General features: G+C 40.6%; 1 protein-coding gene across 1 annotated transcript; it reads right to left on the bottom strand.

The window, feature by feature from the left end:
• Positions 1–9953: 9953 nt before the first annotated feature.
• Positions 9954–60964, bottom strand: LOC120518870 (cytochrome P450 11B, mitochondrial). The gene is made up of 9 exons (XM_039741876.1): positions 60691–60964; positions 41526–41681; positions 28352–28554; positions 27789–27989; positions 27551–27717; positions 22102–22268; positions 20086–20164; positions 11364–11573; positions 9954–10834 (listed from the first exon to the last, which is right to left on the bottom strand). Exons 1-9 carry the CDS (start codon positions 60957–60959, stop codon positions 10715–10717), a joined length of 1572 nt encoding a protein of 523 aa, XP_039597810.1. The 5' UTR covers positions 60960–60964; the 3' UTR covers positions 9954–10714.
• Between the last annotated feature and the right edge of the window lie 8040 nt (positions 60965–69004).

Genomic DNA, 69004 nt, shown 5'->3' with positions numbered 1-69004 from the left:
ACATGTGGCTATTATAGTTTGCATTAAGCAACAATAAATTACATGGGTAAGGAAAACCTATGCTTGTAAACATTTAAAGAAGCTAAACATTATTTACTCAACATTTATGTTTGTTGTCATTGTTCATTGAGAACAAAATTATGTAACAATTGTCAATAGAAACCAAAATCACCAACCCACTGAATGCTGGATTCAACATCACAGCAAAAATCAAAATCAAAAAATTGAAATTCCAGGCTGTTCCAACTTGTGAAAATTTAATGTGACACAGTAGTGTGTATGTCCTCCATGTGCCTGTATGAACTCACGACAACGTCTGGGCATACTTCTGATGAGACGGCGGATGGTGTTCTTGGGGATCTCCTCCCAGACCTGGATCAGGGTATCAGTGAGCTCCTGGACAGTCTGTGATGCTACTTGGCAGCATTGAATGCACCAATGCATAAAGTCCCCGACATTCTTAATTGGATTTAGGTCTGGGGAATGTGTAGGCTAGTCAAGGGCATCAATGCCTTCTTCATCCAGAAACCACCTACACACTCTCGCCATATGAGGCCCGGTATTGTCCTGCAGTAGGAGGAACCTAGGGCCCACTGCACCAGAGTAAGGTCTAAAATTTGCTCTGAGGATTTCATCCTGGGAGCTAACAATGGATAGGGTACCATTGCCTATCACATGGAGGTCTGTGTGAACCTCCGAGGATATGCCACCCCAGACCACCACTGACTGACCATCAAACTGGTTACCCTGGACGATGTTGCCGGCTGAATAATGTTCACCTTGGTGTCTTCAGACTGATTCACGTTTGTCACATGTGCTCAGTGTGAAACAGCTCTTATTTGTGAAGAGAAGGGGGCATCAATGATAAAGCTGCTAATTGTGTTTTCTTTGGCAAATGTCAATCAAGCTGCACTGTGATGGGCTGTGAGCACAGGTCTTACTAGAGGACATCAGGCTCTTATGCAACCCTCATAGAGTCTGTTTCTGACAGTTTGGTCAGTAACATGAACACCAGTAGCCAGCTGGAGGTCATTCTGTAGGGCTTTGAAAGTGCTGCTCCTGTTCTTCCTCACACAGAGGAGCAGATTTTGGTCCTGCTGCTGAGTTGATGCCCTTCTACAGCCCTGTCAAGCTCTCCTTGTGTAACACTCATCTCCTGATATCTCCTCCATGCTCTTGAGATTATGCTGGGAGATACAGCAAAACCTTCTTGCGACAGCACATACGGATGTGACATCCTGGAGTAGACGGACTACCTGGGAAACCTGAATCAGCTGCAGGTACCGCTTCACGCTACCAGTAGTGACAAGGACAATAGGAAAACTAGAAAAGAATCATTCAGGAAGGTTAAGGAGAAAACAATTGTCTGTGGCAACTACCTGCAAAACCATTTCCATTATGGGGGTTGTCTTGCTGTTGCCTCTCCAGTACACATGTTGTCACTTTCATTTGCACCAAAGCAGGTGAATTTGTTTCACAATCGCTTTTGCTTCCTCATAGGTTCCCTTAATTTTTTTGAGAAGAATATATATATATATATATATATATATATAGAGTATACCATGGGTAGTGCTGCTGCCTTGCAGTTAGGAGGCCTGGGTTCGCTTCCTGGGTCCTCACTGCGTGGTGTTTGCATGTTCTCCCCGTGTCTGCGTGGGTTTCCTCCCACAGTCCAAAGACATGCAGGTTAGGTGCATTGTGCTTGTTGTGTGGGTGTGTGTGTATGTGTGTGTGCTTACCCTGCGGTCAGCTGGCACCCTGCCCGGGGTTTGCGTCCTGCCTTGCGTCCTGTGTTGGCTGGGATTGGCTCCAGCAGACCCCCATGACCCTGTAGTTAGGATATAGCGTGTTGGATAATAATTGGATGGATGGATATATATACAGTGCATCCGGAAAGTATTCACAGCGCATCACGTTTTCCACATTTTGTTATGTTACAGCCTTATTCCAAAATGGATTAAATTCATTTTTTTCCTCAGAATTCTACACACATCACCCCATAATGACAAAGTGAAAAAAGTTTACTTGAGATTTTTGCAAATTTATTAAAAATAAAAAAACTGAGAAATCACATGTACATAATTTTGTGAATTTCCCCTTGGGATTAATAAAGTATCTATCTATCTATCTATCTATCTAAGTATTCACAGCCTTTGCTCAATACTTTGTTGATGCACCTTTGGCAGCAATTACAGCCTCAAGTCTTTTTGAATGTGATGCCACAAGCTTGGCACACATATCCTTAGCCAGTTTCGCCCATTCCTCTTTCCAGCACCTCTCAAGCTCCATCAGATTGGATGGGTAACGTCGGTGCACAGCCATTTTAAGATCTCTCCATAGATGTTCAATAGGATTCAAGTCAGGGCTCTGGGTGGGCCACTCAAGGACATTCACAGAGTTGTCCTGAAGCCACTCCTTTGATATCTTGGCTGTGTGCTTAGGGTCGTTGTCCTGCTGAAAGATGAACCGTCGCCCCAGTCTGAGGTGAAGAGCGCTCTGGAGCAGGTTTTCATCCCGGATGTCTCTGTACATTGCTGCAGTCATCTTTCTCTTTATCCTGACTAGTCTCCCAGTTCCTGCTGCTGAAAAACATCCCCACGTCATGATGCTGCCACCACCATGCTTCACTGTAGGGATGGTATTGGCCTGGTGATGAGCGGTGCCTGGTTTCCTCCAAACATGATGCCTGGCATTCACACCAAAGAGTTCAATCTTTGTCTCATCCGACCAGAGAATTTTGTTTCTTATGGTCTGAGAGTCCTTCAGGTGCCTTTTGGCAAACTCCAGGCGGGCTGCCATGTGCCTTTCACTAAAGAGTGGCTTCTGTCTGGCCACTCCACAATACAGGCCTGATTGGTGGATTGCTGCAGAGATGGTTGTCCTTCTGGAAGGTTCTCCTCTCTCCACAGAGGACCTCTGGAGCTCTGACAGAATGACCATCGGGTTCTTGGTCACCTCCCTGACTAAGGCCCTTCTCCCCCGATTGCTCAGTTTAGATGGTCGGCCAGCTCTAGGAAGAGTCCTGGTGGTTTTGAACTTCTTCCACTTACGGATGATGGAGGCCACTGTGCTCATTGGGACCTTCAAAGCAGCAGAAATGTTTCTGCAACCTTCCCCAGATTTGAGCCTCGAGACAATCCTGTCTCGGAGGTCTACAGACAATTCCTTTGACTTAATGCTTGGTTTGTGCTCTGACATGAACTGTCAACTGTGGGACCTTATATAGACAGGTGTGTGCCTTTCCAAATCATGTCCAATTAACTGAATTTACCACAGGTGGACTCCAATTAAGCTGCAGAAACATCTCAAGGATGATCAGGGGAAACAGGATGCACCTGAGCTCAATTTTGAGCTTCATGGCAAAGGCTGTGAATACTTATGTACATGTGATTTCTCAATTTTTTTATTTTTAATAAATTTGCATAAATGTCAAGTAAACTTTTTTCACATTGTCATTATGAGTTGTTGTGTGTAGAATTCTGAGGAAAAAAATGAATTTAATCCATTTTAGAATAAGGCTGTAACATAACAAAATGTGGAAAAAGTGATGCGCTGTGAATACTTTCCAGATGCACTGTATATAGTGTCACATGTGTGCATGGGGTACAGTTTATAGTTTACTAATTGTTATTAGAAAAACCTTTTAAAATTAAATAGCACCACTGAAATGTCTTGTTTTTCAGTTCAATAAACAAAGTAAACCGTCCTTCCTTGAGATGCAAGTTACTGACATTTCTCAAGTTCAGTTCAAAAATGGCCAACATAAAACAGTTTTCTCAAGAAATACATCAGTCTTTTGTTGTTTTGTGAAATGGAGGTTTTTTCATGCGACAGACTGCCAAGAAACTAAAGATTTCATGCAAAGGTGTCCAAAACTATGTTAAAGGAAGAGTTCAAGACAGATCTAACCAGAACAGGGAAAGAAGGGGGAAGGCCCAGATGCACAACTGCACAAGAGTTCAAGGACATCAGAATGTGTAGTCGGAGAAACAAATGATATACAGTTCTCAGTCGCCTGTTTTCTTTAACGGTACGTATCAAATCCTAGTGTCATCAGCAACAGTTAAAAGATGACTCCAGGATAATGCCCTAAGAGGCAGAGACTCAAAGATTAAAACATATATGAACCTGACAAATTAACAGAAAAAGTTAAAGTTGAGCAAAAGAAATGGAAATCTATCATATCATGCCTTTGTTCTTTTGCCTGTTTTAAACTTTTCTTTTCATGGTTGTAGTTGAGAGGCTACACAGTGACATATGAAAAAGAAAAGGTGTTTTGTAGGCCTGAAGACTGTTCATCAGAAAGAGGGACTGCACAAGGGCCATATTATTATTGGTCTAGTCAGACAGCCACATGACTGATCAGGGAAACTAAGTTGCTCATATTCGAGAGGGCAAAGAGTGAGCATGCATAGTCAGACCCTCGAATTTGAGGAAAAACTAAGCGCAGCTCAACCTACCTGGGATGCCCAAAGAATTGAAGGATGGGGGAAGGCAGATGCTTTGGGACACTGTCTCCTGTAGGACGCTAGATGGTGGATTCCCTGCAGCATAGCGGTGCCCCAGATTCCCACAGAGCACCATGGGATCTGGAGTTTGGCTTCACAGCCCTGCTGGGTACCGTGGTTGCCACCAGGAGATGCTGCAGGAAGACCTGGGAGTCTCTACTTTCTACATATCTCAGAAGTACTCGAAAGTCACGAGTGCGGAAGTCCCAAAGTACTTCTGGGCTGAAGAAAATGCAAGTTCTCCATCAGTCCCAGAAGTGCTGGGAAGTCACAGGGATGAAAGAACAGATGCACTTCCAGGTCAAGGACTGTATAAAGGACTGCTGTAAACCCAGCAAGCGAGCCAGAGTCGGGTTGCAGAGGACAGAGCTTGCGAGAGAGGAGTGGAGGTGGCACAGGAAAAGAGAGGAAAAGCAAAAGATAGGACTGAGCAGTGAGTTATTTATTGATGATTTCTGCATTATGTGCAATAGAAGGAAGAATTGTATATAAAAGCGTGTGTTTTTTGGGACATCTGAGTCTGCGTTTCTGTCTGTGTTCCGGGCATCTTCCACATGGCATCCCAGATGGGACTGCCTGCCTGTTAAAAGGCAGGGGACCCATCATAAAAATAATTTGTGGACCACCCAGCGCAGCAGAGAGAGACACACACACACGCTACTATTGCTGCACTTTCACGCACACCCAATTGAAGTGCAGTTATCTATGAGAACGTGCATAACCTGGAGAAAGCAGACAGTCTGTTTTTATGCTGATGTGCTAGTGAATGATAAGGTTCTAATATCAGACCTATTCTGGCTGCTGTCTTTTTCTTTTAACTTCAGTCACAATGTAGAGGGAAAAACAGAAAGCAACCTGCTATGTAGAATCCCTCCATAGCTGGCACTGAAGCTGCTCATTTGAATAATGGTCTGCCAGCTCACACTGCTATCTCTTCCAGTCTTCTGCCAATTGCTATCACCCCACTGATAGTCCTGAGCTAGGAAGTGGATGATTTCCAGACTCTGTTGCAAGTCCCGCACATAATGGAGCTGCTGCTAGAGTCAACACCATTACAATATTTACCTAGAAATACATTTATCTCCAAACTCACAGGCAGGTAGTTGAAGATATCTGGAAATGCATATCACATATCTCAGAATGCATTTGAGTTATATTTTGATGGTTTAGTTATTTTTTTTTAAATTGTGGTTAGGATGCAGTATTTTAACATGCCTTCACAATATTGTCTTATTAGAAAGAAAATTGTGAGTAGCCTGCAGACATGAAAATTCAATCACTGTTGGAAAGGTGTAAAAGCTGTAGTCTGTCTGGGCAGAATAATGAGGCAAGATGTAAAGAGTACATAACAACATACACACAGAATAGCACCTTTTGGCTTTTGGATTCATAAGTATAGATTTGTATTACTGGGTGGTTATTTAGATGCACACACACAACATTTGGTACAGAAAGAATCAAAACAAACGTCTGTGGACATGCAGAATGCCCGCAGATTATTGTGAACTGAAAAAAGAGCAGAAGATGATTAGAATGTTGAGCAGGCATGGTCAAAAGGGAAAAGCACAGGCCAAAAGCCAGGAGACATATTGATAACAAGCAACCAGAACTAAAGGGCAAAACGAGAGTTGAAGTGACAAACTGAAAAATGGAAAATCAAAACCTGACATTAGGACCTACTTAGATATGAAGCTAACTGACACTGAAGAAGTTGAGAATTTGCATAAAGTTTGAACTGCAGGGGGTGCCCCAGCTCCCCAAACACCCAAGACAAACTGGCACAGACACAAGAGAAAAGAGCAGAGAGTCTTTATCCTTTGAAAGTTGCTCCTTTTATCTTCCACACATGGTCTGAGAGCACTTTCTGAGTGAGACAGAAACCCCATGAAGAAGGACTCCCTGCAGCACCCCTGGTGGCTCCCATGGAACCCAAAGGGGCTGAGTTGAGGAACTCCATGTGTCACACTGCCTTGTGTGAATCCGAGGCACTGCTGCAACCCACGGGGGCTACCGTCTTTCTCACCAGGGGAGATAATGCCCTGTGCACATTCTCTCATGCTCCTTCCATTCCGTCCAGGTAAGGCTAACAGCTGTCCCTCACGCCATTGAGGGATGACTTAAAAGTGATCGCTGCCCTATTTATACAGTACATAATGTGTAGTGATATCACAGCTGCAATGGTTAAGAGGAAAAATAATGCTTTGGGTAAACAAGAACCAAACTTTTATATCCATCCATCCATCCATTATCTAACCCGCTATATCCTAACTACAGGGTCACGGGGGTCTGCTGGAGCCAATCCCAGCCAACACAGGGCACAAAGCAGGAAACAAACCCCGGGCAGGGCTCCAGCCCACTGAAGCAAACTTTTATATTTAAACTCAAAATGCAGAATAAATGTCCGAAGTACATTCTGCAAATGTAAAAAACCTAAATACACATGTAAAGATGTTTGAATATTATACTGTTGGAGAAGGTATCATGATCAATAGCCCTCATGGTGCAATAAATTCTATTCCAAAGGTTAACTCTAATTGTTCTCTACTAGGGGAACAAGAATATTATATGAGATTCCACTGCTTAAATCTCTTGGCTGGCATTATATATAGTACTACTGGTGAGATGGACATGCTAGCAGACCAGTGGACTGCTACATTGAGCAGGCCTATGGTGAAAAATGAAACTCAAACATTAACCTTGTCTAAACATGGCCAACCTTCTAAGTAAACTAATTTAGAATAAGGTTCTATAGGTAGCCAGGAAACACTTTCTGCAGGCATGAGGTCACCACAGACCTGAACAAAGGTCAGTTGTAGTCCTAAGTCATTTTTAATGCTTTCCATTGACTCACATGTTATATAAAGGTAGGTATCATACAGTTTGTTATGTTTATGACATCACCTCAATGCCAGTTCATTTTTATCTTGTTTTTGGCAGAAGAGTCTTGTTGCTAACTTGTGAGCAGCAGTAGTTTTGTTCATGATGTCATCAAGTCATTATTTAGAGTAGAGGTACCCTCATCACTGTATCTTCACTTTGGATCAAAATGCCATTTTCTACAACTGCTGAATATCTTACTTTCTAATGTTAGGAAGACCCTAAAAGATGCTTCCAGGCTTAGTGTCTGGATCCTTGCTTTATGTTCTTAACCCTGATTACTGGTTTGTGTTTAAGCTTAGTCATTTGGTTTTGACCTGTGCCTGGTCTAAGACTTAGATTTCACTTGATGATTCTTGGTGCTTCTTCTGGGCTCTCTGTTTCTCTTCACGGTCTCCTTAACACATACAACTTACAGTGGGTACGGAAAGTATTCAGACCCCCTTCAATTTTTCACTCTTTTGTTATATTGCAGCCATTTTCTAAAATCATTTAAATTAATTTTTTTTCCCTCATTAATGTACACACAGCACCCCATATTGACAGACAAAAAAGAATTTTTTGAAATTGTTGCAGATTTATTAAAAAAGAAAAACTGAAATATCACATGGTCCTAAGTATTCAGACCCTTTGCTGTGACACTCATATTTAACTCAGATGCTTTCCATTTCTTCTGATCATCCTTGAGATAACCTTCATTTGAGTCCAGCTGTGTTTGATTATACTGATTGGACTTGATTAGGAAAGCCACACACCTGTCTATATAAGACCTTACAGCTCACAATGCATGTCAGAGCAAATGAGAATCATGAGGTCAAGGGAACTGCCTGAAGAGCTCAGAGACAGAATTGTGGCAAGGCACAGACCTGGCCAAGGTTATAAAAACATTTCTGCTGCACTTAAGGTTCCTAAGAGCACAGTGGCCTCCATAATCCTTAAATGGAAGACGTTTGGGACGACCAGAACCCTTCCTAGAGCTGGCTGTCCAGCCAAGCTGAGCTACCGGGGGAGAAGAGCCTTGGTGAGAGAGGTAAAAAAGAACCCAAAGATCACTTTGGCTGAGCTCCAGAGATGCAGTCAGGAGATGGGAGAAAGTTGTAGAAAGTCAACCATCACTGCAGCCCTCCACCAGTCAGGGCTTTATGGCAGAGTGGCCTGTCGGAAGCCTCTCCTCAGTGCAAGACACATGACAGCCCGCATGGAGTTTGCTAAAAGACACCTGAAGGACTCTGAGATGGTGAGAAATAAGATTCTCTGGTCTGATGAGACCAAGCTAGAACTTTTTGGCCTTAATTCTAAGCGGTATGTGTGGAGACAACCAGGCACTGCTCATCGCTTGTCCAATACAGTCCAATTCAGCTGCAGGGACAGAACGACTGGTTGCAATCGCGGGAAAGATGAATGCGGCCAAGTACAGGGATATCCTGGACAAAAACCTTCTCCAGAGTGCTAAGGACCTCAGACTAAGCCGAAGGTTTACCTTCCAACAAGACAATGACCCTAAGCACACAGCTAAAATAACGAAGGAGTGGCTTCACAACAACTCTGTGACTGTTCTTGAATGGCCCAGCCAGAGCCCTGACTTAAACCCAATTGAGCATCTCTGGAGAGACCTAAAAATGGCTGTCCACCAACGTTTACCATCCAACCTCACAGAACTGGAGAGCATCTGCAAGGAGGAATAACAGAGGATCCCCAAATCCAGGTGTGAAAAACTTGTTGCATCTTTCCCAAAAAGACTCATGGCTGTATTAGCTCAAAAGGGTGCTTCTACTAAATACTGAGCAAAGGGTCTGAATACTTAGGACCATGTAATATTTCAGTTTTTCTTTTTTAATAAATCTGCAACAATTTCAAAAATTCTGTTTTTTGTCTGTTAATATGGGGTGCTGTGTGTACATTAATGAGGAAAAAAAAATAATTGAAATGATTTCAGCAAATGGCTGCAATATAACAAAGAGTGAAAAATTGAAGGGGGACTGAATACTTTCCATACCCACTGTATATTTTATATTTAAAACTTATTTTCACACTTTTCGTTTATATCTTTAACTTTTCATTTCAGTTCTTTAAATCAGCTGCTGGTCCATCCTGTTAGTGTTGTGCAGTTACTTTTTTTTAATTGATTTTAATTAGAAGCAAATAACATCCCATACAATCAAGTCAATCTTAACAAAGCAAAATTCAACCATCACCCAAGAAAATGAGAGAGGAGCAAGCAACTAAAACGACTCTATAAAAGGAGCAAGAAAAGAAGAGTATTCTTTTCCCAGAAATGGCAGCTTTTTCTAGATCATTAGATTTCATTAGATCCTGTCATATTTAAAAAAAAAGTTTTGAACAGATCCTCTAAGTGAGAATTTGATTTTTTCCAATTTCAAGTAGTATAGAACATCAGTTACCCACTGACATAAGAGTGGTTGGGTGGGATTCCTCCCGTTGAGCAAGATAAGTCTACATGCCAATAGTGTAGTAAAGGCAATTACAGTTTGTTTGTGCTTCTCCACTTTAAGTCCATCTGGGAGTACACCAAACACATCTGTTAGAGGATTAGGAGGGATTGTGATACCAGAGCTGTCTGGTAGGCATGCAAAGATTTTTGTCAAAAATTTTGTTAATCTGGTGCATGCCCAGAACATGTGGCCCAATAAAGATGGAGCTAGATTGCAACATTCACCGGTTAAATCTTACCCTGAAAACATTTTAGATAATTATACATAGGATGCATGCGCTCAATAAAAGATTTTATGTTGAATGACTTAATGTTTTGTACATATGTAGCTCTAGTGTGTTCTGTGCATCGTGCAGTTGCTTTTTAAATATTAACACAGGTCCCATAAAACCAATGCAGATGTTATGACAATCCACTCAAATCAAGTCGTAAATAATTTGTTTACTGAAAGAAAGAATCAACAGACATAAAATCCAATTCAATATTTTGTTCAAAGGTAATTAGCAATTTTTTTTCAAACTGAAACTATTGATGTCTTCAAGACATGAAATTAAGGCCAAAAGCAGCAAAGCACAAACAGTAAGGTTAACACAATTACAAGCCTCAGGACCTCATGCACCACAACATTCTTTACAATTCTCTTGTCATTTTGTATTCTTCAAAGTCAGTACTGGGTACTGTCTACAGATAAATTTGTTTTCTGGAATAACTGATTCAGGGTAGATTTTGATTTCTGACTTTTACATGCTTTAAAATATTGGTTATTTTAAAATTTGGAATATGTGTACTGTATTTGGATTTTTGCTCCTTTTCACACCCAAACAGTTTTTGTTCAGTAAAACCAAGGCAAAACACTTTGTTCTCCTGTCTGCCTCACTTAGTTTGATGACAGCAGCTTGAAGGTTATGTGAGGCACTTTCTCCGGAAGTAAAATCAATGAATATCTAAGTTTAATTTCTTCTTTGGACTTCACTTCCAACCTAAAATTCTTCAACATCTGAAAAAAATCACACAAAAAATAGAAACTTTAGAAACAGAAAAGGCAGAAACATCCATCAGCTATTTCACCTATAACATACAGAAATCTGAAGGATGTAATGTAAAATTGCATTCTTTGTTTTCTTTTGGTACATTGTGTATACATATAATTATCCTTCCCTTGTGTTTGGTTAATACAAACCTAAGTTACACAATCCTGTTATCCAGATATCAACATACCGTAAAATCATAGAAATTGACATCCCTACTAAATATGTGAGGAATCAAATATTGATGTAAGCTACACTACACCATGAGCTAGACGTTGAAATTAGAAAATAAGACAGGCAGATAATACTATCACATTTAATACCATACTTTATAATTGCACTTATACAAGTTCTGCGAATCATCAGGTTGGCTAAACAAGTTTAAAAAATCAAGATTCATGATTAACAAACCATCAGTCATTACTTCCAAAAGCAAATCAAGAATGCAGAGACTAAATAAATAAAAATGAAACAGATTCCTTTTTGTGTATGACTCACATGCAACAAGAAGAGCTGCATCTCAGTCTCGGCAATTCTTCGACCCAGACACTGTCGCGAGCCAAATCCAAATGTCAGAAATTTGAAGGGTGAGTGTGAGCCAGAGCAATCCAGTTGTGGTTTTTCCCAGCGCCCTGGTTGGAAATGCAGTGGTTGTGAAAAGACTTGTGGACTTCGTCCCAGACTGAAGAGAGCTACCTGCACTAGTGTCTGGAACACAGAAACATAAAGATGGGCATTTCAGACATGCCTCAATAGACAAATAGTGCATATATAACAACCATTGAAGTTTGGCTTTTTTTTTTCTAGCATGATTTAAGAACGCCTAATGAAACATTATTCATTGGGTTCATTATGATTTGGCCAATTACAACATTTTATGTGACTTTTCGCAGGTGGATCAAGTGATTTGACTCTAATAAAATGACTCACGGCTGTGCTAGCCAGAGAGATATCCATCCATTATCAGATTTGCTCACTCCAGCTCAGTGATGTAGGGGTTAGTATGACATAGTATCCTAACCCAAACCTAACATAACATTTTCCAAACTGCTTAATTTAGTTCAGGATGACAGGCCTATCCTAGTAGCATTAGGCACAATGCAGGAGCCGTCTCTTAATGGGGCGTCAATCTGTGGAATAACTCACTTACACATACATGTAGGATGAGCAAGATAAACTTATTTACCACTTTGTATGTTTACTGATTGAGGTTTTCTGTAGCAATATGATGGGCTAGCCTGAACAGCCCTCCATATCTCTAGCAATTTCCTCCAGCCCCTTCTTGGGCTCCCGTGAGAGTTGAGAGATATAATCCCTCCTAAATGTCATCAATCTTCTATCAGATGACTTTGCCTTGTACATCTCCTAAATGAAGCATCAGGGGCATTCTAAATGTTACAATTTGATTTTCTTTGTTGATTCGTGGTTTTAAACATCAGACAACCCAGTTCTAAAAGTTCAATTTTATTTTTTGCATCTTTTCTAGTTGTTGTAATATTTTCACGTTTTATCACAAAGTAACTATTGTATTGTATGGGGCCACCATTTTTGTTTACAGATTCCATTTAGTTTGCTATACACAAGATTGCACATTCAACTCAAGGGCTTACAGCACTTTCTTTTTGTAATAATATTCCTGGTTTACAATTTTTTTACTTTCAAACTTTGACAACAAACTTAAGTTTTGTGTTTTGGCTTTAATAATCTGATTTTCTAATTTCCCACCAACTGTGGCTGGTGTTTTTGGCTGCTGTTCTTCTCCTGGCCCATTAAATTTGCCTCATTTTTCTCTGCGAATAGCACTAAAAACGTGCAAATCACCTTCATTGATTCCTCTCAATCTGGAGAATTAGAGGTTTTGCTCTGAGATCCTTCAGTATTGCCGAACCCCTCATCCTGTATACTAGAGTGACCTCAGGAGCCCAGAAACTACCCAGAGCTTTTGAACTATCGATAAGGATGGCACTATTGTTTGAGTAAATTGACCGTTTTGCTCATAGACCGATCTAGCTTGAACACCATGGACCATACAACTGCTGCTGCTGTACTACTTCATGGGTGACAATTATTTTTCTTTAAATAGAGGGACCAAATGTCACACAGTAGTGGCCCCAGAACCCCAAACTCTTTTATCACTTTCACTGCTTAGTACACAGTCATGTGCTTTTCAGAAATCAGCAAAGCACATGTAAACAGGAATGGAAAAATGTTACATATCTGGTGTGACAGTAGGGGGTGCTAACGCTCCCTTGAACTCTCAGATACCACGCCAAACACCAGGTAAAAGTGGTACAATTATTCTTTTTATTATAATAATTATGTGCACCAAGCACCCTCCACTCCACACTATTCATAAATAACAATAATCACAATAAATCAATCCTCCACTCCCAGACGCGTTGCCCTCCTACCACCCAGCTCAGCTCATTGTCTGGGAGTTCCCATTGTCCTTTTATAGTTCCCGACCCGGAAGTGTTCTCATCCTTTAGTCCATAATTCCTTATCACTTCTGGGTCAGATGAAAGTCCTTTTTTCTCACCCCAGAAGTCCATCATTCCTTCCGTTCATATGACTTGGAAGTACTTCCGGGGCATAGGGCAAATAACACTCCCCAAGCCTCCCTATAGCGACTCCTGGTGGCCCCCATGGTATCCAGCAGGGCTGTCCATAAAAACTACAATGTCCATGAGGCTCTGCTGGAATTCAGAGACCTTCCATGCCACTGTGAGGGCTCCCTCTGGTGGCCTGGGGGTATTGGCCGGGATACAAAGCCGGCCATGGACCACACTGGGTAAAGAGTTGGTCCAAGGCCAGAACAGAATTCACATTATTCTTTCTGAATATGAAGTTCAGCTCTTGAATGGAGTATTCATTCCAGTACCCTGGTCTAGGCTTTGATAGTTATAGTTTGTAATTAGTTTTTTGTGAGAAATCTGATGGATTTTCAGAATCTACATATATAGTCTGAATACTGTTACTAACTTGCATCTGGAAAAGTTGATAATTTTTAACATCTTCCTGCAAAAATATTTTATTTTATTCACAGGTGCCACCATTTTGCCAAAGTTGTGTGAGCTGTTGCTATTGTTAAATAACCCACAATCCCCCAGGAGTATGTGGCCATATAAAGATCAGCACATGCAGTCTTAAAACTATATGAGTTGGATAAAAACTAAGTTAGAATATTTATTTTGCAATTTAAGCTATTTTTGGTTATTATGGCATTAGGGTCTTTGATCTCAGTTTAGTGTGTTAAACATGACGATTGTGTGATTTGATTTTTGGTTATGATTTTGGCTTCTCTTTTGACTTTGCTTTCTTCTTCTGATTTCTTTATAGAAAAAAGTCTATATCTCTTTTGAGCCAGAACACCCAGGGGACTGTGCAATGTAATCCCTTGGTAAATGCATTTTAGCTAAAATAACCCACAGCACTCTCTTTCTTAATAACACATGGCCTTTGATCAGATGGCATTGTCATGACCTTTAGCTCAAAGTGCTGTGTTACTAGGTGCACTTCTTAACATCCTTGTGCTTGAATATGCTGTTTACTTTAACATATTGCTTTACCAGGTCATTTCCTAGCATCTTTGTGTTTGAACAATTGATGACAAACACAGAAATCTAGCAATAGCTAACTACAGAAATTCAGATCTGTTCTAACCAATCGTGCCCCAAGTATATCTGTCAGGCCCATGCAAGTATTGAAGTCTCTCAGAAGGACTATTGAATTAATACATAGTACCCTTTTGAACTTAAAATCCAATGTCTCCAAAAAGGCTGAATTGCTATGATTAGTTGTTTGGTGCATACACACAGACAGTATTTAAAGTTTTCCTCTCTTCATCTCAGATTCATATTGAGGTGCCTCTCTTCATCTCAGATTCATATTGAGGTGACTGTCTTCTCCTCAAGCACATCGGGGGTTATTACTATGTCTACGATAGGGTAACTCCAGAGCAGCAAAGAGATCATCACTCTTTTGAGAAGTTTTGTTTTTTAGAGTCAAAGCTGTGTGTAGAGGTCTAATCAGGCCAATATTTTTTAGCTTGCAGCATGACATCTTGCTTTTTCCCTGCCAGACAAGTCATGTCTTATCAGCCAGAAACATTGCTATTGCTAGTAGCTCATGCATGTCCCGTCTTCCTTGTAACCTGATGGGTACTTCACCGAACCACCCCCCTTTGCCTTGGGAATGGTGAGTCTATATGACAGCTCCATGTAGCATTTTCTTGGCTCCCCGTCAGACAATGTAGGCCACCCAGCCATTAGATGGTTGCTAGTGAATACCATTCCGAGACTGGTTCTAGGGTGGATTCTAGTATCTTATGTTCCAGGCAAGGTTTGATTTGATTAGAAAATATATGGAATCAATTATGGATTATTCTTTACCTAGCCACTCCACTAAGATCAATATGACATTATTGAAAACATCTCCCAATTCTGGCATTATTCAAAATCTGCCAATTAGCTATGATGAAGAAGACCTTTGTGGAGAAAGGAGTGAAAACCAGACATTGGTTTGGAATTAGGAGAGAGGGTTGAAGCAAACAAGTGCAAGTGATGAAGTAGAAGAATGCAAGTGGGGGGATGTTCACACACTCTGAGCACAGACCTTAGCTACAATTAGATAGATAGATAGATAGATAGATAGATAGATAGATAGATAGATAGATAGATAGATAGATAGATCTATCTATCTATCTATCTATCTATCTGAAGGAGGTACAGTCATATGAAAACGTTTGGGAACCCCTCTTAATTCTTTGGATTTTTGTTTATCATTGGCTGAGCTTTCAAAGTAGCAACTTCCTTTTAAAATATGACATGCCTTATGGAAACAGCAGTATTTCAGCAGTAGCATTAAGTTTTTTGGATTAACAAAAAATATGCAATATGCATCATAACAAAATTAGACAGCTGCATACATTTGGGTACCCCAAAAGAGATATTACATCAATACTTAGTTGAGGCTCCTTTTGCAAATATAACAGCCTCTAGACGCCTCCTATAGCCTTTGATGAGTGTCTGGATTCTGGATGGAAGTATTTTTGACCATTCTTCCATACAAAATCTTTCCAGTTCAGTTAAATTTGATGGCTGCTGAGCATGGACAGCCTGCTTCAAATCATCCTATAGACTTTCAATGATATTCAAGTCAGGGGACTGTGACGGTCATTCCAGAACATTGTACTTCTCCCTCTGCACGAATGCCTTTGTAGATTTCAAACTGTGTTTTGAGTTGTTGTCTTGTTGGAATGTCCAACTCCTGCATAACTTAAAACTTTGTGACTGATGCGTGAACATTGTCCTGAAGAATTTGTTGCTATTGGGTTGAATTCATTCGACCCTCGACTTTAACAAGGGCCCCAGTTCCTGAACTAGCCACACAGCCCCAAGGCATGATGGAACCTCCACCAAATTTGACAGAAGGTAGCAGGTGTTTTTCTTGGAATGCGGTGTTCTTCTTCCGCCATGCAAAGTGCTTTTTGATATGACCAAATAACTCAATTTTTCTCTCATCAGTCCAAAGCACTTTGTTCTAAAATGAATCTGGATTGTCTAAATGAGCATTTGCATACAACAAGCGACTCTATTTGTGGCTTGAGTGCAGAAAGGGCTTCTTTCTCATCACCCTGCCATACAGATGTTCTTTGTGCAAATTTTGCTGAATTGTAGAACGATGTACAGATACACCATCTGCAGCAAGATGTTCTTTCAGGTCTTTGGAGGTGATCTGTGGGTTGTCTGTAACCATTCTCACAATGCTGCGCATATGCCGTTCTTGTATTTTTCTTGGCCTGCCAGACTGGGTTTAACAGCACCTGTGCCTGTGGCCTTCCATTTCCTGATTACATTCCTTACAGTTGAAATTGACAGTTTAAACCTCTGAGATAGCTTTTTTTAGCCTTCCTCTAAACCATGATACTGAACAATCTTTGTTTTCAGATCTTTTAAGAGTTGCTTTGAGGATCCCATGCTGTCACTCTTCAGAGGAGAGTTAAAGGGAAGCACAACTTGCAACTGACCACCTTAAATACCTTTTCTCATGATTGGACACACCTGTCTATGAAGTTTAAGGCTTAACGAGCTAATCCAACCAACGTGGTGTTGCAAGTAATCAGTATTGAGCAGTTTCATGCATTCAAACCAGCAAAATCACAAGGGGAGCCAACTTTTTGCACAGCCAGTTTTTCACATTTGATTTAATTTCATACAACTAAATACTGCTTCACTAAAAATCTTGGAAAACACCCCAGTACTCTGATGTTCCTAGTTAATGAAAGACATGCCACTGTTATCTTTTTTGTTGAAAGTAGAGTACATTATTATGCAGGCAGAGAGGGGTCCCCAAACTTTTTCAAATGACTATAGGTGGGATTGGATGCACAGACCACAGAAAAAGGATAATTTCAAGCCCTGACTCATTTAAAATGCCTGCTAAGATGCCTGAATGACACCCAGGAGATAAATAAATTGGTTGGCCTCCAATATTCAAGGCAGAATAATGCAACATAGGAGTGTGAAGGTGCCATCTTGAAAGCATCCCATTCATTTTTCACACATGGGTATGGCATAAGATACTGTATAATAAGATCAACAATACAAGACACAGGAACTTTAATTAGAAAAAAATGGGAAAGAGGCTGTCAAATTTGGGAAAAGTAATTCTTCCCTATAAGAAATCCGGAGCAGGGATTTTGGGGATGGTTGATCTGACCTGTTGCAGATCAGAAAAGAATGTTTAATGTATGGTCCCTTGTGAGTCCAGAGGAATAAAGAAACAAGTGATTTTATAGTGGGAAGTACTTAGGAGAAGAAGAAAGAGGGAGAATAAAGCTAACAAGATTTATTCTCGGGAGCAAGTCAGTTTTAATAATTGTTTGTCCACTGTGGGAATGAGAGACCAGGTGGAAATGGAATCTATGACACCCTTTAGAGCAGGGGTCCCCAACTCTGGTCCTGGAGAGCCACAGTGGCTGAAGGTTTTTATTCTAACCCTTTTCTTAATTAGTGACCTGTTTTGCTGCTAATTATCTTGTTTTGAATTCATTTTAATTGACTTGCTCTTAGGACTCAGACCCCTTAATTGTTTCATTTGTCTTAATTAGCTGCCAAATAATAATGAGATACAAAATGAGCCAAAACATGACCAGCAAACTGTGTCCATCATGCAATATCTGAAAATAAAGTAAAGTGAGGGTCTCAGTAATGATGATCTCCTCAGGTCCCCAAAACATTTTAACCATGTTCTTAGAAAAGAGAAAATCAACAATTTCACAAATGTATGCTATTGCACAATGAGAGCAGCTGTTGCTGTTAGCCATGGAATTAAAGGATGGGTTTAATTTATGTCAAGACTTGGTATGTAATTAAGCAACTGGTTGGAGTGAAATTGGTTGGAGTTTGAGGCCCTGACTTAGTCGGACTTCTGTTGGCTCACTCACTTCACATTTCATTTCTCTTTGGGTGCCATTTAAGGAAAGAAATGAAGCAATTCAGAGAAACAATAAAGAAATTCAGGGTAACAAATCTTAAAAAACAAATCAATTAAAATGAATTCACAAGAAGTTAAATAGCATCAAAAACAGATCACTGATTACGAAAATTGTTAGAATAAAACCTTGCAGCCACTGGGGCCCTCCAGGACCAGAGTTGGGAATCCCTGCGTACAGCATGGCAGAAGATGTCAGCTTTAAACTCCTGGATCATGGCATAGATATCTAATCCTATGAATCTGAAAGGCCCTACTACAGGGATGAAGGAGGACAAAGAAGAAAGATAACAAGTGGGATTCAATGGGAATGGAGTGGTTTTGGCTCAATTAATTTTGTAGGCAGACAGGGCCCTCATATAAGATAAACTAGTTGAGGACAATGGGAAAGGAAAATGAAGATTACAGAGACAAAGAAAAATATCATTTGTGTACAAGGAAACCTCTTGAGGATTACCTTTACAAATATGAAAGTGATTTGGCCTCATTTGTGGAGGGCTACTTCAGGAGACCTTATGAGAGAATAAAGAGAAATGGAGGGAGAGAGACAGTGACGATAGATTGTCTCTTTGAAATACACAAAATGGAATGAGGGATGTGGGAATTACTGAGAAAAACTGAAGGGGGAGAAGTAAAGAAGCTCAACCATGTTAATAAAGGTAGCACCAAAGATCATGCTGGCTAAGACCTTCTACAAAATGGACCCACTTATTCAAATGCCTTCTCGGCACCTAGAAATGAGATAGCATCAGGAATGGGAAGAGTAGAAGCGATATGCAGGACATTCCACAAGTATACCATATAACAAGATTTCATAAAGCCAGTATGGACTGAATAAACCAATTTAGAACCCACTGTCTGCAGCCAAAATGCAATGACTTTCACCGGGAGCCTGATAACAGAATTCAGCAATAACAGATGGCAAAAGATGCAGTCAATGGGGACCATACCTTTCTTAAGAAGTATATAATCAAAGCTAAATTAAATTAGCAGTTAAAATTGGAAGTAGAAATGGCAGAAATAAGTGTGCGGAAGAGCAGAGCCAACAGCAGCTCCCATATGGCTGACAACAACTAAGAGTGGGAAGCCATCGGTGCCTAGAGATTACCCAGAACTCAGTGAGTCCTAGGACCTCTTTGAGTTCAATGAGAGAGGTGCATCCAAAGCAGAGGCCTTCAATTCCCAAAACTCTGGGAGGTACAAGGAATGCAGAAAGAGACAACAACAGAGGGAACAGAAGTGGAAAATACTTGTAGAACAGACTGAAGTAGAAATGAAAGAACAGTTATTAATCTATGTTAGTTGTAAGGAACACCATCTTTGTTTTGATAGATAAAATCACATAGAATGAATCAAATTTTAAAATTTTAAAAATGGAAAATAATTTACTAAGTCTGGATCCAGAAACAGTAGTGTGTCCTATGTTCCATAAACCCAGCACAGCATAAGAGCCCATGTGCTAGCGATTATAGTTTTGTGCCCATGATTCACCACATGGGAGTATGAGCTCTCTGAATTCCCTGTGTCATTAATAAATTAACATAAACATTTATGAACATTTCATGCTGTTTTATTATTTGTTATATTTTCTAGCATTAGAGACAATAAAGCAAGGTTCATATAGTGCAACTGGAACTGTCTGATGAAGGCATGCAACTCATTCCTTTTTGGTCAGGGCCTCTTTGTACCAATTTTTAATTTATAGTAATTTGTTATGAACACTTACCCCTGCTGGGATGTGGTAGTTCTGAAGCACCAGATCTTTAGAAGGCAACCTCTGGATTGCAACTCCGACTGGATAAAGTCTGTCAAGAGTAAAAAGAACAAAATATAGCTGTTTACAGTAGTTTATTTAGCTACCAGTCAATAGATGGACCATTTTCTGCATTGCCCTGTTCATTCTTTTATGATTTACCAAAGTATCCAATCATGAAGTCATTATGTTTCTCCAAATCCCTTGTCATTTCTAAAAAACAATTAGTATTTCAGACTCTACATCTCACCCCTGGTTTTTCTTTTGTGTCTCACACCAGTCAAACCACTCTCCATCATACACCACATCATATCACTTAACATGTCCCTTGTCCCTTTTACATCTACTAGCTAATTTAGCAATTTAGTAGTACAGTAAATCCATGGGCCAAGAAAATCTTTGAGCAAATTGATATTTACGTAACCTCAACCCAAAAATAATTCTCAGATTATGGGTGACTAACATAAATTTATCATTACTATTAGTACATGAACAAAGCCATAAAACTGCAAAAAAATTATGACAGCATAAGATGCATGGTCATTAAAGATACTGCACTTAAATTACATTGAAAGGTTCTATATGTGATAGTTTCTTTTCTTTAGTTTGCAAGATTGCCTATTTGGAAAAAAAAGATGTTTGATCTAAGCTGAACTACCCTAAATGTGAGCCGGGAAGATAACTACCGTACAGTATGTGCCATATGCATCCAACACATTCCCTTTTTCACTGGCACTTCATGAAAGTAAATAGGAACATTTTTAGTGAGCAAAGGAGAATTGTATTCAGATGACACTGAAGCAGTGAAGAGGACAACACGTGGTGTTTGTCCTGCACAGCCTAGATCATGTGCAACTTTGGGAAACGTTAAAAGATTCAATAAATGTGGCTACTTGCAGATCTCAAGTCTTGGGTTTGTTAATCGATGTGAAGTTTGCACTTACTTTCTATTGATATGTTTTTGTTTTTTTCTTACATCCCAAAGATGTGCATATTAATTTGTTTGGAGATTATAAATTGTCACTGTGGATGTGTGCCTGAGTGAGCCTTGAGATGGACAGCACTGAAATGCTGTTTGGACCCTGAATTGGATAAAGCGAGATTGAAAATGTTGAGACTTTAATGTCAGAGTGTCTCTTGTTGAAATTCTGAAAAGTGTCTTAATGTCATTTAACCCCTTCAAAGCCCCATCAGATATCAAGGTTCTTCCTGTGAGTTGTTGCAGGTATGGTGCAATTTATTTGACTACATCTTTCATTCCTAGTTATTCATCATTTTTTGTTTAAGCCTAGAGTGTTTTACTTTCAAATAGCATAGAAAGATTAAATCTTTGAAAATCCAGTGTTCCTGTAGTATGTACTGTATAATTCTGTATGTATACATAGCTAACTTAACCCTCAAGTTATTAAATATATTGAAGGCTTCATAAGTATTTTGGTCCAAAAGACAATATTAACTGGAGAAGTAAAGCCCCAGATCAAGGCTGCCAATGTAGCATGTCTGTTTTAAACCAAAAAACATGTGACATCATTGGTCATGAAATGTTTAAACACAGTTCCCTGTCTTTGCACTTCCACAATTTTGTCATGTGAACGTTATCGCCTCAAATAATTAGTGGGCTGTCATAGTAAATGGGAATGAGTAAAGTATGTGAAGAGGCTATAGTCAGTCAAGAGAATATTCTAAAGTTTCCCAATATGCTTGCCATGATGAACTAAGCTGTCCAGCTCCCAGCCGCTTGTAAAGCTGACATTATGTTTTCAGCTTTGGCTTTAAAAGCAATGCCGCATATTGAGCATCCAGTTATGTCCCATTTAGACACTCAACCTTTTTTCATTCTTATTTGCTGTTCTCGATTCCTCACTGTATTTTACTCCCTCTTCTGTTTCTTATCATAGAGTCACACTGCACTCTTCCGTCCACCAAGAAGCTCCGTTTTCTCTTTTTAACTATGTTTCTTTCAATAAGAAACCTGTTTGCTTGCAGTACCTAAGAATCTCTTTGATTATGGCTCTGAGTAATGGTGTTGCCTTTAGAGTTTCTGCTGCATTGCCACCTGTCTTCTCCCAGGCAGCTTGCACCTGTTTCCGAACCAACTCTTGGATGTCAGGGTTGCGGGCCAATTCAAATAGCGCCATATGCAATGGTACTGCTGTCTGGAAAAATAAAAAGCAGCAGACAGATTACTGGTTAGAGAAGTCATTGTGATGCATTACCCCAGGGATCAGTATGTAGAACCACAAATGTAAGTCCATCACTCAGTCCATTCTTTTAGATAGTTCCCATTCATGAAGCATTCATCTGCTCTAAAACTGCTCATAAAAGAAAGATAACAGCTCAAGGACATCAGTGAGTATTGTAGCCTGGCAATATGAGATTCTGGGCCTCATATAAAGTACCGTTGGAGAAAGAACTCAACTCACTGAAAGTGTGTACTACATGTTGTTATAATTGTAACTGAAATACAGTACAAAATGGTGTTATAATGTTAAAATATGAGAGTACATCAAAAAGTTAAGGCAATTTAATTATTTACGTGGAAGCTGATACAACACATTCACAATGGCTTATGGGTAGTTCAAACAAACACAGTACTACATTCTGCTGTTAGTCTAGTTGAAGCCAAGCTCAAATGAACATGGATGCTCCGCTTGCACCATTGTTTAACAATGTGTTATAGTGAGATTTCTTTGGGCAGAGGGTGTGAAACTGTGGAATATATGATACATTAGCTAAGACAAATGCTATCAGTTAAGATATACATATCTTAAATGGACAGATTAAGTCATATATAATCTGCAGTTAAAAACCACACCACCTTGTATGTGTGACCATCATCACGCAGAAGACGATTTCATGAGCCAGACACTCATAAACACTGTGTGTGAAGTGTTAAAATGAGTATACCACCATGCGGGTTAAGGCAATGTCAAAGCTTGAGACAGTTTTCTTCTGCACCTTTCTACCAATAGACCAACTTTAGTTAGTTAAGAAGCATGGAGAGCAGAATCACACCTTTCTGAGGTTAAAGCAGGCTAAAATGAAAGGAAACACCCTAGCAATGACCTTTTTTGAATTTATATTTGAGCATATTAAAGCAAGCACAAAGGTCGAAGGGCCTAGGAACACATTGAATAACAGGCTTGTTTACTCAACTAGCTATGCTTACCTGTCGAAGACAAGTAATGGAATAATTTTAAAAATAGCACTCCTCTTGAACCTTTCCTCGGTGCCTCCACTCCTGCCCAGTAACTTCCTCTCTTGATCACGTTCCAGTAAAGCCTGTTCCTCAGATTCTATCATTTTGATGCATCTTGCTCGCCTCCTGTCTGCTTTTGACTAACCCCAAAGGTAGACGGGCCCCTTTTACTTGCTGTGAAAACATCATTCACTTCCCATCTCTGAAGACAACTTGGCTTAAAACTTTTTACCCAACATCAATCAGTAAGTTATTTGCTTTGTTGTGTTGTGAAAAGCAAAAAAAATGTCACAATCAGGAATTGGACTTCTGACCCCTAAAATATTATGTCATCACCCGTACAACTGAGCAACCAAAACAAAACTGACCAATCAGATCAAAGACAAACTGACTAATCAAATTGCTTGGAGGGACTGGACACACACAGAGACAGTAGCTTTTTATTATACAGTAGATACATAAACAGCAACACCATACACTAAAAGCCAGACAAGACTAATTTCAATTCAGCATTTTTACAGGTTAATGGAAACACCTCCAAGACAACAAACTGGAAAATGTCCTGGCTGGCCAATGGTGTTCCCCTGCATCATGAACATTGTCTTGACCAGCAATCTCTGCCACTTTCACATCGTCACACTGTTCAACATCACTGAGACCAAGATGAGTACTGATGGCAATGTGGGTGTCCTATTTGTATTGTTCTTATTTAAAAGTCTTCACCCTGTTTCTTGTATCCTCTTAAGATTTGTTGTCAAGAAAACAAACCACCCAAGCCCACTATGTTATGCATATTTGGACCAGAAGATGAACATGTTATTGTGTAAAAGAAAAAATAGGTAATATCTAAGATATAGGTTCATAAATATTTTGTATGTTTTTATTTTGTAATATTATCTTTATACACATATAATGTTTAAAGGGAAGACAGCTGTGAAACCAGTTGTGCCTTTAGCACCCACGACCCTACTAGATCAGATGGCATTTGTGTTGAGATATCTGTGGTGTGGAGGGGTGTGTTATTCAACGTGGAACAAGCATGTGTATTGACACTGTAATGGATGGCCGGTTTCATATTCCAGCCATCACCCCCAGGCCGCCAGGAGGAGCTCTCCCGAGAGTATGTATGGGCCCTGAATTCCAGCAGGGCCTCATGGACTATGTAGTTTTTATGCACAGCCCTGCTTGATACCTTGGGGGCCACTGGGAGTCGCTGTCGGAAAGCCAGTGGACTCTTTTGAGCACTATGACCCGGAAGTTTGTCACAGGAAGAGCGACGGGCTTCCGGGGTGAGTAAAAGCATTGTTTACCCTGACTTGGAAGGAATAAGGACTTGTGGACTGTTGGATTGGGAACACTTCCGAGTCGGGGAATATAAAAGGACTGAGGGAGCTCCCAGACGACGACGAGCTGAGCTGGGTGGAAGGGTGGCAACGTGTCTGGGAGTTGGAGGATTGTTTCTTAGTGATTATTGGTTATTGTATGAGTATAGTGGAGGAGAGGGTGCTTTGTGCACTGTGGCAATTTAATAAAGTCAAGGGTTGGACTTTTACCTGGTGTCTGGAGTCATGGACAGGGGTTCAAGGGAGCGAGAGCGTCCCCCTACTGTGACAACACTTTACGTTCTTTTAGTTTGCATAAGCTTACAGGCCCAATTCCCTCAGCAAGAAAGCATAGATTGCAAGTTAGATTTGAACCAAAGGAGTCACCTTGGTCCAGAGATATACCAAAAAAGATGGACCAGTATAAAGACAAGGTTCCCCCTCCCCTTTAGTCTCTTCACTCTTCTGTCTTCCATCTCAGCATTGCCAATGTAGAAGAGCTATAGTGTCTACCACTTCATGCAGAGGCTATGCTGGATGTGGACATAAGACAGAACACAGTAAGACTGCATGCTGCCTGGTAGCCTGTCATCCTGGTCATATTAATATTATTTTTATCAAAACTCATTTCTAATCTGCTTCCTTATATTTTAGACATATTCTGTATTATACCTAAATAAAATATGTAATTTTGTCTGTCTTGTCTGTCCTGTCTGTTCTAGTACTTTGTCTTGTTGCTTGTGGGAATTGGTATAAAATGTAGTGTAACACTTGAGGGATAAAGGCTGAGATTTGTGAATTCTGGTAAAGTCAATATACTAAAAAGTATAAAAGGGGATAAGAGGGTCATCTAGGACACTGTGATGACAACACACACATATCTAAACTAGAAAGGCTCATTACCAGGATAGCAAATACTTCATTGAAAATCTATACCACCCAAATTCAAATTTGTAAAAAATAAGCAGAAGTTGAAAAAAACATAGCACTAAACAAGATGTGAGGTATTCCTGTGAAAGTCTTTTGAAAGGGAAATGCAATCTTGAATGTCACAGGATGCACAGCATTGGCTTTTAAAGTGTTATGTTAGTGATATCATATGCCCAGAGTCCTAGACCAAACAAAACCAATCCAAGTCTCCAGCATTCACTACCTAAGAACAGGATCCCAGACTGGTGGCCCACGTTAGAAACAAAATGTCCACATGGTAAATGTGAAGTATCTTATATATAAACGTCTATGCGTGGAAGTGTGTCTGTCTGTCTGTCTGTCTTGGCCCGCAAGTGTGAGGCTACAGCATGAAGCTCAAAGAGCCGGCAAGGTAGCCCCAAGTTAACAAGTCGGAAGAAGAAGGAAGTACAAGGCTACAGCATGAAGCTGAAAGAAAGCGACCAAAGTGAAACCACCAAGGAAAGACAAATGAGAGAGAAACTTTCTTAGCAGCTGATAGACAAGGGGGGCAAGCACATCCGCAAAATGAAACCGCCGGTTCTGCATTTCAAGTTTTTTTCTGATGATTTCAAAAGTTTCTTGGAGCCCAGGCTTTTTACAGTACGGGCTTACACAACTAGTATAATGTAAATAACATTTAAAGCTGTACAACTACATTTTAAGTATACAACTGGTTAAATGACATATGATTTACGTGAGATTTTTTTCTTTTTTCCCATGGATGTTTTTCACTTTGTTTGCCATTGTACAACATCTGGACTATGGATGGAGGATTTGTACGTCAATAGAATGACACTGCTTAAGTTTAGTAAAAGCAGCTTCATTCTCACTAGGTGTTCTTATTGTACAAGGAATCCAGTCATTTGCTCCGATTATGTTTGGGAAACTGGACCCTGCTGCAAATTGCCTTTTAATGTTGACAAAAACATATGTTTTATGAATGTAGACACCCACCACACTGAAACTCAAAGTACTGCCACATCATTAGTTAATAGCTTCCAGCAAAGCTGGCATGATGGAGCTGTGTTTCGATTCATTTCCATACTTGATCAAAGATGTCATCATTTCACAGTTTCTCCAAATGTTGCAGCCACAGAGTTGCTGTAAATATTCATAGGTCCTTTCGTTAAGTCTTTGATAAATCTTGGCTTTTTTGTAAAAAAAGTTGCATACTCACCTTTTGGGCCTCGTTTTTGTGCGCAGGCTTTAGAAATCTCACCCCACATGCCCAAACCATAGCATACATGACTATATGCTGCAAATTGTTAAGCAAAGAGAGAATGCTTTAGAAGACTTTTCAGGACTAAAAGTAGAAATGGCCTGTTTTCAAAAAAGAAGGGCTTGAGTATGATTAGAAGGTTAGGGTTGAAAGATACAGTATTGAGAAAAAGGAATCTTGAAGAGTTATCAAGAGAACAGTCACTCCATAGCCAATAAGAAGTGAAGAAAGTGTACAACTTTTACTTGCCTACTTGCAGAAGAATGATGACTATTGTGAGTATAACCACAGATTTACATACAGCACTCTGAGTAGTTAAATCAGAAAATCCCATGATATCTTGATCTGTCTCTATGATTCCAGCTAGCAGATTAAGCAGTTCTATAGACTATAAGCATGTCTACTGACCTTCTGAAGGCAACAGAAAGGATGATGGGTTTACTGCTATTTAGCTTAACTCCAATAAATGATTGTTTTCACCAATATCTTACTGAATTCAACAGCACAAAATCCATCTGCCTTCACTAGAATGAAATAAGCTGGAGTAAAGGGCAAAGATGGAAATTTCCTGTGGTTAAAGCAGTAAATGTAAACTTTCCATTGTGTAAATGGATAGACTAACATATGCAATAAGACAAAATCCAGTGAACAGTGGAATAGGCCAATTGTGCCACATATTTCTCCCATGCCCATTTCTCTCTAACATTGACACTAATACTCAGATTATTTATCATAAAAGTTGCACACCGTATCCACGCCGCCAACCATCATCTCAATTATGCTGGCTATGATGTTTTCTACGGGGAGCGTAGCCTGCTCTAGTAGCTCTGCTAGCACGCCAGCATACTTTCTGTCTGTAGAGGATGCTGCATTATCGTGAAGTTTCCTGTAGAAATCCAGGACACGCAGATCAACTAGAAGAATAAAAAAAGATTTATTAGTTTAACGACTTTGTATACCACAAGAAAGTATGATGAGCACTTACCATTATTGAAGATTTCATCCCAACAAGCCAGTTGCTCTTTCCACTGGCGAATGCTCAGCCACTGTAGCAATTGTGGTGGAATGTACATTAAAGACAGAGTGGTTTCAAACATCCGCTCAATTGATGAAATGAATTTTTTGCTTTCAGGTGTAAGGGAGCTCAACAAACCAAGCCGTTCCCCAAAGAGGACATTGCAAGTGGCTGTAGGAAAAGCAAATATACATTCTTTATTTATATAATATTATGTATGGTAAATGCCTTTAAATACAAATACATTCATTCATTTTCTAGACTAGTTTAATTGTTGACAGGGTCTCAAGGAGACAGACCTTCTCCAGGGAGTGCAGGACCAAAGGCAGGTATCACCCCTGATAAGACCTTTCTTCACAGTGGAAGAATTTAGTGTCACCAGTACACCTACCAGCTGAAGTCCAAAATCAGAATATGGTCCAAGACGACGTCAAGGTCAGTTTATTTTTAAATTTATTTTTAATTATCTTCTAAAACTACAGTAGAACAAACAAACCCATTGCAGTGAGATGAAGGGCCACGTAATAACTCACATTCCATTGTAAATCGAAACAGCTCTGGGTACAAATCCAGCTTAAGCGATCCCCCCAAGCCCCCTCTCTCAAGGCGGTGTGCCAGGTGAGCCACAAAATCACGGGATACTTCATTGAGTAAAGGCAGAAACTTATTCACTGCTCCAATGCTCATGACCTCCTTGTTTAGAACAAGACGATCTTCTCGCCATGCTGGTCCATCTCTGCAAAGGAAACAGATTAACCGGAGAATGTGTGTTATTACAACATTCTGATCTTTAGTGCTCTCTAAATGACATGCCTGCTTTCTTTAAGGGATGTTAAAGTTGAGAACTTTATGCTCTAGAGCAGGAGTGAGCAACTATTTTTATGGGGGTTGCACATGAGAAAAACAGCTTGTTCAGGAGGGCTGAACAGATTCTGTCAATTTAATTTAATTGTTATATTACAGTACAGTATGTATGTTACATTTCTTTTTTCACTATAACAATATTAATTTTCTTTCGGCTCCTCCAATTTAGGGGTTGCCACAGTGGATTATCCCTCTCCATCTATCGCTGTTTTTTACATTATTTTCTGCCGCACATGACTGCCTTCATGTCCTCCCTCACCACATTCATAAACCTCCTCTCTGGCCTTGCTCTTTTCCTTTTCCCTCGCGATTCCATCCTTAACGTTCTTTTCTCAATCTAGCCCCTCTTACTTTGTCACTGTCGGAACTGTGCTATTACTATAATAAACTCATTCCTAATCCTGCCTATGTTTGTTACTCCGAGCAAAAATCGTAGCATCTTCAACTCCGCAAACTTCCAGCTCTGCCTCCTGTCTTTTCATCAGTGGCACTGCATCCCAACCATACAACATACTGTAGCTGCTTTCACTAATGTTTTATAGACCATTACTTTCACACTTACAGGTACTCTTCTATCACAAATCATTCTTGCCACTCTTCTCCACCCATTCTACCATGCCTGCACTCTCTTCTTCACCTCTTGGCTGCACTCTCCGTTGTTTTGGACAGTTGAACCCTAGTATTTAAATATGTCTACATTCACCATCTTTTCTCCTTGCAGTCACACCCTACCATCAATGTCCCTCTCATTTACACACATGTTCTATGTCTTACTTCTACTCACTTTCATTCCCCTTCTCTTTAGTGTGTACCTCCACTTATGCAGGTTTACTCCAAAAATCACTTTAGTATTAAATAAATTGCTCATTACCTTGGCATATAACCCTTCAGGTGTCAGGTACTACATCTGATAGTACAAATTGAACTGTTCTGAGTATTAAGATTTTCACATCCCTAGTTTTCTTTGTACAGCTGGAGTGAAAAATTTGGCAAATCCAATCTTTTTGCAAATGAAACTGGTCCTTACTTATAAAGTGAGTCTCCTGTAGAAATTCTTAGCTTTTGGATCTGTCAGGTGGGAGAATACTTTTTTCTCTTTAATTCATGATTGAGACCTTTGATATTCCAGCTCACAAAGTTTACTGTTTGGTCATAGAGACATTGCTTCTGAAATGTGGTTGACATTTTGTAGTCTTAAGATAAGGTAGTACATTGTTACATATGATAGCTTTGACCTAGATTTCATATTATTGCCTGGTGTTATGGCTATGGAGCCTATTATTATGTTGGCACTTACAGTTATTGGAGTAGAAAGGATAAATAAGAAATAACACTGCTCTCTTCCTCTCCCTCCCCAACACATCCCCTCACCCCTTCCCACTCCATTTTTCCTCCCCAAGTGAGGCTAGATCACACTTCACAAAGTCCCAGTCCTCCCTCTGACCTGCCAGAACAAAACAAATCCCCCAGCAACAGTGTAGAAAAGGTTAAAATTGAGATATTTTATGATAGTGCACTCCAAATACAATAAACCTTGGACATAATCTTAAATAGTCCAAATACAATAAATCTAGGGAATGATGTTAAACGGTTCTCACGGAGACTGAGATAGTGTATGACAGTACATGCCCAATACAATCAACCAAGGGAATGATATGTGAATTTGCCAAAATATACATATATTCAATGGAAGAAATGTAAATATATTAATTCAAGTTTAACAAAAAAATAAAATAAAATAAAGTGGTCAAAAAGGAAATAGAATGCATACATACCGCAAATGTCACATTACAACTGGACCAAGTTGCAAGCTTAATTTTTTTTGCCTTGCCAGGACACAATATGATTCATGATCATGTTTCAAAAGGATGTCGGGATCAGGCTTCTTAACTGTTTTTCTGTTCCATCCAGAGAGCTAAAAATGAATTTTGGTCCACACAGGACAAGCATTTTCTGAGCTAATCTCTTCAAGTCTGGGGGATGCTCCTTTTTTAAGAGAACTGTACAATGTCAGTAATTGAACTGACAAGTGTTTTACTGCCAGCAATGCATCAGACTGCAAGTCTATAAGTTTGAAATGTACATTAATGGGGGCACTGTCCACATCACATGTAAAAGGAGAAGAGATGGTGAACATTTCAGTTTCCACTGCTTTGTAATCTTCAGATCACCTAGAAAACTCAACCTGTAGTGCCTGGAACATGGCTGTATATCTGTTAAGATGATCAGCAGATAGATTCCTCCCTCTCAGTGTGGGAAGGTGTGTCAATCAGTGACGTGCGGTGAGGTTCATTACTGGTGAGGCACTAACTCCTTCAGAGTCAGATTTACAAATATATGAATCCAAAAGAGTAGCATATTCACTATTCAATTGGCAGCATGCACATGGACTACTGGTTATGTTTCATATCTCATCAGCATTCTTTCCACACACATAGGTAAGGTACATATTTGGCTAAGAAAGAACATTACATTTATAGCGGCGAGAGACAGCAGAGTCTTTTCATTATTTGCACCACACTCCCCATGTGTTCTAAATTTGCTGTTGCAATTCCGCAATTCATACTCATTCAATACCAATGAAAGTATTGAGTGGTGTACCAAAACAGCAGATTTCAGTTTTGACCTTAATTGAAATATTTAGTTGTTTCTAAAAGCTTTTAATTCTGAAGCTTTAATCCATTTTAATACAGACTGTTCAAGAAAAGGATAATAAGAAAAACAAAAGATATTTTATTTAAGATCAAAATTTAGTTTTTAGATATTGGATTGTTTTTTTCTTAGTCTGATCCCATTTTTTTTTTTATTCAACTGAAAACCATTTATGGTCTTACCTTTATTTGTAAATGAAATCCATGCACCTATTCTCCAAGAAAATCTCCATCAATTTCTTGTAAAAGTCCTCTTTATTTTCCTTTACTTTAAAAAATCTTTATCTTACATTTTTGGCAGTCAATCGGAACAAACAATAAAAATAAACGGACCGCAGCAGTGCACTTGACTTTCTGATATTGCTAACTTATTGGTGCCTAGAGCCTCTGCATAGAAGAACAGCTGCAACAAGCACCTGTTTGTCTCACATCCGCCCCCTCCGGTGTGGCACGGTACTGTCTGCCTTACCTTGAGCCTTTTCACTGCGGTTTTATGTCCGATCAGCAAGACTAGATATGTCACACACATTCATTAGACATATTAGCCAGACTGTGGAATGTCAGGGTGTATAATAAACGTGTCTGCAAACATTATATTGGCGCCATACAGAGAGGCAGCATCAGGCACATGTCAACTGCATGCATCAAGCCAGTGTGTGAGGGAGAGCACAGTCCGAGGTGAGGCTGGGTTTCTCCCCTATATTTAAACCGGAAATGTGCCAATTCAGTGATTTTGACTATAAAAATGATCAAAATTATTGGAATCAAACAGAAAACAAATTTATATCACAGACCAGTGGACACATTTATTTTAAGTTATCATTATTAGCTTTTTTACTATTCATGATGATGCCTCATCTGCCTCCCCTGACCGCACGTCCCTGGTGTCAATGTGTTCCTCTCTACTTGCTGAGAGAGAAGCAGCAGATTCCTCATGACACACTCCTACTGTAGTTCTAACTTTTGCAAGTATGCACTGATTTCTGCAAATAAATCATTACCAATTGTTGTCCCTTTCATTGACTGCATAGAACCCAGTTCCTCTGTCAAAAGTCTTTTCATTATTTTTTTATGAAACTCAGCAGCTGTGCCGTGTCACAAACATCACAGCTCTCATCCAAGTTCAAGGAGAAGAAGTCAACATTTTCCATCGTGCTCTTCAGCTCTATTGCCAGGTTTCCCGCATTTTCCTTAATCTGTCTTTTAACCATTCACCGCGAAAGGGACAGATGTTCTAATGCCTCCATTTCTGGGCAGAGGAGTGCCGCTGACTCCAATAAGCACTCTAACTAATTCCCCATCAGAAAACAGTTTACTTCATTTGGCAATTTTGTGACCTAATATATAGCTGTTATTACTACTTCTTCCTCTGTTGTATGAGGATTTTGTGAATGCCATGGAGGATGGGCATCCCGGCTGGATGACTGCATGATTGCATGACCTCTGGACAAAATGGAAGGTCAAGCAGGACAAGCAGAAGGAGCAGTTTCATCCCCCTACTTTACCTTTTAACAATGAAGCACAGTCAATAATCATACAAAACAATGACTCTTTTCCTCTCCTTCTACCTCCAGTTGAGTGTTGCCCTCTGCTTCCCAACTGTAACTCCCCAATGTACGGCAGCGGGCTTCTTTTGTACTGGACCTGGAATGGCACATGACTTATGGGTAGTGCTTCCAGGTTGTTTGGTAACCAGGGCAGTCCTCCCCTGACAGCATCCACTTGAGGCACCCAGGGACCCCAAAAGGGCTGCACATCTAGACTCTAATTCTCATGAACCCCTGTGGGTGTAGAAAGCTGAAACACCTCCCGTGGAGCACTGTCACCTAACGTATGGGGGATACAACATAACCTTGCTTCTGCTTGTCCATCCTCTGGCACCTTCCATTTTGTCCAGACATCATACCATCATCCAGCTGGGATGTCCGTCTGTCCTCCGTGGCAGTCACATTTTGTTAAAAGTCTTTATTGCTTTTGCAGTTTAGTTTACAATTCCACTGCAGTTCTCACCTTCTTCTCTTCAGATAAGTTTCTGTATTTTTCAGCATGTTTGGTCTTGAAATGACGACTCAAGTTGTAGTCTTTGAATGTAGTGACATGTACTTTGCATACCAAACAGATTACTACAGATTACCGCTAACTTCTGTGAAAAAATACTTAAAAGTCCAGGACTTCATGAATGATCTGTTTTCTGGATTAACTTATCGTTTTTTAACCACTCATTTTGATCTGCATGTGTATGATCATGTCTTTCTGTGATGCAGGCTGATACGCCCAGGCACGTACTTGCTGTCAGCATCAATATATGAAAAAAGGAAAAAGGCACACACTTTACAAAATTTCACTGGATTTTCTAGCTTAGTGTGAGGTTTGCCTTGACCTTCCATGGACCATGAAGAACCAGACCATGGGCCACATTCGGCCTGTGGGCTGTACAATGCCTAGGCCTGCTTTAGAGAGGTGGTTCTCAAACTGTGGGGCAGGTTCCCTAGGGGGGCGTGAAGTAACAAAAAGGGGGGCGCGAAGATGTGAAAAAAAGAAAACAAGAATCGAAAATATGAAAAATACATCTATTGAAACAAAAATAAATTAACTTAAACTACATTCTGATACTAGAAAAATAAATATAGAGTTAGATAAATGTCAATAAAAGTTACGTAGTGTCACACACGCGCGCATGGGAGGCAGCTAAAGGGCTCGAGTGAAGGCAGTTCTGAGCCATGCCGGGATGTGGCAGAGCGCACTAACTCTCTTTCTCACTTCCCTGTAGACCTAACCCGGGAGGTTCCACCTGTCTCTCTGGACGTCACTTCTGGGACCGAGCCAATGGAGACAGACCTTGCCAGCTCCGGCCCCCCTGATGTCACATCCGGGACTAAACCAATGAACAATGAACACGTGCCGACCCTTATGACCTCACTTCCTGTCTCCCCCTTTAAAAGCCTTCCCTTTTCCCTTCTGTGTCAGTCTTGTTTTGGACTCTGTTGTAAGCACTTCAGTGCTGGTATTAGAAAGAAAACAAAGTTGCAGCCAGGATACCAAATTACATGGGTGGCTGCCCCAAACCTTTTTCTGTCTTTGACTCGTTTTGTGACAGTGGCGTAGTCGGCAGGATGGAGAAGTCCCAGAAGAGAAGGGGACAGGACCTGCAAAACACCCAGGTGGGAGCGTACCGGGGCCGAGTATTCAGGCGGGGAGGGTGCCCCGTGGTTGGCGAGACCGGTGCGGGCTCCGCTCCCAGCACGCAGAACTAGGCCGTCTAGAGAGGCCAGGGAGTGTGCGGGTGGGGCTCACCGTGGGGCTGCCCTGGAGGGAGACAAGAGGGACTCAGTATGCTCTCTTGGGGAGAGTGCCTGCCCCCAGTGAAACCACAGCCCCTTTACCACCTTGGGGTGCCCCAGACTGGCAGGTGAGTAAAATAACAAGTGGAGGTTGGACCCTGAGAGGCCGACCAGTAAACAAGCCTGGTCCTTATGGGCAAAAGTATGGCAGTGGCTACGGCCCTTGGAAAACAAGCCCCACCAGGTCATTGAGCAGGTAGCGTGCTATCTGCTCCTGAAAGCACTTCCCCAGGGCTTCACCCAGCCGGTCTGGGGCGTGCAGTTTAAGAACATGTCTGAGCTCATAGAGCTTCTGGAAACACAGAGGGCGGCCTCACACTCTGGGAGAGCAGAACCGTCCTTCTGCCAAACTCAGCCGGGTATGTCCCAAGACCTAGCCCCTCCCTGTATAACCCGGAGCTTGCATCGGCGTCGCGCGCGCTGGCACGCAAAACCGCTTGGAGGCGAGGAGGAATGCAGGTGGAGGGGAGGAGGGCTTGGTGTGCTCTGACAAACCCGTTGGCGGTCCCGCATACAGGCGTGGTGATCGTTAGCGGGTTTAAAACTTCCGCTCTGCTCGATTCCGGCAGCAACATTTCCATTGTTGCCCGCCGCTTTGTGCTACCGCGACAATGGCTAAAATTCCAGACCAGTATAACCTGTGTCCACGGGAAACCCGCTGGTACAGCACCGCCGCTGTGTCATTAGCTACGGAGGATCAGTCCAGAAAGTAACCGTGGCAATCCTTCCTGATCCTCCGCACCCGGTGATACTAGGGCGGGACTGGTCTGACATTAAAAGCGGTGAGACACATACCACTCCCGGGTTAAGTTGGGCCTCGTTATGGGCGGAGATGAACCGTCTCACAGCTGCCTCCACGCCGTGTAATCAGCCGGCAGAGAGAGTGAAGCAGCCGTCCTGGCTGACGTGGCAACTCCCGGGCCGTCGCAGGCTGACACGTCATCCACCAACGCCGCGGCGGAGCGGGAGGAAACCACGCCCATTGAGGTCGGCGCTGACCCTCTCTCCGTGTTGCGGTTTCAATTTAAAAGACGCCGGCTTCTTTCAGAAGGGAGCAATGGAATGACGACTCCCTGAAGTTTGTAAAAATGCAGTGGTCCTTGTCAATGGCCAGCGCACTAGTCAGTCGATGCCACAGGGCCCCTACTTTGTGTTAGATAATGACCTCCTTTACCGTGTAGCAATGCATGACGGGCAGGAGACGAGGCTGCTGCTAGTGCCGCGCACCTTCCGGCGGCAGGTCTGCGAGCTAGCACACGCCCACCTCCTAGGTGGCCACCTGGGCACCGAAAAAACTCTGGAGCGGATCAAGCTCCGGTTTTACTGGCCAGGAATTAATGAGGAGGTTCGTCGCTTTGCGCTTCCTGCCCGGAGTGTCAACTGCGACAGATTCCTAGGAGGGACCGTGCTCCTCTTGTTCCTATTCCCTTGATTGGCGTTCCCTTCCACAGAATCGGGTCGACCTGGTGGGACCTCTAGAGCCCTCAGCCGAGGACACAAGTACATTTTAGTCCTCGTGGATTATGCTACGATACCCGAAGCTGTTCCGTTGCGCTCAGCTACCTCTAAAGCCATCGCACGGGAATTACTAGGGGTATTGGCGTGGGGATCCCCAAAGAAGTCTTGACAGACCAGGGGACCCCCTTCACCTCGGAGACGTTCAAGGAGACTGCCAGATTACTGAAAATAAAGCATTTAAAAACCTCGGTGTATCATCCTCAAACCGACGGATTAGTAGAGAGGTTTAATCAAACTCTCAAGCAAATGCTACGTAAGGTGGTCAGCGAGGATGGAAGGAACTGGGATCAGCTCCTCCCCTCGTCCTTTTGCCTATCAGGAAGTCCCACAAGCCTCCACGGGGTTCTCCCCCTTTGAACTACTGTATGGGCGACAACCTCGGGGCATATTGGATATTTTGAAAGAAGGCTGGGAAGAAGAGGCTCTTCCCACCACTAACATACTGGAGTATATCGCGCAGTTACGCGATAGATTTGGAAAGATTCGCCTGTCCTTAAAAGTCACATGGAGGAGGCTCAAGCAGCACAGGTTCGCTACTACAACCGCTGCACGTCTCTTGGGAGTTCCACCCGGAGATCGGGTCATGGTCCTAGTGCCTACCTCCCACTCTAAGTTGCTTGCCCACTGGCAGGGCCCCTACGGTTAAGGAGAGGAAGGGACTGGTCGACTATTTGGTGAGTCAACCCAATCGCCGGCCAAAGGAGCGGTATATCATGTGAACCTGCTGAAACCGTGGAAGGACAGGGACCCTGATCCCTCCTCCGGCCAGCCCGCTCACTCTTCGCCACACACACGACCTTAACTTTGGCGCAGACTTGAGACCCAGGCAGCGGCAGGAGCTGGAAACAGTTATCCGGACCGTTGAGAGGTAGTCAGTGAACACCCCGGAAGGACCTCTCTGATTGAGCACAACATTGTGACAGAGCCCGGGGTTGTTGTCCGAGAACGCCCGTACCGTCTTCCCGAGGCAAAAAAGGCTGAAGTGGAGCTGAGATCAAGCGCATGCTGGAACTAGGTGTAATTGAGGAGAGTTATAGTCCCTGGTCCAGCCCCATTGTGCTCGTCGGTAAGCCTGGCGGAGTTGGAGGTTCTGCAATGACTTCCGTCGGCAACCAAGTCTCCCAATTTGATGCCTATCCAATGCCACGCGTGGGCGACCTCCTCGAGAGGCTTGGACAGGCTCAATACCTGACCACACTTGACATGACAAAGGGTACTGGCAGGTTCCTTTAACGGACTCCAAAGGAAAAACGCGTTTAGTACCCCTAGCGGACACTGGCAGTATCGTGTCCTTCCATTTGGGTTACGGGGCTCCAGCAACCTTTCAGCGTCTGGTGGACAAAGTGCTTCGCCTCATAACTCATACAGTGCTGCCTACCTAGATGGCGTGGTCATCTATTCCAGCACATGGAAGGAACACCTACAGCATGTCCAAGCGGTATTACGGACACTTGGTGAGGCGGGCTCGGATTAATCCCAAGAAATGTTTCTTTGGATTAAGCGAGGCCAAATATTTAGGCTACCTGGTGGGTCGGGTACCGTAAGGCCACAGTGCTCCAAAATTGATGCCATTCTGAAATGGCCCGTCCATGAACCAAGCGGCAGGTCCAAGCCTTTCGGGTTAGCGGGTACTACCGCCGGTTTGTACCCGGTTTTGGAGAAAGGCGCCTTGACTGATTTAACAAAGAAGAGGGCCCGAACATTGTGGTATGGACTGCAAAACAGACGCTGCATTTGGTGACTTGAAGAAGGCCCTTACGTCCGCACCTATTTTGATGGCACCTAACTTTTCTTTGCCTTTCATCCTCCAGGCGGACGCCGACACAGGCCTGGGAGCCGTGCTGAGCCAAAGTGTCGATGGTGTCAACACCCGTCATGTTCCTGAGCGGAAACTGTTGGACCGGAGACCAGGTATGCGGCGGTGGAGAGGGAGGCTCTGGCGATTAAATGGGCGATCACTCAGCTGAGGTACTACCTGTTGGGCCGTGAGTTCACCCTTGTCACGGACCATGCACCTCTACAGTGGATGGCCCTGCACAAGGAGTCGAATCCGCGGGTCACCCGGTGGTTTCTTGACCTGCAGCCGTACAAGTTTTCTCGTTCATCGCCGGGTGCTCTCCATGCCAACGCCGATGCTCTCTCGGGTTTACGACCTCTCGGTTAAGGTCGCCCGACCCGGGTCTGGGCTGAGGGGGGGGCCTTGTCACACACGCGCGCATGGGAGGCAGCTAAAGGGCTCGAGTGAAGGCAGTTCTGAGCCATGCCGGGATGTGGCAGAGCGCACTAACTCTCTTTCTCACTTCCCTGTAGACCTAACCCGGGAGGTTCCACCTGTCTCTCTGGACGTCACTTCTGGGACCGAGCCAATGGAGACAGACCTTGCCAGCTCCGGCCCCTGATGTCACATCCGGGACTAAACCAATGAACAATGAACACGTGCCCGACCCTTATGACCTCACTTCCTGTCTCCCCCTTTAAAAGCCTTCCCTTTTCCCTTCTGTGTCAGTCTTGTTTTGGACTCTGTTGTAAGCACTTCAGTGCTGGTATTAGAAAGAAAACAAAGTTGCAGCCAGGATACCAAATTACATGGGTGGCTGCCCCAAACCTTTTTCTGTCTTTGACTCGTTTTGTGACAGTAGGTATAATAAAGTATGCATCTATGATATATTATTAATTAAAGAAGAACAAATTGGTATTAGTGGGCTCCTTTCAAAAAAAACGTTAGGGGGCGCGGATAAAACTGTTATGAAAACTCGGTCGCAAATACGTAAAGGTTGAGAAACGCTGCTCTAGAGCATCCTTTTGTATTCCTTTCATTCTAGCTATGTAGTCCCTTGTTAAACGATTGATATTGTTCTCATTTGGATCTGTTAGGTCACTTCATACTAAGCCCATGTCATCCTGGATCTTCAACCTCTACACTTCTATTTGCCCATTTTGGATAAAGCATAAAAGTGACTAACAATATTAGTGCAGAAAAGATTAAATTATGAAAATATGACAGTCAGAGGATAAGCAAGCTACAATTCAAAAGGATAAACATGTAATAAACAAGGTGTCATCCTCAAAAAGGACGTAAAAAATTCAAAATAAAAATGACAGTGGCAAAAAAATATGTCAAGGCTTTGAACTGTGACAGATATCCTTAAGAAAGGCAGTACATGATGAGCAGAATCTCTGAAGCATCTAAGAAAAGTAACTTTATCACAGGCCCTATGATAAGCTTACTTATTTCACACAGCTGACTTTCAACTGAGCACCTGATTGGGAAATAAATCTCTAATAGATGCAAAATAAAACAATAAATAAGCACAAACATATTTCCAAAAAGCTGAAAATTGATGATCATAAACCATAGAAAAGGTAGTAAAAAGCAGCTAAGACAGTTACTAGAAACGTCTGGGCAATTGATCTGGTCAGTTAAGTAGCAGAGAGAGTTGTTAATCAGTTTCAGCTGCTTTGGTGTTGATGAAATTAACAACAGGTGCACTAGAGGGGCCACAATGAGACGACCCCCAAAACACCCATCTTTTATGACTGTTTTTTAACTAGTTTTTCATTTGGCTACAGTCAGTATCACTACTGGTAGAAATTTGCCATAGACTACCGGAATTGGCAGGTCCACCAATGGTGCCCTGTGCTTTTCACAGAGCACATGTGACAGACGTGAAAGGGTCTAGAGAAGCCGTGCAGAACGTTATGCTGCCTGTAACATCATTCAGCATGACTGGTTTGGTGGTGGGAAAGAGATGGTGTGGGGAGGTATATCCATGGAGGTACCAGGATGAAATCCTTGGACCCGTTGTCAGACCCTATGCTGGTGCAGCGGGTCCTGGGTTCCTCCTGGTGCACGGCAATGCCTGGCCTCATGTGGCGAGAGTATGCAGGCAGTTTCTGGAGGATGAAGGAATTGATACCATTGACTGGCCCCGACACTCGCCTGACTTAAATCCAACAGAACACTTCTGGGACATTATGTTTCGGTCCATCCGACACCACCAGGTTGCACCTCAGACTGTCCAGGAGCTCAGTGATGCCCTGGTCCAGATCTGGGAGGAGATCCCCCAGGACACCATCCGTCGTCTCATTTGGAGCATGCCCTGATGTTGCATGCATACAAGCACGTGGGGGCCATACAAACTACTGAGTACAATTTGGAGTTGCTGCAATGAAATATCGGCAAAATGGACTAGCCTGGTACATCATTTTTTCACTTTAATTTTCGGGGTGTCTTTGAATTCAGCCCTCTGTAGGCTGATCATTTTCATTTCCATCAAATGATGTGGCATCCTTTTGTTCCTAACACATTACCCAGTCCATATCAGTATAGATATCCAGCAGGATTTTGTTCCCATTGAGATCTGATGTGTTTTCAAAGTGTTGCTTTAATTTTTTTGAGCAGTTTATATGAATTCAGCCAGACACAAGATACTCGTTAAAGTAAAAGTCAAAAACAAGTTCCACACGACTTAGAGGTGATACAAATATTACAAGAAGATAAAAAATATATAACATCAAGAAATAATTAAACAATTATGCACATATCCTATCACAGATAGATAGATAGATAGATAGATAGATAGATAGATAGATAGATAGATAGATAGATACTTTATTAATAATAGCCCTGATACTGTAAAAAAATGTGCAAGAGAAATATAGTAGTCTATTAAAATCAAGTTTGTTATTTTGTGATTGAATGTTAAACAGTCTGCTAAATTAAAAAGATCAATGACCTGCTGATGATTGTTATGTAAATGCAACTGGAAATGAGAAAAGCCCAGACAATCAACACCTGGGAGGCAATTGAGATGAGTGTCCAAGGACGATACACGAAAAGGATGGAGTGGCAGAAGAATTCACTCTCCATACAATTAGTCTAGTGATGTGGAAGAAAAGCAGACGACTGCAGCACCGAGCACTTCTGAATAAACTCTTGTGTGGCTTGCTGGTTAAGAGTTTGGACAATTTAGTCCCTATCTACAATTCAGCAAGTCACACTACCTGCCTGTGCTGCAATTATCCCTAAAATATCGATGTAACTGTACTCAGTGTCTTGCTGTAGTGGGTACTAATGAAGGGAGGTTTGTTGTTGCTTTATAGATGATTAAACCTGGTTTCATTATCCTTAGATACCAGTCAGGAGTCAGAGATTACATGAGCAGTTCTGACATACTTCTAAATCCATCGACTTAATACAGGAAAGACATACCTACAGTACACTTACCATACAGTTACTTAACATCTCAAGAACCTTCCAAGCACATACTTCAGAACTAAACAAAAAAAAACATATTCTGGTTTTCAAAGGAAAATATTTAATAGAGACTAACTTGAGAAACACTCCATAGCACCTCTTCCTGGAGTCTCGGTGTGCAGCCCAAAGTGCTATTTGCATTCGGCGGGGGTACACATCCTCAGAATGGAAAATGGCTTCCACATCTTCAGGGAGAAAGACATTTACCATCTCTGTAGAACCTATTTTCTCCCTGCAGAGAACAAAACACAAGGATTAAAATCCTTTCAAGGCCTACTTACAGTCCTTTCCTACTTACACACTACTACTGTAGGTCATATTAACTCTTTGTAATTCCTATTTATTTTGATTGCACAAAAAATGGCCTACAACTTCACCTTAATACCAACCTCAAAAATAAACTAGGAGGTTGCAAATAGACTTTAGCTTAGAAAACAAGAATGCTTAACACATTGTAATACATACTGTCAATCTTCAACATTCATGGGTTTACTTTTTGTGCCTTCAAGTGTGTGATTTAATTAGTAATCCCATTTTTCTTTCACGTGTGGCCACTGTGCACATTCATGGGCTTTGTGGCTATGTGAAGAGAGAAAAAAATAAGATGTGTAATGCAGGCAAGTTTGTGCAGTGGCTAGTATCTTACTAGATGCTTCACCGATCTTGTTCACCTTACCATTGTAGATTAAAAAGCTCCCTCTGCATTTGTTGCATATTTTCATTGTTTTGCTTAATAATTAAAGTTTTGTGTTGCAGTTATTCCCCCAAACGGGTAGTGCAACTCTTTCAGGGTGTAAGCCCAGTTGTGTAAAGACACTGATGCGACTTAGTGAGAAAATAAAAGTGTTAGATAAACTTTGTGCCAGAATATTGGCAGGCACCACTGGCTGAGACTTACTGGCTAGAGACATCAAGACTGCCCATCCTGTCATTAAACATTAGCTCTCCTCGGCTACACCCCCATATTTCAACACAGATGTCGCTGATGGATTATTTCAAGCAAGTGTGTCCTGCATGATCTCCAGCATCATCCACCAGAAGAATGTTGGAGGTGTCGTTGAGACCATGCCAGTCTCAGCATCTTCTGACAGCTGCAACTAAAGTTGTTTTGTATTGAGTTGTTAGTACAAAAAGTTACAGAATTGTAGGGAATGACTTGCAAGAAAAGTTTTTTGCATGTTACCAATTTTATTTTTTGTACTGCATTTTATAGGTTACTTCGTGGTTACTGTGTTATAAAAAGTGCATATTATCTGAAAAAATGTTTTGTTATAAGTAATTCTATGCTGAAAAGACTATTTTGAGAAATCTCCAGCGAAAGATTATAGTTTTTCGGCGGTTGCGGAACCTAATCTCTTATTTCATAGGTCCACTGTATTAAAATTTACATCTTTGACTTTTGTGCCATTTTACATCAACATTACCCATGCAAAAGTTGAGGATTGACTGTCTTCTTATATAATACGCTACCGTGGCTGTCCGTTTGTCTGTCCAGGATTTTAAATCACCTGTAGCTCGCAAACCATTTGACCTAATGACCTGAAATTTGGTACACATATACTACGTGATGTCTAATATCCACTTTCAGGGTGATGATTGACCGCCAAGGTCAAATGTCAACCCAGGAAGGTCAAGGTCAAAAATCAAATAACCTGTAGCCTGAAATTTGGTACACATATACTATGTCGAAACTCTGCACTACAACTTTATATTAAAAGTGAAGAGTTTTGGAATTATTACACTTTTTATTTTTATTTTATTTTATTATAGAATCAACTCTCGGCAGTGGGCAGCAGGGCAGCCGTACAGTGCATGTGTACGGGCGCCGTTCTCATTCCTTACCACCTTCGCTGTCACTTCCCCTTCCTCTTCATATCTTAAATCATTCTTGAGGCAGAATGAAGACTTAAGTGCCAGCTTAAGTGAATAATTAAAGAAAACGTACTAAGTAATAGCAACACATTCAGTTTTAACGCAAAAAGATGCCAACAAAAGAAGAGAAGAAGCGGTCCACTAGGGTGGAGAAAAGAAAAGCTGCTCAGGAAGCAGCAAGCGCATCAACCTCTGAGCAAATAAATGCTAAACGTACACAGAAGAAAGTCAAGTGTATTCACTGCACATTATTGTGCAGTGCGCTGTTATTGGTTGTGACATATAGGGGGCGCTATCACTCCCTTGAACCCTTGTCCAAGACGTCAGACACCAGATAAAAGTCCAAATATTGACTTTATTTATACTGCACAGTGCACAAAGCACCCTCCTTTCCATAATACTTATTAAATTAAACACAATACTACAATAATCAATCCTCCACACTCCCAGACGCGTTGCTACCCTTCCACCCAGCTCATCTCGTTGTCTGGGAGTTCCCAGAGTCCTTTTATAGTTCCTGACCCAGGAGTATTTCCCATCCTTCAGTCCATGATTCCTTATCACTTCCGGGTCAGATAAAAAGTCCTTTTCTTCACCCCGGAAGCACGTCATTCCCCTTGTCCTTGTGACATACTTCCGGGGCATAGGGAAAATATCCTTTGCTCCTCCCTGCAGTGTCCTCTAGCAGTCCCCATGGTAGCCAGCAGGGCTGTGAATAAAAACTCCATTGTCCATGATTCCCTGCTGGTCTTCGGGGCACCTCCATGCTGCAGGGAGGGCTCCATCTGGCGGCCTGGGGGTATTGGCCGGGATAAATGACGGGCCATATGCCACACGGTATATATATATATGTAGAAAGTTGTAAATTCCAGTGACAACTGAAAGAAAATGGCAATTAACAAAATAAAGGAGACAGAGTGTTATCACCCTTAGAGGAGTAGGCTTTTCATTTAGAGAAATTGCAAAAAAATAAAAGTGTCAGTTAGTATGGTGTCCTACACAACCCAACGGCAAGTGGACATTGGAAGAGATCTGTAAGACCCAAAGTCACAATCCAATCAGAAGACAATTTTCTGTGGGTCATCAGCTTTGATGAATCAAAAATGTGACTTTCTTTGCCATTGTTTATTTGTTGTGTTCCTTGACTTCCTGAAACATTAAGACATTAAACTGTGTGCATTTCTGATGTTCTAAAACCTTTGTAGGGTATTTTATATATATACAGTATATATATATATATATATATATATATATATATATATATAGAGGTATTGTGTACTAGGTTTGGCACTGTGGTTTAATGTCTCCGTCTCCTCCCTTCCTCCCTCTGTAGAATAGAAGCCTAACTGCTACTCCAGTGCTGACATCACTTCAGTTGTCCACCCTCCTAGACCCTCCTCTTCCTGTCAAAGACCTATATAACCAAGAGGGTCACTACCCTACTTCAGTTCTGCTTTGATCTTGTGTTTGTAAAGACGTCTCTGCATTTGTTTGCAGTCTGAAAACTGTTATGCAGGGTTCACCCAGTGTGGTGCTCCCCAAGTCTTTAACTTTGTTATGTCTCCTCTTTTACAATATATAAACATCTATATAAACACTTAGTATTGTGACCATAAGTAGGGAGGGTGTCATGTGTGTCATCTACTTCTGTAGTTTACAGGTTGCAGGTTTTTATTTGCACCAGTTTCACAATCAGTATGTCATTCTTACTTCTTACTTGGTCCAGCATAACTTAATCACTGAAACTGCCTGAGACCTGCTGCCCACACAGCTTTAATCTGGATCAAACTATTTACAGGCATATTGACCCACATGGACCTCTAACATCAGGCAGCTTCTTGGTTACTTTCACTTTTGCTCTTTCTCAGGAACTTGAAATCTCACAGGTCTACTGCACGCCCAGCTTATGTGTCTCTTTAATCAGCTGGTTACCCTGCTGCCACTCATGTGGTCAAACAAATGTCCTTCACATGTAGCACAAAGTAATACCAGGATGTTAGCATGCTGGCAATCAAGGGTCCATATGTGTTACAGTCCTCCTCCCCCATGTTGAACCACCAACAGCATTTTCACCTTTGTCATACTTCCATACCACCATTGCAGCCATTTCCACCATATCCTCTTCACCTACCATGCAGGTAAGTGAATTTTTTAGGACTAACTATATAAACACAGAAAGACTATTAAAGTCCGTTATTATACCTTCATGAAATGATCTCTGTGAAATGGCCCATCACATGAGCAGATTTGATTATATGGCACTCAAGTCTTTTTTCCCCATGTTCCTCAGCATTTCTTCCCATAATTATTTTTACTCAAACTAAGCATACCATGCAAAAAAAACTCCTAATAACAAGTAAAATTTACCAACATGGGGCCCAGCAGCCAATGGCCTATAAAATTGAATTAAGATCCATTCATACTTGGGAACAGATAACTACAAATACGGTCAAGCACACAGGATGGGCACCCTGGTCTGTTCATGGTACAAACAGTTTGAGGCACTGCACGTTTGTGGATTCCATGTCTTTTCCCCTGAAGTATTTTTTTTCTTTGCCTTTACATAACAATCTCACAGATATTTCCATTTTTGCCTGCATAAAGTTTCATCTTTGCCCAGGGTCTGGGCAGTTTCTTGCCATGTATTTGTGTGTATATGGCTATCTCTGAGTGCTTTCTGTGTTGGATTGTATAAGTACAGGTAGCAATAAATCACTTCACACAACTGTTCCTGGAATGTCTAGCATATGTGCAGTTGATGCAGACAGTCGTGCACAGGGCTGGAAGCACACAATGCAGGCAAGAGGGTCCAGGCACTGTAAGTGCTGATGAAATGTACATTGCATGCGCCCTAGTAGACATGTTAAGTATAAACAGGCCTTTAGGCTTAAGAAGTTAGTTAACTGGCACTTGTGAGGACGTTTCTGACTTATTACAGCTTGGCAATGGAATGTTTGCTCTTAGAAAGGTAAATATGATGTTATTGATGGCAGCAGTTAGAGCTCATGTTTGAGGATAAGATGTACAACCAGCACAGTTAGTCTGATGTATGTACACAGAATCATTCTTGAAATCAGACTTCTTGGTCATATTTTTCTCTTTACTAATCCAGAGATACCTCATGGGAAAAGCACAAGGTGAGTATTGGGACTCTTAACAGCCCCAGCTGGCTGTCATACAGTTAGAGTTTCAGTTGTTGCATGGAAGGGTCACTTTACCATGACTTTTAGCTGCATGATGTATTTCTGTCTAACAACTTCTATTCAGAGTAGGTGGCTTTCTTGACCTGGTGGACATAATCCTCAAAAATGTAATGTTTGCTAATTTTTCTCAACTAGAAAACTTCAGTGCTTACAGAGAGAATTCCTTGAAGGGAATTTACTGAAAGGAATGTGTTGACTTATCCGAATTTTAGCAGTGAATTGCTATGGAATCAGTGTTTTTAACTCTCTCATTTTCATTTCATTTGAAGTTAATTTTGAACAATTTTATTGGCTTTGAAGACTTTTAATTAATTACCGATAATTATTAAATGATAATTAACTGAGTTATCAATTGAACACTGTTGCTACAACTGTGTGTGTGTGGACGTGCTGTTGTAATTATATAAATATATGTATTTATTAGATAATTTTCAAAATGGAATTGGAAAAGTCCAACAAAGAAATAAAAATAAGCTTTGCAGTGCAAGTCTAGCTTAAGGTTAAGATGGCAAAGAAGGAACACAATATATTACTGGGAATTTATGGATAGGCTAAATTAATCTGATCTGTCTGTGCACCATGATTTACGCAAGCAGTCCCCACTGATAAAAAGCTCAAATAACTAAATATCACAAAAAGAGTTGATTCAGACAGAGCAAACTAAATTCACACACTTTGTGATCTACAGTAGCTTCAGCTATAAGCGTTACAATAATACAGTATAGAAAGTAAAAACAATCCATAACTACAATAGTAGGCATGATCACAATATGCAACTCTCAAAAATGGCTTCCAAAGTGCACATAATTTAAAAATGTACAACTCTACATTCCTCAGCACGGCGAACCCAATTGCAACTCCAAACCCAAACAGGTCCGATACATATTAATGCCACACACACACACACTCGGGCTTACCACAGGTCTTCATAGAAGACCAGTTTCCCCACATTTGTCGTCTGCTCTGTTCCAGGAGAATGAAATCAATGAAATACTGCTTTACTGCTCTGTCATGTTTAGTAAAGAACAAAATTGACTCCACAAAAACACTAGGAACTGCTGGATTATACCCAGAAATGTTTTCACAGCTAAAGGTAACTCAGTTTTGACTTTTAGTGAATATCAGCTTTTCAGTTTGTTGTTTAAATTTATTTTGGTAGTGATAAAAATCCAGCATGAGTATGTACCGACAGCTATACTAAATGTGTTTTGCAATGCACAAGATGAATGAAAACAAATTTCTCATACAGATTTGACCAAATAGACCATACAGATAACAACAATGTGTTGGAGAGAAAAGGTAAGAGTGTCCTACCCAACCATCCAACCACTATCATGACCACTGGTCCTTTGAGCACATTTATCACTACCATATCTACAGTATTGAGAAACCTGTGATGAAAGTGAGATGTAGAGAGACTGAATGCAAAAACAGTGGTTTGACAATTTAAGAATTCTGAAGAGAATGTTCAGTTACTTATGTCAATTTCTGCCAATGCCACTGCCATCAGAAAAGGTGAGTAACTGAGCTATGTAGGCTGGTGATAGGAGTTGCAAATCATGTCTACCACCTTGCTTTATTTCCATTGGCATGTTGAACTGGCACTGTTGTCAATTCTAATTTTCAATGCAGAGATGTGAGGAAGGTTGCATGAATAGTGACACCCAACCATGAGTTGCCATACTTTAATAAATGTTTTGAACAGTTCCTTTAAGTGAAAATTTAAATTTTTCCAATATCAAATAGTACAGAACATCAGTTACCCATTGACTTATGACTGGTGGGCTGAGATTCTTCTAGTTGAGAAAGATAAGTCTACATTCTAGTAGTGAGGTAAAGGCAATTACAATTAATTTGTCCTTCTCCACTTTAAGCGCATCTGGAGGTAACCTAAACACAGCTGTTAGTGGATTAGAAGGGATTGTGACACCAAGGCTGTCTGAAAGGCATTCAAAGGTTTTTGTCCGGAATGATGTTAATTTGGTGCACTTCCAAAACATGTGGTCCAGTAAGGCTGAAGCTAGATTGCAACGCTCACAGGTTGGATCTTGGCCTGGATACATTTTGGACAATTTTAAACAAGATTTAAAATGTGCTTGATAAAAGATTTTAAGTTGAGTAATTGAATGTTTTGCACATATATAGTTAGAATGTATTCTATGCATGGCTGCCTTCCACTCTTTTAATAAGATGTTAAGTGTAAGGTCATTTTCCCACCATATCCTAGGATCTTTGAAAGGAAGAGACATTAATATATTTTGATATATTGTTGAAATGCTGTCTGAATCTTCAAGACTGATCAGTATTTCTTCTGGAATAGAAATGGGTGGAAGGTGAGGAAGATTGGGTGGATCTCTTTTAGAAAAGTTTCTGATTTGAAAGCAGCAGAAAAATTCTGTTGATGGGAAGTCTAATTGTTCATAACACCCATTATCTACATAGACTTTTCAAAGTGTTTTAATCCCAGACATTTTCCAAACATTAAATACTGTGTATGTTTGAGAGGGCAGAAAAAGGTGATCATAATGTAGAGGTGCAACAAATAAGAGCATCTCTGCCTTAAAATGCTTCCTGTAGTGGTTCTGTATTCTGAGTGATTGATGGACAATTGGATTATAAGTATTGTGGAATAAGCGCTCTGTTGGTGTCAACCCGACACAGACTGAAAACGGAGGCACAGGTAAAAATGAACAAAAAGATTTATTTTTCTTTATCTGTGGGGTACTCCTTCCCCATACCCACAGACACAACACAGTCCCAAAATACACAACCAAAGAAAAAACACCCAAAAAAATCACTCTCTTCTTCCTCCACTCCTCTCAGGCAGCTTTGTACTCCTTCTTCCGACTCTGGCACCCTGAATAGTGGCCACAGGCTCCTTTTATAGCCCACCCGGAAGTGCTCCAGGTGTGACTGCATTACAGCCCACGTGGGCACAGGAAGCTATGCAGCTCCCCCTGGCAGTGGCCACAGAACCCAACAGGGATGAGCGCTGGTGTTCCATGATTGTGGCTGCCACCAAGCATTCCAGGGGACGTAGTGTGCACCCCATTGCTGCTCTAGATCCAATGTCAAAGGGGTGTCCCCGCTGGACATGGGTCCTGGCCATCCGCCACAGTATACTGATGATAATTTGTATGTACTAGGGCACAAAGCAGGGAATTTAAAGAAGTACGTCAAGAATTTATTTCTATTGCAGACCAGGCTTGTGTATATTCATCTAATTGCGTCAATCTTTAGGTCTTTATAGCTGAGTAATAAAACTGAACGCAAGGTAGTGCCATGCCACTTTCTACTTTAGGTCTTTGTAGAGTTGCCTTTTGCCTAGGTGTCTCCAATTCCAGATAAATGAGATTATAATTGAGTCTAATTTCTTAAAGAGTGATTTGCTAATGTAGATAGGGATGCTCTGAAACAGAAAAAGAAGCTTTAGAAGGATGTTTGTCTTCACAGTATTGATTCACAGTAAGATTAGAAGCTAAGTGTCTGCCTTTAAAAAATCCAGTTTGGTCTTGTGATATTACAGAAGGAAGCACTTTATCAGTCCTCCTAGATAGAACTTTGGAGAGTGTCTTAAAGATATTATTCAGGAGTGAGATTGGTCTATATTTTGCACATTGTAGTAAGTCCTTATTTTTCTTAGGAAAGACAGTAAATAATGCTTGACGAAAAGTCTGAAGTAGAATTTTGTTGTCTTTAGCTTATATAAATGTTGCTAATAATCGTGGAGCTAACTTATTTAAACATTTTTTTTCAATTCCACTGGGTAACCATCAGGGCCTCCTGCTTTTCCACTCTGGAGTAAGTTTATAGCATTTATTAATTCTGAGAGTGTCAGAGGTTTGTCTAGATCATCTGCACTAAGAGTATCTAGCTGTGGTATTTCTAATGCATCAAAAAACTCATTAGATTGTGTCTTAACCTCTTTAAACTGATTAGAATATGAGGACTTATAGTACCCTCTAAATATGTGGGTTATATTTTTATGGTCAATTATTTTATCTCCATCTGTGTTGGTAATTTCTGTTATTGCTTTTTAGATGGTATTGTCTGTTGTGAGAAATGGCTGTCTAGGACGGAGCTCCACTGGCAGAAGTGTTATTTAGTTTTTTAATTATCCATCAGAGATATTCCGTATTTAATCTACCTGGGAGAACTGAATTACAAATATAGTAAAAGCATGAGCAGGAGACCAAGGGTTCAGAAGGAGAAGGAAAAAGTAGTGAAAGTCTCATCAAAGTCTAAGCTGGCTCAAGTTCACAATACAGCCTGTAACAGACCAAGTTGGAACAGATGGACAAAGAAATGGTTAAGCCAGGACCTCACACTGTAGCATCTGATCCAACAATGATCGTGGAAGCAAAACAGCGAGTAAGGTGGGCAATGAGAACTTGCCAATCTCAGCCTGGATATCGGAACCGAGTATGGCCTCTTTATCCCCATTCTCAACTACTACCAACACCCTGTGAGAGTCATCAGAATCAACTCCAACAGGATTTGTAACTCAGCTTTTGGAGCACAGAGAAAATGGAAATGAACTATCTAATTCAGTCCCCAAACCAAAGGGAACTGTTTAACATATCCTAGGTTTACTGTATTTGGGCTATAATATCATAAGATGTTTCGACTTTAATTTGAATTCTTTCTGCACTACTGCTGGGGTTTGTTTGGTTTTGGAGGGTGGGGGAGGAGAGAAGGAGTGCAAGTTTCTTCTTATTTATCCTTTTTACCCCTAACAACTGCAAGTGCCTATATAATATGCTCCTTAGCCATAATACCTGACAATAATATAATACCTAGGTTAAAGCTATTGTATGAAACAACATACAACCTTTGCTTAAGATTACAAAATGTCCTCAAACATTCAAAAGCAGTGTCTCTTTGACAAAACGATGAACTTTGTGAGCCGGAATATCAAAGGACTCAATCATGATCTAAAGAGAAAAGAAAGGGTCTAAATGAGAAGAGAGTATTTTTACTGGAGACTCACTTAATAAGTAAAGACCAATTTCAGTTGAAAAGAGATTATATTGGCCAAATTTTCTTCTCCAGCTATACAACGAAAACTAGAGGTGTGGGAATTTTAATGCATTAAACAATCCCATTTGTAGTATCAGACATAGTATCTGATTCTGAAGGGTGATATGTCTAGGTGATGGACAATTTATTTAAGTCTAAAGTAATTTTAATAAATATCTTTGCATCTAATGTGGATGATTTGATGATTGTGGATGATCCTAAATGTATTTGCATCTATTCCTAATACAAACACTCATAAAATAGTTTTTTAAATCCAGAGCTGGTTAGGTCTTCAACTACTATGGTGATAACATCTAACAGTGGATCAATGGATCATAACTTATCAGACTATTGGAGATTTTTAAACCTGAACTCTAGAGCATACTCCTCCTTCTCATCAGTACATCATAGTTATTCAAGAATTGATTATTTTTTTATACATAATAATTTATTGACCACTTTCAAATCTTGCAAGTATGACACTATTGTTATCTCTGACCACGCCTCTCTGAGTAATGAAGCTTAAATCACTATGCCCTACACTTGTAGTTGGTGTCTTAATCCCCTGTCATTAGCAGGTGTGAACTTTACAGAATAAATTTACAAGCTAATTGATTATTTTTTAGAGACAAATAAACTCTCAGAGGTCTCTGCAGGAATACTATAGGAAACTCTGAAGGCTTTTTTTAAGAGGACATATTATTTTATATCTTTCCCACAAAAATAAATTGGAAACCAAGATGTTGTCAGAGTTAATCAGCAAAATGACCAGAACAGATCAAGAATATGCCAGGTCTCCAAATGAGGCACTTTATTGTAAAAGACAGATTTTGCAATCAGAATTTAGCCTAAGCCACACAACCCAATACAACAAAAGAAACAGAACAGTTCATCTTTAAATCACAACATCATAATTACACACACATGAACACAGAGAGAAGGCTAATAAGATCTTAGCGTTACAAATCCACAAGCAGGAAGTTTGCAATGCAATAACAGTAATTACCAACACATATGGAGATAAAATCATTAACCACATTGTTTTTTTGAAGAGTCCCCCTCCATAAACTTCTGTAGGACATGTCTGCAAATTGGCCTTTGATAAGAATTTCCACTCAGTCTGGACAACCTCTACATTACAACCATTGTCCAGTAAGATGGTTTTGTGTCATCTCACCCTCTTTAGAGGTAATGATAAATCAAGAAAGAACAGAGAAAAACATTGAATGATACTTTGCTGTTGTTCACCTGTCATAATTCTAAATCTTTTTTTCTAGCCCTGTGACTGTTACATCAAATTTTTTTTCAATCTTTTGATTAAGGTCACAACGTATTGCTGTGATCAAAGAGCCACCTTGAGATGCATCAACCTTGTTTAAAAAGTTTGAGTTTATGCTTTGCTGTTATTAATATAGAGTGGTGCAGTGGTAACACTGTAGCCTTGCAGTATGGTGACCAGGGTTCATGTCCTGGGGCCTCCCTATGTGGAGTTTGCATGTACTCTCCATGTTCATGTGAGTTTTCTCCTGGTGCTCCAGTTTTCTCCCACAGTCCAAAGACATGAAGGTTAGGTGGATTGGCAAAGCTAAATTGGCCTTGGTGTATGTGTTTGCCCTGTGATGGACTGGTATTTTGTCAGGATTTGTTCCTGCCTTGCACCCTGCAATAACTGGAATAGGTCCTGGCACATCTCAGTGACACTGGTCTAGATTAAGCAGGTTAGAAAATCATATTGTTAACAGATCAGCCAGCACATAAAAGGATTTTAGAAGCCTGTTATTTTAATGTGTTGCCATTAAACTTGCTTGTTATCAGCCGCCACTGTCATATGCTGCAATGAAGGGACCATTTACAATAGGGAGATAAAAGGTTTTCTAGCACCATTTATTTTTAATAAAATTACATATGCTCAGCGTGACGTATAAAAACACCACGATTAGGCATTTCACATAAAAGTCTGTTGTTAACCACATTTCATTTTCAGGCTTCCAAAATCGTTATGACTGACATCAGTGAACACATTCACCTTACAACTAAGATTCAGTGTGTGGTGCTGGATCAGTCACTGTTGATGGCATGTAAAATTAGAAAAGACTTAAATATTAGAGACATAACTATACTAGGGAGTGGCGGACAGTAGGCAAAAGTATTAATGTACATGGATGATGTAACAATAATATGCAGAGATAAATACAGAATAGTAGGGTCTATATATTTATTATTTTATTTATTACCATACTGTTACTTTCTTCCTACTTCCAGTGTCATGTTTACTACATATGTTCCTTTTTGGTCACCTCCCTGACTAAGGCCCTTCTCCCCCGATCACTCAGTTTAGATGGCCGGCCAGCTCTAGGAAGAGTCCTGGTGGTTTCGAACTTCTTCCACTTACGGATGATGGTGGCCACTGTGCTCATTGGGACCTTCAAAGCAGCAGAACTTTTTCTGTAACCTTCCCCTTTTGAGCCTTGAGACAATCCTGTATCGGAGGTCTACAGACAATTCCTTTGACTTCATGCTTGGTTTGTACTCTGACATGTACTGTCAACTGTGAGACCTTCTATAGACAGGTGTGTGCCTTTCCAAATTATGTCCAATCAACTGAATTTACCACAGGTGGACTCCAATTAAGCTGCAGAAACATCTCAAGGATGATCAGGGGAAACAGGATGCACCTGAGCTCAATTTGGAGCTTCAAGCCAAAGGCTGTGAATACTTATGTACATGTGCTTTCTCAATTTTTTTACTTTTAATAAATTTGCAAAAACCTCAAGTAATCTTTTTTCATGTTGTCATTATGGGGTGTTGTGTGTAGAATTCTGAGGAAAAAATGAATTTAATCCATTTTGGAATAAGGCTGTAACATAACAACATGTGGAAAAAGTGATGCGCTGTGAATACTTTCCGGATGCACTGTACTACTCAACGTCAAGCTCAAGGACGTTGCCGTCGGCTCTCTTTTGTCTTTGAGAAGCGTGCCGCTGCCGACCCCCTTTGACAAGCGTGCTTCACACAACATGAGCACGAGATTTACTTGCGTGGAGTGTGCGGCTATTAAAACACTCACTTGTATTGTTGTAAGGTAATGATTTAACTTTTCTATTACATGTAACTTGAATAATTGTCCAAATATATATCTACGCGCACAACATCAGCATAAAAAAAATCAAGCGTGAAGGGGCCCCTTCTGTTAGGGCCCCGGACCAGAGTCCCATTTGTCCCCCCCTAGCGGCGGGCCTGCTGTAGTTATTATAAATGTGTACTGGGTGGCGCTGCACTTTCTTCGTTTGTACCACTGTCTTTCTTTGCAATGTCCTACAATGTTTGCACATGCATGCGCATATGCACTTTATGTTAAAATGTGTAGTTTTTTTCTGTAGTCCTATGTGCTATGTAGCATCGTGATCCCGGAGGACAATTAAAAGCTACTACTGCTACTACTACAATACTATACATTGACTATTTTAGTGAGGCATCCAGATCATAACTAAATGTAGAAAGGTGTGAATGTGCTTTATAGGGATAATGGAAGGAAAACCCAAGTTGTAAGTAAATGTTAGGACAATCTTTAAAGGTACTGGGCATTGAATATAGGAATAAACATGTAGAAAAGGAAAACTGGAAAAAATGAAAGGGAAAATAAGAAGAAAGATGTGGAGATGTGGCAAATTACAAACCGAATGATGGGGAAAAGGGTATTTTTGATTAGTGTGGTGCTGTTACTTTTACCCCAAGGATCTTTTACCCCAAGGAGATGTGTCAATAGAAGAGTAACAGCACTATTATAATTTTGGGGATTAAAGTGCAAAAATGTGAAAAGAGAAGAACTAATGAGAGAAAAAACGAAAGGGGGAAAAATGCTCCTAATGCAGTACTACAGTGACTGTGAATGCAAAAATAAACAGACAAGGGAAAATCACAGATACGGTTAGATATTTCTTTGGGACTATAGTGAGAAAAATCACATTATGTAGACCAGGGCTAAACAAACCTATCATTTTAAAGGAACCAGAAAAGTATTGAAAACATGTCAAGATATAAAAATATATACAAAGTAAGTGGGAGGGAGAAAATCAAGAAATTTAGAAATAATGGAAAGAGCAAATGAAGTTTAAGGACAATAAGGACAAAGGGACACATTATTAGAGTAAAATTCTTTACGTATGAGCAGAGGTGGGTAGTAACAAGTTACATTTACTTGAGTAACTTTTTTTTTTTAAATTGTACTTCTAAGAGTAGTTTTACTGCATCATACGTTTTACTTTAACTTGAGTACATTTGTGAAGAAGAAACGCTACTCTTATTCCTCTACATTTGGCAACATTCGACTTGTTACTTTTTTCCATTTATACATTAAACTATATTTTTGCCTGAGAGAAGTTGCCAGTGGAACTACTGTATGACTGTTTCACCAATCAGACGTAGCCATGCAGTCACATGACCACACACAAACTTCCTGCGTCTGCAGGCTGCGAGAGACTTTTTTAGTCATGCGGGGCTACTGTTCACTGCTAAGAACTACAAGAACCTTGAGAAGCTTAACCATCACTTAACTGAGTGAAGAACAAGCACAGGCAGTCATGTTAAAGTGAAACCTTGTACGTGCACAAGCTGCCTTGTTCGAACGTTATTTTCAATCAGCTATGCTATTTGGAGGGCAAGTGTGTGATGATGCCGGACCCCTAAAGACTCCCTCTTCCCACATGGGAGTCTACTGAACCCACACCGTCGATAGTTATGACCGAGATGAGCTGACATATGAGGATAATTCACTGATGAGGCCAGAGGATGGTGGAAAAAGTGCTGAAGTGCTTTTATTTAAAAAACAGTCAAAACAAAAGTAAAATCAACAAAAGTGTCAATGGTGCAATGTTCTAAAAAACAGTACATATATGAATCTATAAAAATCATTGTGAAAAGTAAGGATAAAAAAATCAATAAATAAGTCCGAGGTTAAAATGCAGACTAACTCCTCCTGATCTCAGCCCACCTCCTTCTCATTCTCCTGGCTCACCCATTGCTCGCGTAGCTGGCGGAGACTCAGCGGCCACGAGCTCCTTTTGGCCGACGTCTGTCTTGGCTCTTTTCTTTTCTCCTTTCCTTCTATTCCCCCTTCTTTTTTTTTTGTGCTGAACCGTATATATACATTCCCGTCTCCGTGGGCCTTAATCACACGCCGCAGGAAGCCAATGAAGCACACTCACAAATAAGCAAAACGATATCATATACTAGGAAACGAAAGATGTGCCACCAACTAGAGTGGCCTGCAATATGAGAAAACTGGAAAAAATGTCCAAGGAAATGTGCAGCAAAACGAAGAATGCATTGCAAATGTTTTGGGAGTGCAAAATTACAAAGAATGTGCAGAAAGATGAAAGGTAAGTGGGAAAAAAAAAATATTTAGCAAGAAATTACTGAAAGACATTGCCATATTCTAATCCACTTAAGTTCTGAACAGGCTTATGGGGATCTGCTTGGACCCTATCCCAGGTAGCATAAGGCACAAGGCAAGATTTTGGGAAGAAATCCACACAGACACGGGGAGAACATGGTCTCCATACTGCAAGACAGCAAAGCTACCACTGCGCCACCGTGCCACCCTAAAGACATGGTGCTCTATGAAATGAATTTAGAGAAACAAGTCACCCCGGTGGAAATTAAACAGTGGGGAACCACCATCAGCCCAGGAAAAGAAGTACTATGATGAGCAAGAAATAAAATTACACCACCGAAGAAGGTAATACAAAATATTTTTAGAATGTATAGGTAAAGCAAACAAATTTATGATAAGATATAAAGACTACAAGATTTAGGAGGTGGTATGGCCAATATAAGATGAAGAACATGATATTTGGCTAAATGGACTAAATGGAACAAATGAAAATGTTGAAATATAAGGTTTAAGCGTGGAACTACAAGATTTAAATGTAGAAATGTGGTATAAGGTAGTAGAAGCACCAAATTATATACAGTGTACAGTAATCATTGTGGTAAACATAACAACAGTGTGCAAATTACTTAAAAAGTGAGCACTGAGGTGTGATAAACATTGATGCCCGTATGTTTGGGTGTGTTCAGAACAGCAGACTGAAAATTCTTCTTGGAGATTATTCCATTATCAAAGAGGAGGCTTTACAGACTAAGATAAACTGAAAGGAGATCTGTAATATTAGGGTTTAAGTAATATAGTAAAAACAAAAAAGAAAACTACCTAAAGATGTATTTTTGAGCACATTATTAAGGTACTTTTCTAGTTCATTCACTGGCACTGGAACCACATATTCATCAAACAGGTGGTTTTGCATCAGCCTGCAGAGTTTTCATTTTCTCTTTGCAATACCCTTCAGATTTGTACCTACATTGCAAAAAATGTCAGTAAATTTAACGGTGAAAAATATTGTAAATGAAAAAATCCTGAAAAAGGCAAGTTAGCTTGTGTTCTACAGAAAATTACCTGTAAATCTTGAACAATACATTTCATTATTTTTTACAGCCAAGTTCTGTAAAATCGGTATTTTTCTACTTTCAAAATATGCTACATACCGTTTACTGATACATTACAGATACACTGAAAAAATGTGTTGTGTTAATTTTACCGTGTAAAATTGTTAAGTAGCGAAGGTAAACAAGTGTAAAATGTAAAGCGCTGTTTCAGTATAAGCGAAGTTACGATATTTGGATAAATACCCGCCCCCTTTTACCGTATTGTCCCTGGTGAACCGCATTCCTTTTGAGCAGTAGGGAAAAAACTTCAACACAGTTAGCAGACTTCTTTTTCCGTGCGTGCTGAAGGTTTTTTGATGTTATGGAAGCAGCTTTATGGTGGATTGTATTCGATAAGCTGGCACGCCTGTAGGACACCATTACACCACAAAAGCAAACTTTATTTCTCCACCAGACAATGTGCCGTAACTTTCTTAAACGTTGAATTTTTGTCATTGTACATAATTAAATGATTCACGTTTGCTATTGGTTGTTGTTACTTTACTGATGCAAACTGTGTACAGGTGTTTGATCCTGATAGTATTTTCTAATGGTTTATTGATTGGCATGTTTATTATAGTGCATGAATATCAGGTTGTGGTTAAACGATCATTTCTATTGGGATGTGTTGTAAAGAAAAAAGTTATTTGCCACAAAGTTACACCGTAGACTTAAAACTATTGTCACCACAGCTGCCAGTACTTTACCGTAATTTTAACATTATTTTTACAGTGTAGATATAACGGACTTCGATTTTCTCGTACATTTCGTGCGTGCTGCTTCATTTATTGCAATTATTCCTACATGGATATTTCGAATTACCTCATTATTTCATTTTTTTTTCTTTTTTTTTTGCATTTCTTCGGACAGGGTGCTCATTTAAAACTGATACTTTGATCAAATGTCACCTCTTAAACAGCAGGTTATGTTTGTTTTTCATCGCTGAGAGGTTCTCGCTTTATCGGGAAACTGTCCCCATTTCTTCTTTTATATAAAGCTTAACTAATAAGCGCTGACACAAAAGGAGATCGGGTGGCACAGAGCTTAGCGCTGCACCAGTAAGGTGCCGGCGTGTTGGGATCGCGTAGCGCCCGGGTGGTGTTTTTGTGAAGTCTGCACGCTTTATCCGTGTATATGCAATTTTTTTTTTTTTTTACATTGGCTATTTCGTTACTTTTTCTACATCCCGGAAAGACATTTCGAGTTACAACTTAATTAACTATGCAATGGGTTGTCTTCTCGTCACGTTCCTTTAGCCAACACTCTTCATAATAACGGTTCTGTAATGGCACTATACTAGGTTGTGTGGTTCCTTGCTTGACAAGGACCGCTTCATTCTACAAAGGGTTCCCTGCATGTATGTAATTAGCTCGTTTGGCTTTGAAAAGGTTCATAATACGTCAACAAAACAGACATCTTTAATGACTAGAGGCTACTGACAGATCAAGAAAACCTGAACTTAACCATGCACCCATATGTATTTCACAAATCTATTATCGCCTGTTCTTGGTTATTTATGGAAACTGTTGAATCTTTTTAAAGAACCGCTTTAGCACCTTAAAGTTTAAGACTGTGGCGGGTTGATCATCATGTGCCTCCGTCAAACTCAGTTATGAATATCCACGAAGTTGCAAGACCAGGGCCGTCTTACCAACATCTAGACTCCCTGGCAAAGTAGTGCCCTGAGCCCCCTCTTTTGATAGAAAATCACAAACATACATAGGCATCCAAAACATCATGGGGCCCTATGCTCCTGGGCCCCCGGCCACTGCCAATTGTGCCCATATGTTTCAGCAGCCGATATCCAGAATATAAAGTTTAAAGGGGTTGGCTGCCCCTAAATACAAAGAGGACTGTTTCATTTATATTAGGTAGAATGCCCAGAGGGGACTGGGCGGTCTAATGGCCTGGAACCCCTGCAGATTTTTTTTTCTCTCCAGCCGTCTGGAGTTTTTTTTTCTGTCCTCCCTGGCAATCGAACTTTACTCTCAATGTTAATTAGTGTTGTCTTATTCTAATTCTTACTTTGTCTTTTATTTCTCTTTTCTTCATCATGTAAAGCACTTTGAGCTACACTATTTGTATGAAAATGTGCTATATAAAGAAATGTTGTTGTTGTTATATTGTCATGAATTTGCCGCCGCGACTAAAATGTATTCCCAAATCTAAAGAGAGGAATTTCATCAGGAATTATGAAATTTTGGATGGTACACAGGCATGATTTCATTGGCGGCCAGACAATATTTTTTTTTAATGGAAACCTGCGTTACATGCAGTTACTACCGTTGAGAGTGGCGTTGATTCGGTAGCCCTCAGTCAGGATTAGCGCATGCTGAGCGACCCTCGGATGGATATACTGTATATTATCAACGGTACTATATAACGTATCCGTCAATTAACTGAAATTAATTATATTACATGTCTGTTAAGCAATTAATTGAACGTCATGAGTACTGTATAAGCCAATCGGCAGTGATGTCAACCACAGACACATAAATATTACAAGACAGGAATAGTGCCATGAAATATGAAAAACGTCACTTCCTGAACCCTGCCGGTGTCATGCGGGTGTTCGGCTGGCACTTTCCTGGTGGCCTTGCCCATTTATACTGGTGCGGTGAACGCATACCTTACTGTAGCGCACAGTCAAGAACTTGAAGTTACCTGTAAATCGGACCAAACTTCCGAAAGTTGTCATCCATGTGCAAATGTAGTTTCTGTAATGTATCTCCTTTCCAGAATCGGAGCAGATTAGCCCAGCCATTGTTCCCAGTACTGGGGATCTCGGTGAATGGGCGCGTGGTGGCCACGTGCACCTCGTCCTGTACGCCAGCAGTCCCGAGCGCCTGAGCCAGCCATGCACCTTGAGTTAAACTCCGTCTAACGACGGGGAAGCATCTTTGGACCGCTTGGTGGGCGACGCACAATGTCATGTTGCCTTTTCCGTGCAGTGGAAGTTCAAGAATGTGAATTGTTTGCTTAGACGGGCGTCTCTTTAATCCTGCTGTCTCATTTGAGCCCCCTCCCATACTGAGATGTGATGGCTTACAAGAAAATAAAGTGTGTCCTGTCAGCTGGGAAATGGTCCAAAACAACGTCATGCATCCCTTTCTCTTCTGTGGATGTGCTGCTGTTAATGACACGTCTGCTACACTTTAAAAATATATACTTTTCATAAGCTTTTAATTTTTGGTGAAGAACCTGGCCAACCTTAACACTAACCTTGCTCGTCGGGACAATCATTATCACTTCGCCATGTATGCTTGTTATTTTTCTAACGGTATTCTTTACTTTCCTTCAGCTTACTAAAGGATTACATATCCAAGGCGAAAATATAGAGTCAAAGAGCTGTCGGAATTATCTCAGTGGCTCTCCGTGACCCAAAACCCACATAGGTAAATACATTGAGCAGAAACCCTTCAGGACTTTTAATTTCTGACCAATTTACCAGGAAATCGAAATACACAGCATAGATACAGCATTTCATACACGATAATCTGCAGGCGTTAAGATTGCGAAGATCAAGGCTTGAGATGTATGTAATATGGGCGCTGAAAACTCGGGTAAGGAAAAAAAGTCACAAAAGCAAATTCAAATGATTATGGAAGCTTGGCCAATCTGAGCCAGGAGGCACGAAACAACAGGATAGTGAACAATTCTTGTAAATTAAATGTTTACGACCATTTATCTGTACTTTTACCTAGGCTTATAACCACCAAATAGAAAAATAAAATGTAATAATTGCAGTTTTTTTGTATTCTGTTGTATTAGTTTAAGCACATAGCATATAAAGAACTACACATTAACTCCACACAATTCTTAGCCAGTGGTATTCTTGGAAAAAGGGTAGATCTATCACCGATATTCTGCCCCCCTCTGGAAAACCTCCAGTTTTCAAATTTACATAAAATGACATTTTCAAATCCTAAACTTATTTAACTGAATTGAGGGTGACACAGTAAGAGGCTGAGGTCATTCTAGTAGCATTGGCTGTGAGGCAGGAAGCAACTCTGGATGGATTGTCACTCGATTTTAGTTAACCTGCACCCACCAATACATGCTCAAATGAGTTTATAGGGTCGTGGAGAAGACATCAGAGGACAGATAATTGAAAAATCTAGTAGTGCAAGAACAAGACTCAAAGCTCCAGAGAAATGTGCCTGTTGCCTGTTTTCACACAATTAATTACATAGCCTTTTAAGTTCATCCTGTTCTCATAGAAACAGATCACCTTCAAACATGCTCAGCAAAACCAAGTTACTGTGAACATTTACTGCTCCAAAGAGCCACTCATTGTTCAGGGAATATGGAAGTTGTACACTGCTGCAAGTACTTGGGGGTCTGCATCAATGAGAGGTAACCAAAGGACCAGTCTGCTGACACAGACTATACAAAGAAGAGCAGAGTGGACTGTTTATTCTTAGGAAACTGCGCTCCTTTATTGAGGGTAGTAACATCCTCTAAATGTTTTATAACTAAGTGATGGCCAGTGCGATTTTCTAGGCTGTGGTGTGCTGGGCTGGTAACATCACATTAAGAGAGGCCCACCGAATCAATAAGTTAATTTATTGGGCAAGCACAGTTAAGGAACACACTCTGGACCCCCTGGAGGTAGTAGGAAGAGGAAGAGAATGAAAACAAAATTAAATGCCATTATGAACAATGCTGCACATCCTCTCTCTCGATAACCATAAAGTACTTAAAGTAGGCAATACACTTTTATTTGGCCTCAGTGTGACTGCTCTCTTATCATTAGCTAAGTTAGAAGTTTTTTTGTGTTTTTGTAATTCGTGTATCTAAAGGGTGTTATTCTTTGTTATAATATTTCTTGAGCTACAGTAAAAAGCTAAATGTCCCTCATGATACAAATAAAGTACTATCTATCTATCTATCTATCTATCTATCTATCTATCTATCTATCTATCTATCTATCTATCTATCTATCTATCTATCTACAAGGGTAAATCAAAAAATAAAGGCAATTTTAAAATTCCATGATACTGCAATGGATAGAAGCTGATGCAATGCAAACATATTCACATTGGCTTATCCATCCATCCATCCATCCAATTTCCAACCCATTGAATCTGAACACAGGGTCACAGGGGTCTGCTGGAGCCAATCCCAGCCAACACAGGAACCAATCCTGGGCAGGGCGCCGACCTACTGCAGGACACACCCACACACTAGGGCCAATTTAGAATCACCAATCCACCTAACTTTGGGAGGAAACCAGAGTGCCCGGAGAAAACCCACACAGACATGGGGAGAACATGCAAACTCCATGCAGGGAGGACTCAGGAAGCGAACCCAGGTCTCCTAACTGCAAGGCAGCAGCGCTACCACTGCGCCACCCACATTGGTTTATGGGTATTTGTATTTCAAACACATGCATCACAGTGCTATGCCATTAGTCTAGGTGAAGCCAAAGTCAAATGAACGTGGATGCTCCGCCTCGGGAGTCCACCGTTGTTGAACAAAGCGCTGAAGTGAGATATCTTTGAGAAGAGGGAGTGAAACCTGTTGAAATGTATTGAATTTCAAACTGCCTTTACTTTTTAGAATATCCTCATATCTATCTATCCATCCATATCTTACCTTTGGTCCATCACAGTCCTCAGAATCACAAGATAATTGAAAAATCAAACAAGAGCTGTCCATGAATTGTTCCCATTCAAGCTGAAGATTAGTCTTTATTTCATTGATCCATTTAATGATGTTCTGAATCTTCTTAATGGACAACTAGAACTTCAACTTGAACTTTATTGCCATTTAAAATAGCTCCTATGAAATTCCCTTGGTATTAAATCCATACTGTAGATAATATAGAAAGTACAGTAAATACAATTTACAGCACCATATGCAATATATGCCACCATCAGAATACTATATATAGCAATAATTAATAATAATGTATTTCACAGAAACAGAAATAAGCAAAATAATTTGATAATGCATAATTAGACTCATGTTCAATAATGTACAGGGTACGTTTTCATAACAAAAGCATAATTTAGGTTTGATTGATGTTTTTGGAGATCAGACATACACAGAGATGAATCAGAGACTGTGCTTAACCAGCACAGAATGATTACAGATAGAAAGCGATTTTCCTGCTGAGTAATTCCTGATTTAAGTGATTGGTAACATTTCTGTAATGGCAGTACCTGATCAGGCTGAGTGCGGCCTTTCATTTTATTTCCCAAACATTTCTTGACCCTGTGATTTATGCAGTTTTTCAGTAAAGTTCAGTTTCAAGGTTACAGTGCTTTCTACTGTCCAAATAACATGATGCAGTTTATGTTTTTATAGACCAAGATACGCTGATTCCAACTGTTATGGAGAAAATGCAGATACTTTCAGTGACTGCTATATAAAAGGGAAACACTACTGAATGTTAAGCAGGTTAAGCTTTTTAGGTGTGTGGGAGGAAAAACACACTGCTGAGCTTTTTTGATAACATTTTTTTTTCATGCCAAGTCATACTATGAATGATACCATGCTCAGAAATTTAGATCCCACGCTATTGATGTGGCGATTCCACGGATTTAAAAGGCAAGGAGCATCTCCTAAAGTCCACTATCATTTCCTATGTTTTTGCAGTATTTGGGCTCTGGGTTTTGAGGTTGCGCCTCCTTTCGGTATGGCCCCTTGTCCCCTTCTGTGCTTAGGCTAATCTCAGTGGTTTCATTAGCAGATATCAGAGGTTTCACAAATGGGTCAGTGGAGGTTAAGTCATTTGTGACAATGCAGAACACACTCCTGAGGGGACTCTGTGCTGAGGATCAGGGATGCTGACGGATATTTTGTCAGCTTCACTGACTTATGTCTGTTTCTCAGAAAGTCAGAGATCTAGAGACATGGTGGTAAAGTCTAAGCTTGCACTGAAAATTTGGTTAGTGAAGCTCTGGTATGATCAGAGCAAACACTAAGTTAAAACTCACAAATAAGATCCTGGCATAAATACCTGAAGTCTAAATCCTGGAAGATGTAAAGGAGAGCCATGTTAACTGACCTGTCAGTGCTATAGACGAACTGTAGTGGATTGAGGAGAGAATCTGTTACAGACTTAAGATGCTGAAGAATTTAACATTTGAATGGCTTCATTATTACAGGGGTCACCGCAGGTCTGTAATTGCTGAGGCAGGAACTCTTTTGCTGTTGAGCACTCGGAGTGCAATTACATTTACATGAACTTTAGACTTTGTCTCTGAAGTGTGTGACAGTGGTTAGTGCTACTGCTTAGCAGCTTCAGCAGGGTGGGCTTGATACTGAAACAGAGGGGTCTGCATGTTCTCGTTGGTTCTACGTGACCTTTTGTCCACTAACCATTTTTTTCTTCCACATTTTGAAGACGTACATGTTATGTCCATTAGCAATTTTAAACGAACCTGATCCTCGAGTCACCATCTTCCGAACCAACTGGTTAAAGCATTACCAGAAAATGTATTTTGTTTTCTTAAAGATGTCACAGATGTTAGAAATCATCTACTCCAGTGGTTCATAAGTCCAGTCCCCCGTGGCTGCAGGTTTTTATTCTGACCAGTACTTCATTCTGACTTTTCATTGATCTTGCTGTTTAGTTAACTGGCACTTTTTATTTTGCCCCATGTCTTTGCCAAAATGGTGGAGTGATGGCTCTGAGGCTAGAGATCTGTGATGGCAATTGGAAGGTTGCTGGTTCTAATCCTGTAAATGCCACAAGTGATTCCACTCCATTGGGCCCTTGTGCAAGGCCCCTAAAATGCTCCATCCTGGGTATGATGTTAATCTGCAAGCAGGTCCTCCAACTTGCAGGGAAAAATAGGGAGTTGGTGGCACGAGTGGCACTCTAGCTATCATAAAAAAACTCACACTGTTCCATTCTATTTGAATTAGCGTCATGCTGAGGTGTTAACATGTTGCATGGCTGCACTTGGATCCTGAGGTGGTTCTTTGTGTGGTGAGTGCAGCAATACACTGTATCAGTGCATGCTTAAACCTATCTCTCTTTGCAAAATTACGTAATGTTTTTCCTTTTCAATTTCTGGAATAAAGCTACTCTAGCAATAAGAAATCACTCTTATTTATCACCAAAAATGTCTGTCAATTTCATTAGAGAACATTAGAATAATTTTGAAGAGAACAGGCTGTTTAACCCAGTGAGCTTCTAGCATTTTTGAAAATAAAGGTGCCAGAGTAGTTCTACAAAACGATGCAACAGAGGAATCATTTATGAACCATCCACATAAAGGTTCCGGCAAGAACCTTTTACTGTATGTAGATGCATAGCAGGTTTCATAAATAGCCATGAACAGATGAAAACAGATTTGTGAAATCCCAAATGGTTCCTGATTTTAAAAGAATTTTTGCTGCATAATAGCTCAGGCTAACTTCAGATTTTCATGATCATGTCAGAATTCTGGTTGCTCACCACAGATGAAAGATGTTGGGGTTTTTCTACATTAGAGGAAGTTTTTTAAAGCCCAAAGAACCAACCCTTGTTTGGCAATAAACCTCTTCAATCTTGGAAGGTTTCTTTGCATATAAAGCTGGTTCTTTGGACTTTGAAAACTTCCCAATATGTAGAAAATATTGAAATCTTTAATGTATGGTAGACAACATAGCAGGGCACTAAAAGGTCAGGAAAATCTGGATTTAGCCAGTACCATTGTATGCAGAAAGCATCCTTTAAAAATTATGACTCATTGGTATTTCATAAACCTGTCTGTTCATGGTCATTTACTGTATAACTCCTGGTACAGCAATTTAATAAATAAAGATTCTTTCTGGAACCTTCATGTAGAATCCAAAAGTGGTTACCTAATGGCATAGCTTTGATGAAACACTCTGGCACATTTATTTTTAAGAGTGTAGATTTGTCCATACTAACATCAAGATCTGAAGGTTCATAAGGTCCTACACTCTACCACACTACCTGCTCATTTATTCCATGAGCTTATGGTTCCTCGGTGTGAAGAAAAACCTTCTAACATTTGTTGGAAATTTACACTTAATGCTGTTAAGTTTCCATTGTGTCCCTGTGTTCTTTTAGAATAAAATCATTTTAAGACATGAGCCGGGATCCACTAATTCTCTTCATAATTGTAACACTTAAATCATGTTTTCTCTTAATCTCGGACGAAATATTTTTCTTTACTTTAGTTTTGAGCCTAGTTTGACTGTAATCATTAGGAATTGTTAAGTCAGCGGTTCTCAAACTTTAGTATTTCGCCCCCTAGATGGAATAATTCTGCGCCCCCTGCATAATATAAGAGAGATGAGAATAACCCATGACACAACTAACAAAGGTATGATACTCGAGCGGTGTCGCGGTATCCTATCATTTTTACATCCATAAGATTTGCATGTGTTCGGCTAACTTCGATGAAATATTTGTAGTTAAACTTTAATAACTGTTAAAATGCCTTGTGTGGTTTTTGGTAGTAATTCTAATCCTAAAAACTAAATTATTTATTCTTATTTAATTACTTTTTTATGTAAAGAAACGATTAAATATGTTTTAATTTTTTAAAATCTCATAAACGAGGACACCGATGATGTCAATCTGCGCGAGACGAACGTATTTTCGTCCGACAATTATTATACCGTTGTTAGTAGGGTTGCCATCCGTCATTTAAAATACGGAATCGTTCCGTATTTGAGAATGAAATTGCGCGTCCCGTTTTGAATCAATTTCAGGTTTTGTCCCGTATTTTTTTTTATCATTTTTTTAAAGCAGCGTCTCATGCAAATCATCCCACACGCATTTTATGAAGATGCCTCCTTTCCTACTTTTGATTGGATAATACTTGATGTCATCGTTAGTTTGATTGGTCTTTTTAACTGTCCAGTGAGGAGGGCGGGTCTTCCAAAGCCTGTTTTTGTGGTTACTGTCACACTTTGTTTGACCTATTTTGGCCTATGTTAATTATTGTCAGCTATGCCTATGTGTTCAGCTACGATTATCATTAGAGAAGTCTGTTGAGTTGTAAAAGAGAAAGACTGACTGCATTTCAATAAAAGACAGTTTATTTTAATGTCCAAGTGTTCATACTTTCCTGAAAACATATTTTAAGTTGCGATTTACCACCACTGGCATGCCATTGGGCCTGTGATCACTGTGATCTTGGCCCCCAAGGGATGTGGCCCCCGCTGCAGTATGCGTCCCTTATTTTTTTGTATTAAAAGTGGTAACCCTAGTTGTTAGTTGTATCTTGAAAATAACCCAATACGCAGTAAATTATTTAACTCAATTTGACAATATTGTAAGGTGTCCATCCGTCCCCGTTTTCCGGGGACAGTCCCCCTTTTCAGACAACTGTCCCCACTCAGAAACATGTCACCGTTTTGTCCCCAGTTTCAACTGGTTCACTTTTTTGAATGTATCTCATCACCACGATAATTTGAACTCGGCAAGCGTGCGCGCTGTTTTGACGGAGGTTATGCTTTACCGCATCCTGCAACTTTGGCGAGAAATCACGTGATAAGCTTTCGCTTTGTGCTCTGTAGTGTTTAGAGTCCCTACTCATGATCTGTAGATTCTAAGACAGGCACGCCGTGCTCTGCCTCTGCCTGTGGCTGTGTGTACGCGTGGCTTTCTTCTGGAAGCGAGAGCAACGTGGCGGCTCTTTTCTTCCTCCTGTTGTTTCTACATTTTGGCGCGGTGATCCCTGTGATTCAACATGAGTGCTAAAAGGAAGTGTCAGTTCAATGATGGGCTATAGCGTGAATTTTCGTATTTGCGTCCAACCCCCGATGCTTCTGTTGTGATCTGCAGTGTGTGCGACTCAAAGTTTTCTATCGGTAGTGTTGGGAGAACTTCAATCACGGAACACGAGGGGCGTAGTCTACGCTCCTCTAGCCCACCATGTCCCCGGATTGGCCCAACAAATTCTGGTCACCATAAATATTGGCTACGCTGCCAATGTGGTGCAGTCGCGCCACATTATCACCTGATCTACTGTTACCCGAATGTTCGCGACCGATACCGATTCGT

This window comes from Polypterus senegalus, chromosome 1 (assembly GCF_016835505.1).
Source record: "Polypterus senegalus isolate Bchr_013 chromosome 1, ASM1683550v1, whole genome shotgun sequence".
In the NCBI taxonomy this organism is placed as follows: Eukaryota; Metazoa; Chordata; class Cladistia; order Polypteriformes; family Polypteridae; genus Polypterus; species Polypterus senegalus.
This window is presented reverse-complemented; position numbering and strand designations above follow the sequence as displayed.

Excerpts from the sequence above, each read along its gene's own strand:
- LOC120518870 (XM_039741876.1), bottom strand. The coding sequence starts at position 60,959 with ATGACATTGTGCGTCGCCCACCAAGCGGTCCAAAGATGCTTCCCCGTC. Across the intron at positions 41,682-60,690 it reads AAGTTTGGTCCGATTTACAG|GGAGAAAATAGGTTCTACAG; the intron begins GTAACTTCAAGT and ends TGTTCTCTGCAG. Across the intron at positions 10,835-11,363 it reads TGCAGCTCTTCTTGTTGCAT|ATGTTGAAGAATTTTAGGTT; the intron begins GTGAGTCATACA and ends GATTTTTTTCAG.